The 61,508-nt window shown below is 36.0% G+C and overlaps 1 protein-coding gene, 2 non-coding genes and 1 pseudogene across 6 annotated transcripts in view; 3 read left to right on the plus strand and 1 right to left on the minus strand.

Moving 5' to 3' along the window:
• Positions 1–7,265, plus strand: part of LOC113856876 (chromatin-remodeling complex subunit ies6) — a 14,381-nt gene extending 7,116 nt beyond the window's left edge. For all 4 annotated transcript variants that reach the window (XM_027488661.1, XM_027488662.1, XM_027488663.1 and 1 more), the window contains exon 4: positions 7,043–7,265. In XM_027488661.1, coding sequence (XP_027344462.1) covers positions 7,043–7,174 — 132 coding nt within the window. In that variant the 3' untranslated portion in view covers positions 7,175–7,265. The remainder of the gene's footprint in view (positions 1–7,042) is intronic.
• Positions 7,266–29,377: 22,112 nt separating this feature from the next.
• LOC113856888 lies at positions 29,378–29,484 on the minus strand. Its single transcript, XR_003503061.1, has one exon. It is a non-coding gene; the product is annotated as a small nucleolar RNA R71 (small nucleolar RNA).
• An 18,503-nt stretch (positions 29,485–47,987) lies between these two features.
• On the plus strand, positions 47,988–48,094 carry LOC113856894. The gene has a single exon (XR_003503066.1). It is a non-coding gene; the product is annotated as a small nucleolar RNA R71 (small nucleolar RNA).
• A 10,874-nt stretch (positions 48,095–58,968) lies between these two features.
• LOC113856884 lies at positions 58,969–59,860 on the plus strand (annotated as a pseudogene).
• Positions 59,861–61,508: the final 1,648 nt, after the last annotated feature.

Raw genomic sequence — 61,508 nt, forward strand, 5'->3', positions numbered from 1 at the left:
GACTTATATTTATTCAAGGACTTCCCTAATTTCTTTATTGCAATTCTTCACAAAGGGAAGGGATTTGGTGAGACCAACCATGACTCGCTTTGCTACGTCTTATCTTACTTTGGGATGTCTTCAAGAGCATAAGGGAGCATTGGTTAGAATGTTCACATCTGATCAATGGAAGACTAGCCGGTTTGCTAAATCAACAGACGGAAAGTTTGTTGAAGATGTGATTATGGATAAAACTTTTTGGAAAGGTGTTGTTGTTTGCTTAAGAGGTGCATATCCTATAATCAAAGTTCTTCATTTGGTTGATTCGGATGAGATTCCAGCTATGGGATTCCTTTATGAGGAAATGGACCGAGCTAAAGAGAAGATAGCAAAGGCCTTCAATGAGGGTAAAAGAAGGTAAATAAATTATTAAATTTAATTAAAAATTTTAGTTATTTTTTTTTGAAAATTAATTTAATTTTTTTCATATATTAGTTATCTCCCTCTATGGAATGTCATTGATGAAAGATGGGACAATCAACTCCATAGGCCATTGCATGCTGCAGCTTATTACCTCAACCCTTTTTTACACTACAGTCCTAGTTTTAAAGTAGATTTTGAAGTTAAACGTGGATTATATGATTGTATAGAAAGGATGGTAGAAAATGATGAAGAAATGACTAAAATTGATGCTCAACTTGAAGATTTCAAGGCAAAAAAGAAATTTTTTGGTGGCAAGGCAGCCCTAAATGCACTTAAAACTAATATCAAAACTCCAGCACAATGGTGGGAATCTTATGGAGATGGACATCCAGAGCTTCAAAGATTTTCTATTCGTATATTGAGCTTGACATGTAGCTCCTCTGGATGTGAGTGTAATTGGAGTGCTTTTGAGATGGTAAGATTTTAAAACTATGATAAATTACATTCTTTTTCTTTACCTATTAAAAACTAGCAAATAATCAATTGTATTTATATATTTTTTAGGTCCACACAAAGAGACGAAATCGTTTGAAACAACAAACTATGAATGATGTTTATGTGATGGCTAACTCAAAATTGGCCAAGAAAAAGACATCCAGAAAAGCTATGGAGTTTTAATCTTGATGATCTTTCATCTGATGATGAATGGATTATGGCCAATGAAAGTTCATCCAATGGTGATGATTTAGAAGTTGATGACTTATTGGACTTGGATTTGAATCCAAATGAACACTTGGGTCAAGTTGGAAATGATTCCAATGATGTTGATGATGATCCTATAAATTTAGATGATTTAGAGATTCCTCCTTTTGATGATGATCTTGATGGAGTTGGAGATGAAGAAAATGAAGACCTAAGAGAAGATGATTATTATGATCAAAACTTGAATGATTTGTTAGAGTAAAAAATACCAATGTTGGACACTTCGACGAGTTTGTTTTTACTTTAGTACTATTGAGTTTTATGTGTAATTTGACTTGAGAATATATTTATTGTCATTAATGTTTGAGTTGTGATTGTCTTTTATGAATTTAATACTATTGGTTCCTTATTTATCTTCTTTTTTGTATGCATTTGTATGTTTAAATATAGTTTTATACATTAGGTAGGATCTTACGATCCACTCTACGATCCTACGAGTTACGTGTTTTCCTTTTCCTTCCGATCCTAAGTAGGATCTCGATTTTGACTACCTTGGAGAACAAGGGGGACGTGGGGTTGTCAAGAACTGTGGCCTCACTCAAGGCCATAAGAAAGGAGTTGAGGGGCGAAGTAGAGGCTTACTACGTTGAATTGGGCATGATGGCAGTGGACTGCACTGAAGTGCCCACTCCGATTTCGGATACTGCACCTGAGGCTTTGAGGGAGTTATTAAGGGAGTTTGGAGAATTGTTCAACGAAGGAACTTCCCTCCCACCTGCGAGGGAATATGATCATGCCATAGTCTTGAAGGAAGGAGCTACAATTCCTAATATTCGGCTTTATCGACATCTGCATCATCACAAGGAGGAAATTGAAAAATTTGTGAAGGGCATGCTTGCAGTAGGAATGATCAGGCCGAGCACTAGTCCCTACTCTAGTCCTCTGATTCTAGTGAAAAAGAAAGATGGGAGTTGGCATTTTTACGTGGACTATCGTGCTCTCAATAACATCACTGTTCCTAACAAATTCCCAATCCCAGTCATTGAGGAGCTTTTGGATGAGTTAGGAGGGGCAGCCATCTTTTCCAAATTGGACTTAAAATCCGGCTACCATCAGATACGTATAAGACCAGAGGATATTCCCAAAACTGCGTTCCGGACACATGAGGGGCACTACGAGTATGTAGTAATGCCCTTCGGCCTAACCAATGCTCCTTCAACCTTCCAAGCATTGATGAATCAGGTTTTTAAGTTGTATTTACGCAAATTTGTGTTAGTGTTTTTTTATGACATTCTAGTTTATAGTGCAGATTATGCCTCGCACATTGGTCATTTGCGCTTGGTTCTTCAACAACTGAGAAGTCAGGAATTGTGGGTTAATGGTAAGAAGTGCAGCTTTGGAGAATCCCAGTTAGAATATCTGGGGCATGTAATCTCCTCCACTGGAATCTCTGCTGATCCCGCCAAGGTCTCTGCCATGACTCAGTGGCCTGAACCTAAAGACATTCGAAGTTTGAGGGGCTTTTTGGGCCTAACGGGGTACTATCGCCGATTCGTACGCAACTATGGAATTATTGCAAGACCCCTAACACAATTACTAAAGAAAAACAGTTTCAAATGGTCAGGGGAAGCACAAGCGGCGTTTGAAAAGCTCAAAAGGGAAATAGAGGTGTTGCCTACCTTAGCAATGCCGAATTTTGAATTACCATTTGTGGTTGAAACGGATGCCTCATGACATGGTTTAGGTGCAGTCCTAATGCAACAAGGCTGACCCTTAGCCTTTATTAGTCAAGCTCTATCGGACCGAAACAAGGTGAAATCGGTGTATGAACAAGAATTAATGGCAATTGTGTTTGCTTTCCAAAAGTGGCGGCAATACTTGTTGGGTCATCGCTTCATTATTCGGACCGATCAAAAGAGTCTCAAGTTTTTATTGGAGCAACGTGTGTTGGTGGGAGAGCAGCTGAAATGGGTGGCCAAATTAATGGGCTTTGACTTCGAAATTCAGTACAAACCGGGGCTGGAGAACAAGGCAGCTGATGCGTTGTCCCGAGTCATGACTTGTAAAGCCATATCCATGATAACCAACTCTGATTTAGCAGAATTGGCTGAGGAAGTTCTGAGAGATGAGCAATTAAGGGAAATCATGCAGCAGATAGTGACAAATCCTATTTCCCATCCTCATTATTTTGTCTCGTTAGGGTGTTTATGGTATAAGCAAAGGCTGGTTCTGCCTAAGAATTCTACCCGAATCCCACTGTTGTTGTTAGAATTCCATGCTTCTCCCTAGGGTGGTCATTCGGGAGTAACAAGGACCTATAAGCGGTTAGCTATGATATTCTATTGGGCTGGGATGAAACAAGATGTAGAAAGGTTTGTAGCTGAATGTCAAGTGTGCCAAAAGAATAAGCATGAGACGCTAAAGCCAGCAGGGCTCCTACAACCTCTGCCAATTCTAGAGCATGTATGGGAAGACATTACAATGGATTTTATTGGGGGATTACCCAAGACCAGGACAGCAGACAACATCATGGTGGTAGTGGACAGGTTGAGCAAATATGCTCATTTCATTCCTTTACTTCATCCCTATTCCTCTAAGGACGTAGCTGCTGTGTTTGTGAGGGAGTTTGTGCGTTTACATGGATTCCCCAGCTCCATTGTGTCTGACAGGGACAGAATTTTTATTAGTTCATTTTGGAAGGAGCTTTTTTGTCTCTCAGGAACAAGGCTAAAACTCAGCTCCGCATACCATCCCCAAACGGATGGCCAAACCGAAGTGACAAATCGCACCATTGAGGCTTACTTGAGGTGTTTTGTTAATGATCACCCCGGTCAATGGGTGAAGTGGCTACCATGGGGGGAGTTTTGGTTTAATTCCTCTTTCAATGCATCCATCAAAATGACCCCCTTTAAAGCACTATATGGGCGGGACCCTCCTCTGATTATTCCCTACTACAAAGATAGTACAATTGTGGCTGAAGTAGACCATTTACTACAAAACCGGGACAGTATCATAGACAAGCTCAAACAACACTTAATTAATGCTCAGCTGAGGATGAAGGAGCAGGCTGATAGGGGACGCCGAGAGGTGGAATTTCAGATTGGGGATATGGTTTATCTGAAGGCTCGTCTTTACAAATTAAAGACATTGGCCAAAAAGATCAATGAGAAGCTAAGTCCAAGGTTTTATGGTCCATTTCGAGTGGAAGAAAGAATAGGAGCTGTTGCCTACAGATTGTTGCTGCCAGAATCAGCGCCTCTGCACCCCATTTTTCATGTGTCACAGCTCAAGAAGGCCCCTCCTACTAGTCAAGCTAGCCAAGCTTTGCCACCGTTTTTGACTGAGGAGCTGGAACTGCAAGTGGAGCCAGAAGAGGTGCTGGACGCACGCAAATTGTTGAATGGACACTGGGAAGTCCTAATTAAATGGAGGAGTTTACCTAAGGAAGAAAGCACTTGGGAGGAGGTTGATATGCTTCAAGCTGTATTTCCCCATTTCAACCTTGAGGACAAGGTTTGCCTTGATGGAGGGGGTATTGTTGGGTCTAGGCCAATTGGGCCTCCACTCAAGACATATCAAAGGAGAAAGGGTAAAATGGGAAGGGTGGATCAAGAAGCCGTTATGCGAGATTCTAACTGACCAACAAAATTAGCATAGGTGGCAAGGGAGGTGCGGGGGGGAAATATAAGGAGAATGAATAGATGACAAAAGGGAGGATTTGGCTGGGAGGTCATTTGGTGGTGGTTAATGCAGTAGGAGGGTCTTTAGTTAATTGTTGTATTCTGTTTTCCATTGTTATAGTTCCTTGACTCTGTTTTTCTATTATAGCAGTTGTAATTCCAGGGATACTCCCTGTGTGAGCCCTTTAATTTCAATCGAATACTCAGTTCCTAACAGCATCTTTTCTTGCATTTCTTCATCCGATAATCTTAAATGCAGCACCCCTATTTTGAGTTCCCCCCATGTTGTTACTGCCTCTGCTGCTGAAAGTTTTAGATCTCCCCCTTTTCTTTTAGTACTAGCAACTACTAAGGTTGGGTACTATTGAGAGAAAACAAGAAGGCATGAGAGGAATTCTGTGTGTCTCTACTACACCATGGGATGTATATTTATATTAATAAAGAGAATCATAATCATAGCTGCAAAATTAAGGACAAATATACAGTTATCTAATTCCTATAATTATATGAATACTATTTTTCTAAATAATATATTTAAATATATATTTAATAGATACTACTTCCCTAAATAATATATTTACATATATTTAACCAGTACCCTACTTCTCTAGAATAACTTCTAGTTGCAGAAAAAGGTCTGCACAGGCTAGGAGGTCTGCTTCTTGTTTGCGTCCCTATTTTCTTTCACCATTTGAGCCTTTGTCATCAAATCTGTCAAGTTGTTTGGTTCATGTAGTTTCACCTCTACCTTAATGTCATCTTTTAATCCATTCAAAAATATCCCCACCAAATAATTGTGTTCCATCCCTTTCAAGAACCCTATATTAACTCAAAATTGTTCAATATATTCCTCCAGTGCCCCTTTGTGTCAGCCTGAGCAGAATTTCGAGTGGGCTTTTTTTTATATTAGGTTGGAACCATAATAGTCCATCACAAATAGTGGGGCAGAGTGGCCGACTCCAAAAATGCTATAGTGAGATAGTGGGATGACTGCTATTTTAGGTTTTTTAAATAGCGTCTGCGAAGGTTGTGATTCTCCCTATTTTTTGTTGTGATTTGTGGGCGTGACGACTGCTCCTCTGAAACACGATTGGGTCTCCATAGTGGCGCCCTGCTGCTCTGCCGCGATAGCGGCCACTATTACCTACTGTGGTTGGAATCACCTTACCCCAGCTACCTTGAATGATTCCCACATTGGATTAGGGTTGCAAGATTCCCACCATTGAAACCAATTCAGAACCTTTACCTCCAAGGCTACCATTATAGCTTGCATCTGGTCTTGCTCTGATACTCCCTTCAAATGGAAGTAACTCCCCAATCTGTTTGAGCCAACAAGAGCTGTGATCTTGTTGCTGTTGTCCATTCTCCGACCCCCTATTCAACTCAACATCATCCTTATCAACTTTGCCAACATTTTTTTTTGTCCTAGAGACAATCTCCCAACTAAATCAGTAAGGTTCTTGATCATGTCTTCCATTTGTTGGAAACACTCATGCTGTACATTTTCTTAATTCTCTCTTTCTCGATTTGCCTCCTTTACTGTTCTTTCCAATATCCAACCTTGATTCCATCCTTGTATTTACCATTGATGCTGCACCACAGTACTAAGATCGATGCTTTGGTACCAGTTGATAGGACTGGTATAGAATACAGAAAAATAGTTCTTGAAATTTTTTGGGAGAACCCTAATTCCCAAATCAATATCATGTAGATAGAGATTTGGAACTTAGGCAGAATCTGTACATTTAGTATTCCAGAGTTATTTGAGACAACTCCACTATCCTAACCTTTCCCAATTATCAATTACAAAAAACATATCCTACACTAATTTTGTCACATGCTATTTATATAGAAACTTCATACAAAAAATTACAAATTGTCTCTACAAAAAACATATCCTACCGCCTATTCCCTTCCATTTCTTCCTATGGTATACCTTTCTGAACCTATCATTGTCGCTATAACCTGATTGAATCACACCGCTTTAAATTGATTTAGTAGTTGTTTAAGTACTTAGTTTGGCCGCTTGTCCAATTAAGCAGCATGTTATTACGCAGGCTTAATTAATATAGCATAATCTTGTCGATTGGAGTGACTGCATGTTAAAACAAAATTTTATTGATATATATTGCTTGGTGTGAAATGCGTTCTTGCCTGTTTAATTAATTTTGAATTATGACGACAACGATTATTATTATTGTTTAGTATAACATGCCATTAGAACTTACTCCGGATTAATTAATGAGTTTATGCTGCAGGCACCTTACTACGATCCTAGGACTAATCTCCGGTATGCAAATGCTGATGTTTTCAAAATTATCCGATCACTTCCTAATGAGTATGTTCAAAGATACCTAGCTCTGAGGAATGCTGCAATCGTTCTTAAATAGTGCTGTCACTATCTCGACTTCTGAGACACCTTAATCTTTATGTTTTGTTCTATCAATTTTTGTATTAAATGTTTTAGGATGTGAAATAGATTTGCTCTTAGACCATTATTAGCTTGTGTAGTGCCACTCCCTGTGGCCAACTTGGTTGTGTCTGATTATTTGTTAATTACAGTACATGTTCTGATAAATAACATTGCATGAACAAAAATGAAGAATCCCATGCTATTTTGAGGAAAATTGAAACAACGTCACCTCAATTGCATGAATACTAGTCTCGCATCGCGTGCTTATCCGTTGGGGTGATGTCTAAGTTGGACTCTGCAAAATTTGGGTCTTTTATTGTCTCTTTTAACATGGACCGATGGATATAAAATTATAATTTATTGGCTGAGATGTTCGATTTTAACCTATGGAATCGGTAACAGTAACAATTTTGTCAAAATAATAAAATAATCCTTGTATAATAATTATTATTGCAAGAAGATCCCTATGAATCTCAATGCTCAAGTAATTTGAATTCTATCAGAAAGTAAGATTTTCGTAGACTAATGTTGAGATGGAAACTATAGTGACAGTAGATGTCTTTTTTGTTTTTTGGGTATGATGTCTGAATAGATCAAGCTGAAGCTTCTTACTCCCAAATCTCCTGCCACCAAAACATTGGATAAGTTATTGTTGATCGTAGAAGGAGAAAAAGAGTAAAGTAATGGAAATCATTTACATAAGTTAAAATCAACGTGGGTACTACATGTTTTGAAGTTGATTGAAAAATTTTATTATAAAAAGGAGTAGAAACTAATAGGAGAAGTTTGTAATTTTTATATTCTAATGTCATATAAGTAAGCAGGCAGTTTATATTCATAATCGTTAACATTTTAGCTTTTAATTATGTGTCTACACTTATTACAATTGTTATTAATTGTATAAACAAATCAATTCGCTTGGCAGAGCCAAGAGTTGCTAACAAAATCATGGAGGGAGTTCGGAGATTCATTGTGCCTGGGCCATCACCCTCAACGAACCTAGTAGAAACAACCTTTGGCAGAAATAGATGAACATTCTACAATTAAAGTTGGTCTTTATGAAAGTAAGGATTATGAAGAAAAGTATGTAACCTCCAAAAAAGTTGAGCTCCTTTTGCTCTTTTTGCCTCTAACTAAAAGTATTGTTTTTAACTCATTTAAACGAAGTGATAAATAGCAATAATTTTAAATTTAGGCCGATCATTAAACTGACGAAGGCATTCATAGTATATTAATTTAATTTTGGTTAAACTTAAGTCATATAAGTAAAAATAAAACATATTTTTTTAATATTATATAATACATTAAAAAATAAATGAGTATATAATTTTAAAAAGTTAGTTAAAATTTTAAAATAACATAAAATGATCATATTACATATTTTATGAGATCAAAAATCATAATAAATAGTTAATAATGATAATAATAAAATATATCAATATCATGTAAATTTATTTGTTTTACAACTATTTTATATTTTTTTAACAAAATAAAAAAAAATTGTATGTTGGCTGGTTCAAATTAGTTTTCTGTCCTGGTTCTTTTTTTAGTTTTGACCGATTTTTTGTTACTTTTTTACTAGTTTGATCTTTTATTGTTGACTAAATTCTATTTTGGTTTGTGGGATAGTAAGTGGCTAACAATTTAGTCCCTAAAATATTTAAAATATTATATTAGTTTGTAATTTCTATCTTTGTCAAACATTTTAGTCCTTAGACACATATTATCCATAGACAATAATAGAATGCTAATATTTCATATTAAGTGACATGTATCATTAATTGTGTGACAAAAAATGACGTTGTATTTAATATAATATATATTTTTATTTTATTTTAGTTCTTAAGATTAGCATCTATTAAGCATTTTAGCTCTTAGTCTTTACAATTTTCATTATCCATCATTCTACTTCATTCTTACTATTAGTGGAAACCACCATTTGTATTTTCTATTGGCACTTTTCCACGCTTCTCCCCCAAGATAATGTAGTTATTGATCCATGGTCGTACGGAGTCAAAATAATAAAAACTTAATTACTATAGCACGAGGCAAGCAATTAAAGTCGTCTCTCAAGTATCATCAAAGAAATTTATCAAATAAAAATTTAAACAGGAGAATTTAACAAAATCAATAGAGTAAAATTTAAAACGAGATGAGGTAATCAATTAATTAGATTAAAATTATGAACGCAATTAACTTGAAGAAAAAAATAGATTAAGAATTATCAATCCATAGAATCTCAAATGCATGTAATTCCAATTATCACGGTATCTAAAAATTTTAATCCAAATTTAAAAAATTACTGAATCTAATTATTAATTCAATCAAATAACCTAGTTGAACCAGATAACAAATTAAATCAAATTATCATTTAACCTAATTCAAATTTACTTATCAAATCAAAATATCAATTGAATCCTAATTTGAATTTTAGCCCATAGAAAAGTTAGTCATAATCACAATTTACAAATCTGAGATTGGAGAAAAAGAGAACAAACTCAAAACAATTAGTTCAAAACTCAAATCAAATTTACACCATTTAAATTTCGCAGATTGGATGAGAGGTTTATCCTTCCATCGGAACACTTAACCCAAGCGAAATTAGAGGACGATGTGAAAAATTGAGAGAAGGTAAAATAAGGATTCTTATTAAAAGGTAAATCTCAAAAACTCAAAATATCAAATTTTCACACCTATTTTTTCTTATTAGTTTATTTATAGGTTTTGATTAGGGTAAACTAAATGGCTAAAATTTGAACCTTAATTATATCTAAAAGCCCAAATACAAATATTTAATAAAAAAGATCCAAATGCAATCCTATATACAAGATTAAGCAAATCTGTCCCAACTTAAAAATTTCATAGAAAATAAAAAACAACCTCAAATCTAGTAATCCATATATGCATTTTGAAGCCCTGAATGTGTAAAATCCAATGCAACTAGAATCAGGCAAAAACAATATATGTAGAAAAAGTTATGGTCAAAAGAGTAGTTAGAGGTTAGAATAATTGAAAATATGAAATTAAAACATTTATTTATAATAAGCCCAATTTATTCAATAACTTAGGAATTGGTAAAAACTCTGAAAATAAAGCATATGAAAGTGTTTAGAAATAAAATAAAACTATAAATGTAAACATAAAATATGTTAGATCAGTTACCAATTAGGATCTTAGGCATGCATGTTAATGTTGGAAACTCCGAATGAAAAAACTTGAGTTTAGATAATCACCTCTAATGAGTTTAGGTGTAGGCCCAGATAGAGGGGAGAAAGAGGTGAGGGTGAAGGTGTTGGAGTTTTGGGATTTTCAAGGGCCGAAGTGTTTAGTAAAAACTCCCGAGAGGAGCACCTACAAAAGACCTTGGATTTTCTCTTCCTCTTCATTCTCATTCAACCATATAATCACAAGCTCTTTCAATTTTTCAAATTTGCCCACAAATTTTCTACATTATCAACACCATCTACCAATCAAACCTTAGAACCATGCTTTCATCCTTATCCTTCAATGCCGCCATAATCCCATTCTGCAACACCATAATTGAAACTCTCTTTGACACAATCTATGGTCTCTTCATGTGTGAAGGTGACATACCCATTAACCTATGCAAACAATGCATCCTAAACACAACCCACAGGGTTAGGAAAAAGAAGATCCATGTAACATCCTAATTTTTAAAAAGTTTTAGAAGCTGCTTATTTAATTTATACAAGCTCAACATAATGTATAAAATTTTTGTATATGGCAAATATTGTAAGTATAGATAGATAAAAAAATCTATTTGTGAATGAGGTTGTTTACAAGGTCTGCCAACCTGATAAACACGTTGCAATAGTATCAAACAAACTAGATTTTCTTAAAAATTTTGCAATACAAGGAGTAAACCTAGGTCATCTCACAAGGACATAAGATAAATTATGTTTCTGGTTCCATCATGCGATTTCAGATTAGCTTAGAGAATGATTGTTTTGAATTAAATTGTAAACAACAGAAAAGAAAAGAACAAGGAATAATTATAGCGAAACAAAATATGAAATTCAACCAAATCAAGATCTCAATCACTACAACATGTTACACGAATATAATTCCAACGAATTTCCAATCAACACTAATTCAATACGACATTAATAACCCAAAATCTAAATCTAGATTATGAATTTCATCAAAACAAGAACTGCAATCGCAAATCCAATGCTCTAACAAAATTCAGAACAATTGATTTATTGAATTAGGTGAATTCATTTATTTCAAATCTGAAATTCTCATTCTCTTTTTTAGAATGCAAACAAAAAATCAATATCATGAAAAACGTAATTATCCTAATCAGAAAAGAGGAGGAAAAGCGCGAATTCGATAGAACCTAACCTGAAACTCAAACGCAATGTTGTTCTTGAAACCTTGAACCGATTGATGGATTAGCCTTGCTTCATGATCATGTTTGCTTCGGCCAAAACCAGAAAATATGAAAAGATGGAAGGTAGAGAGACGAAAATAAAGGAAAGAATTTAAAATAAAGACTTGTAATTCTAAAAATATTGCGGGAAAAGAAAAACAAGGATTCGTACATAGAGTCATAACTTCTATTTAAAGATAAAATAATTGGGTTTAATTAAGGCCCAACTCCCTAATGAGTTTCCTAAACACCTAACTAAGTAAAAGACATAATAATTAGGCTTAATTAAGACCCAACTCCCTAACTAAGTAAAATCAACAATACAATCAAATTCTGAAAATTTTAGTGCAGGGCCGCAACATTGTGATGCAATTTTGGACTTGAAGATACTCGAACTGGGCTTTTCTCACAACAGAGAAGTTGTAGATATCTGTCTTATCTTTTCAGGGACACCAATTTTGTCCAATTCCGAGTAGTGTAGCTCCAGATATGTTCTTTGCAAGAAACTGTGTTAAAATAAGAAATTATGGCGGGAATTAAGAAAAATTTATATTTAAATCCTAAATTACTTACTAACACAAATCTAAACTAACACATCAAAATAATGTACTAATGAAGCACAATTAAACCAAAAACATGGAGAGAAAGATGTACTAAAATATGACTATCAAATACCCCCACACTTAATCCTTTGCACTCTGGATCAAAACTTTCTAATGAATTTCCAATGCAAAGAATAAAGAAAGAGAACAAACATTTCTAGAATCAAGGCAACAAACAATCAATGAGACACAAATGACATTAAAAGTAAGCAAGAAGGCAAGTTAAAATAAAGACAGATTCAAAAATGATAGAACCTCACAGATAGTGTATAGCTCTCAACTCTCAAATATTTTCAGCTAGTATTTACGCTCAACACAACATGAAAACTAGCACAATCAAGCTTTGACAAGCTTCTAATTTCCACAACTTGAAACACATGCTATTAAAGATCAAAAGGACTTTTATTTAGCTTGTAATGTGGCAAGGTAAAGGTTAGATGGAAAAGACATTTAGGCTTAAACAACCAAAGAGAAAAGAGGGGCAATGGGGAATAAGTTTAAATAAGCAAAAAGATTACTCCTAGAAAAATCTCCTAACCCCAATGGTTTTCCACATATATATATTTTTTATATATATATACTTTTTTTTTCTTTTGCTTGCTTTTCTTTCTTTCTTTCTTTCTTCTTCTTCTTCTTTTTTTTTTTTTTTAATACCAAACAACTCAATATCCACAATATAGAAGTATTTCCTAGAGGCACCCCCACACTTATTAAAGACTCATTCCCAAAATAATTACAAAGCTCCTATAATCCCTAAGGTTATAGAACATCATGGTTTTTCACTATATGGCATATAATGAGCTAAAATCAAGGAAGGGTTATAAAGGCTCAAAGGGTGTAAATAAGAGGAATCAATGTGAGGTAAGTCAATTTGGCAAAGTAGCTACAATTTGAAGAAAGGCCTAAATCATATCAATAATGCATGTGACAAGAAGCTTCAGAAAGATACAAGGCAAAACCAAAGGTAATCTAGCAACATGAGTGAAATCACACAAGAAAGAAGTAAAATATGCTCAAAATTCTCACAAGGTTTATATTCTATCATTAATGAATCAAACTCAAAATTTTCAAGCAACTTGCTCAACTAAAAATGTAAAAATGACTCATATCAAGTATTGCAACCTATCAACTAAAAATGGTGTAACAACTTTCACAATTCCTACATCTAGAAATTAAAAAGAAAGGATGAAAACTCCAACAAAACATCATCAAACCAGAAAAATAGAAGTACAAACTGCAGAATTTGAAAAACAGCAGAAAACGAAAAAAATGGAAAACAAAAAACTGCAGAAAACAAAAAAAGAAAACAAAAACTGCAGAAAAGGAAAACCAGAAAACGAAAACTGCAGAAAACGAAAACAGCAAACGAAAACTCCAGAAAATGAAAACAGCAAATGAAAACTGCAGAAAACGAAAACAACAACACAAGTTTTCATGCAACCCCCCCACACTTAAAAGTTACATTGTCCTCAATGCAGCCAAACAACAAAGACAATTTCAAAGAATACAGAATGGGGAAAGAACTCCCTCAAGGTTCAAGAGTTGGTGCTTCCAAGGACATGCTTTCTACAATTTCCTCCTTCAACTTTGGACTTTGATGAAATTCCTTGAGTTGATGTCCATTGACCTTGAAAATGCTACCGGTGACTTCATTCTTAATCTCAACTGCACCATGGGAAAACACATTAGTAATAACAAAAGGACCATCCCATCTAGATCTAAGTTTACTGACTATAAGTTTTAGGCGGGAATTGAACAAAAGCACTTGTTGGCCCACTTTGAACTCCTTTCTCAAAATATGTCTATCATGAAAGCGTTTGACTTTTTCCTTGTATATTTTTGAGTTCTCATAGGCTTCCAAACGAAGCTCCTCAAGCTGTTGTAATTGAAGCTTCCTTTCCATACCTGCTTGTTCAAACTCCAAGTTACAATGTCTTACCGCCCAATATGCTCTATGCTCAATCTCAACAGGCAGATGACATGCTTTACCAAACACAATTCTGTAAGCAGACATCCCAATCGGTGTCCGGTAAGTTGTCCTATAAGCCCAAAGAGCATCCTCCAAAAATTTGCTCCAATCTTTTCTATTGGGGTGTACTATCTTCTGCAAAATCTGCTTGATTTCCCTGTTAAAAACCTCGGCCTGCCCATTAGTTTGGGGATGATAAGCTGTAGACACTCGATGCACAACCCCATACTTATGAAGCAAAGCCTGCATGCTTCTATTGCAGAAATGGCTCCCTTATCACTGATAATGGCTTTAGGCACACCAAACATGCAAAAAATGTTAGATCTAACAAAATCCACAACAACTTTAGAATCATTAGTTTTGGTGGCCTTAGCCTCCACCCATTTGGAAACATAATCTACAGCTAGTAAAATAAATGTGTAACCAAAAGATACAGGAAATGGACCCATAAAATCAATACCCCAAACATAAAAAATCTCACAGAAAATGATCGGCTGCTGGGGCATCTCATGTCTCTGTGTAATGGCCATCCCTGCTCTCTCACACTACTCACAGGTGCTGGAGAATTGATGTGCATATCTGAAAATGGTAGGCCAGTAAAACCCACTCTCCAACACCTTCCTAGCTGTCCTATATGATCCATAATGTCCTCCAACAGGTGAACCATGACAAAATTGAAGCATAGAATGGATCTTTTGATCTAGAATGCACCTTCAAATCACTTGGTCGCTGCAAAATCTCCAAAGATAAGGGTCATCCCAAACATAATATTTAGCCTCACTTTTTAGTTTGGCTATCTGTGCTTTAGACACATCTGTAGGAAAGACACCTACAACCAGGTAATTCATAATATCAGCAAACCAAGGAGTAATATCATGTAACTGCATCAACTGCTCCTCAGGAAAAGCATCTTTAATCGGAAAGGGATTAACATTCCCCCCTTCAATCCTACTCAAGTGATCTACTACCAAATTCTTTGCACCACTCCTATCTCTAAAGGAGAAGTATCCATTTGATCAATCTAGGTTTAGCATCGGGCTTCTTTAACAGGAATTTCAAAGTTGCATGATCAGAATATACAATAATCCTAGAGCCTAGCAAATATGAACGAAATTTATCTAAAGCAAATACAATAGCTAGAAGCTCCTTTTCAGTAGTGGTGTAATTAACTTGAGCTGCATCCAATGTGCGAGAAGCATAAGCTATTACATGAGAAAGCCTCCCAACCCGCTGAGCTAGAATAGCTCCCAGTGCATAGTTAGATGCGTCGCACATGAGCTCGAAAGGAAGCTCCCTATCAGGTTGCTGAACAATAGGTGTAGTGGTAAGCCGCCGCTTCAGCTCCTGAAAAGCTAGCTGACAAGGCTTATTGAAAACAAACTCTACCTCTTTCTGCAGAAGCTTGGACAATGGCAGTGCAATCTTGCTGAAGTCCTGTATAAATCTCCTGTAAAAACTTGCATGTCCAAGGAAGGAACGCACTTCTCGCACAGAAGTGGGGTAAGGTAGAGAAGCAATGATATCAATTTTAGCCTTATCAACCTGAATACCCTGACTGGAGACTAAGTGACCCAAGACTATACCTTCTGTGACCAAAAAATGACACTTCTCAAAATTTAACACAAGGTTAGTTTGGATGCACCTATGTAACACCTTAGATAAATTCTCTAGGCACGCATCAAATGAAGAACCATATATAGTAAAATATCCATAAACACCTCCATGCAACTCTCCAAAAGGTCAGAAAATATACTCACCATACACCTCTGAAAGGTGCCCGGAGCGTTGTACAAACCAAATAGCATCCTGGTGTAAGCAAATGTGCCAAATGGGCAGGTGAATGTGGTCTTGTGTTGGTCCTCTGTTGCAATATGAACTTGCATGTATCCAGAAAATCCATCTAAAAAGCAGTAATGGGATTTACCTGCCAGCCTTTCCAAAACCTGATCGATAAATGGAAGAGGGAAATGATCCTTGCAAGTAGCCTGGTTAAGTCTTCTGTAATCTACACAAACTTGCCAACTGTTTTGAACTTTGGTTGGAACCAACTCATCATTCTGATTCTTCACCACAGTCATCCCAGTCTTCTTTGGGACCACCTGCACAGGACTAACCCACTTACTGTCAGAAATGGGATAAATAATACCTGCTGCCAGTAGCTTTGTGACCTCCTTCTTCATAACATTTAGAATAGTAGGATTGAGTCGTCTCTGTGGCTGTCTCACAGGTCGAAACTCATCCTCCAATAAAATTTGGCGCATACAAATAGCAGGACTAATTCTAGGAAGGTCAGTAAGAGTCCAACCAATGGCTTTCTTATGCTCTCTCAAAACCTGCAATAATCTCTCCTCTTGATCAAAGTTGAGATCATGAGCAATAATGACAGGAAGTCGCTGGTTGTCCTCTAAGTAAGCATACTTCAAATGTGCAGGCAAAAGCTTAAGCTCTACTGATGGAGGTGGAGATAAGTCAACTGCTAGTGTTGAAACATCTACTAGTGTAACTATATCTGCTGCACCTGTAACATCAACACTAGAAATAGCACACATAGATGAATCATCACAAGTACAAGATGGGTTAGTGAAATCTGCAAAATCAGCAAATAAATCATCTAAATTTTTGCAATCATCAACAGTTAAATCAATAACATCTAAACTGAAAATAGAATGGTTCTCTGCTGGGTGTCTCATTGCTTTAAAAATGTTGAAATGCACCAAATTGTCACCAAACTCCATAGAAAGGGTCCTTGCATGCACGTCTATCTTTGTTCGCGCGGTCCTCAAAAATGGTCTCCCAAGGATTAATGTAGCATTGCTGGGTAGGTCATCCTCCATCTCTAGAATGTAAAAATCAGCAGGAAAAAGAAGGTCCTCAACCTTGACAAGAACATCTTCCACGACACCAAGTGGCTGCACGGTGCTTTTGTTGGCTAGCTGGACTACAATTCCTGTAGGAATCAAATCTCTAATCTGCAATGATCTAAAAATAGATGCAGGCATAACATTAATTAAAGCACCAAAATCCAGCATAGCATTTGTAAAACTTTCTCTCCAATAGTACAAGGAATGGTGAAAGTTGTTGGATCTTTGCACTTCTGTGGTAACTCAGGTGGAATGATCGCCAACACATTCTTATTCTGGAGAAGTGCAGAACCATTTCTCCCCATACTCACTCGCTCATTACCCTTCAGCTTCCTCTTGTTAGTACACAATTCCTTTAGAAACTTTGCATATTTTGGAACTTGTCGGATGGCATCAAGGAGAGGAATATTTAGTTTTATTTTGCTGAACATGTCCAGTAACTCATTATCCGACTCTGGTTTGTTTCTTGATGCTACTGGTCTGTTCGGGAAGGGCAGTGGAACATGTTTCTCAGTAGCTGCATCACTATTATTTTTAGAATCTAGTGCTGCAGCTACAACTGCTGGTAACTCTTTTCTACTTCGCAGTGTAATAACACTCATATTTCCCTTTGGATTCATGACTGTTTGAGAAGGTAGATTACTGGAACCTTGAGACTGAATCTGACTCAATTGAGTTCCTAGTTGTCCAACCTGAATCTTCAAATCCTGGACAGTTGCTTGCATGTTCTGTTGAAACTGCAGGTTGTTTGTAGCCATCTGTTGCATCATCTCCTGAAATGACGGCTCACTTCTTTGTGCAGGAGGGGGTGGTGGAGGTGGCTGTTGCCTGAATGGAGGCTGATATTTGCCTACAGCAGGTTGAAATGAAGGTTGTTGGCTTTGTTGTTGTTGTTGTTGCTGCTGCTGCTGCTGCTGTTCCCCCCCCATTTCAGGTTTGGATGATCTCTCCAACCTGGATTATATGTCTGGGAGTATGGGTTATAATTCTGATGCTGCTGATTTGGAGCTCTATATTGCTGCTGTTGGTTTGTGTAGATTTCAGAAACATTCGCATCTGTCTCTTGCAATGTAGGGCATGAATCCGTAGGGTGCTCAGTGGAAGTACATATGCCACAAACTCTTGTTGGTTGCTCACTTACTGCACTTACTTGTTGTTGACCAATTGCCAAATGCCTCACCATGGTGGTCAACTCGTTGATTTTGTTTTCCAGCCTCTGATTTTCCACACCATAAATAGCACTAGTACTAGGACCAAGTGCTATCTCATTCACTCCCTTAGCAGCTCCTCTGAATCCGAATTGTTGAGTGTTGGCTGTCATGTTTGTAATAAGTTGCCTTGCAGCGTGTGGTCTCTTATCCATCAATGCTCCTCCACTTGCCGTATCTATCATACTCCTGTCCATCAAAGTTAGTCCCTCATAAAAATATTGAATTAGTAATTGCTCACTTATTTGATGGTGGGGACAGGTAGCACACAGCTTGTTGAATATCTCCCAGTAGTCATACAAAGTCTCCCCATTCAGCTGCCTTATACCACAAATCTCTTTCCTTATTGCTGCAGTTCTGGAGGCAGGGAAGAATTTTTCCAAAAATAACCTCTTCATTTGATTCCATGTAGTGATTGTTGAAGGTAGGAAGTAAAGCCAGTCTTTTGCAACACCATCCAAAGAGAAAGGAAACGCCTTCATCTTGACATGGTCTTCAGGCACTCCCTGAGGTCTCATGGTGGAACACACCACATGAAACTCTTTTAAATGCTTATGAGGATCTTCACCTGCAAGTCCATGAAACTTTGGCAACAAATGGATAAGTCCAAATTTAAGCTCATAGGAAATTGTTTCGTCTTTAGGATATTGGACACACCATGACTGATACACAACGTTAGGTGTGGCCAATTTCTTCAAAGTTAGCTCAGGGTTATCAGTCATATTCTCAATTTCAAGTTCAGATTCACTAACAGTAGGATTAACAGTTTCAGAAGCAGCACCAAATACACTACCACTATTTTTGCTAGCTCTTATCCTACGAAGTGTTCTTTCTATCTCAGGATCAGGTTGATTCACTACACTAGGGTTGGCCCTGGTCATGTAAGGTTAGAACCAACAAGAACAACAAGCACTCAATGAATGCACAAAGTAGGTTTACAAAGCAAATACCATCAAAATGAAAGATATGAATGAAGTGGGACCATGATAAATCTCTTTTTGGTATAGAAAAACACCACAAAAAATTTCAGATTTTTTTGAATTGATTTACTATGGAAACTAGAAGCCTAAAATCAAGAAAAATAGGTCAATAAATGCTAAAAAATAAAAAAAATTTAGAAAACATGCGATTTTTGAAAATTGGGGCAGCCTCAACCAGCAAAATAAGTTGAAGTAGATAGGAAATTTTTTTCTACCCCAAAGTCATGTGTGGTGGGTTAATTTCTGACATTCCTAGCAAAAGTTATGGCACTTTTAAGTTTCACAAAAATTCTCTTGGCCACCACAATGTATCTCTTTTTCTATTAATGATTTTTGCAATCTACCAACTCTAAACACTAATAGACACTAAAAGAAATGTGGACACAAAAATTCAGATCAAAATTCAATCTCTAGGTATTTTTTTGGAATTTTTCAAAATCTGATGAATAGTGTATGAATAGTGCATGAACAGTAAAATATGATATCAAAATATGCAGCAACTATGTTTTTCGCATGCAGCCACAACAATTGAACCAATCACAATCACACACTCAATTGCAATGAAATAATGGAATAAACAATCAAAGGATCATGAATAAACATTAAAACACGAATTGATAAACACACACATACGAATTGAAATGCAAAACTAAATCTGCAAACGAACACAGAAACATAAACACAATACGTAGAACGGAATAGACGAACAAAATGCACTATGAAATAAAAACATAGATGAAATGTAGCACAAACACAAAAACACTGAATCAATTAGTACACATGATGAAATAAAAACAAATTGACTTATGTCCCCGGCAACGGCGCCATTTTGATAACCACGTGGCAATGGTATCAAACAAACTAGATTTTCTTAAAAATTTTGCAATACAAGGAGTAAACCTAGGTCATCTCACAAGGACATAAGATAAATTCTGTTTCTGGTTCCATCATGTGATTTCAGATTAGCTTAGAGAAGGATTGTTTTGAATTAAATTGTAAACAATAGAAAAGAAAAGAACAAGGAATAATTATAGCGAAACAAAATATGAAATTCAACCAAATCAAGATCTCAATTACTACAACGCAATTCTCATTGTTACATGAATATAATTCCAACGAATTTCCAATCAACACTAATTCAATACGACATTAATAACCCAAAATCTAAATCTAGATTATGAATTTCATCAAAACAAGAACTGCAATCGCAAATCCAATGCTCTAACAAAATTCAGAACAATTGATTTATTGAATTAGGTGAATTCATTTATTTCAAATCTGAAATTCTCATTCTCTTTTTAGAATGCAAACGAAAAATCAATATCATGAAAAACGTAATTATCCTAATCAGAAAAGAGGAGGAAAAGCGCAAATTCGATAGAACCTAACCCGAAACTCAAACACAATGTTGTTCTTGAAACCTTGAACCGATTGATGGATTAGCCTTACTTCATGATCATGTTTGCTTCAGCCAAAACTAGAAAATATGAAAAGATGGAAGGTAGAGAGACGAAAATAAAGGAAAGAATTTAAAATAAAGACTTGTAATTCTAAAAAAATTGTGGGAAAAGAAAAACAAGGATTCGTACATAGAGTCATAACCTCTATTTAAAGATAAAATAATTGAGCTTAATTAAGGCCCAACTCCCTAATGAGTTTCCTAAATACTTAACTAAGTAAAAGACATAATAATTGGGCTTAATTAAGACCCAACTCCCTAACTAAGTAAAATCAACAATACAATCAAATTCTGAAAATTTTAGTGCAGGGCCGCAACATTGTGACGCAATTTTGGACTTGAATATGCTCGAACTGGGCTGTTCTCCCAACAAAGAAGTTGTAGATCTCTGTCTTATCTTTCCAGGGACACCAATTTTGTCCAATTCCGAGTAGTGTAGTTCCAGATATGGTCTTTGCAAGAAACTGTGTCAAAATAAGAAATTATGGCAGAAATTAAGAAAGATTTATATTTAAATCCTAAATTACTTACTAACACAAATCTAAACTAACACATCAAAATAATGCACTAATGAAGCACAATTAAACCAAAAATATGGAGAGAAAGATGTACTAAAATATGACTATCACAACCCGAGAAATATTAGGTAAATAACAGTAAACATAAGTCATAATTACCTAAAATAAATTCTTACAAACATTGGTACAAGGCTTGCATTTATATATATTTCATATAATAATTTACAAACTGTTTGTCAAAACAGGTGGGACTCAAAATAATATTTACACTATCAAAATAATTATATCACAAAAACAATTTAAGCCCTAGAGTAGCCCCAACATACATTAGAATACTAAGAACTCGATATTATTCATTCCCATGCTAGGTCTCAATCTCTGCTAGGTCTTCAGAATCAACATCACCTCAATCAGTCATGACCTCTGTACCAATAACTCACTCAAAAGTCCATCTGGATGGTCTTCTGAGATGGTTATGGTCGTGATATGTAAATAGATATGTGAAGGCTGTTGGAGTTCTAACAATACCTATATAGATATAGATACATAGGGTATGGTGTATTCTACCTATAGGAAAATCAAAAGGAATACTATAAAAGAAATCCATTTCTATCATGATAAAAGTCTTAGGTACATCTTTAACAAGGACAGAAAACTTAAAATAACATGTCCTCTGATACTCATTAAACACATAATTAAGTCTATTATGTATAGAACTATCTATTAGTCTAATTCTTTCCTGATGCTCCATCATCTTGGTTTCCTGAAAATATTAGTAAGAATGAGCTTCTATTTTATCATTTAAACATAACACTATTTTAAAGACCAACATCACAGCACAATCATAGTTATGGAAGACAAGGAATCATAATAACATAAATCTCAAAGCAATATATATATCACATATACATATGTTCCATCATAAATCATTATATTCCTCCCTTGCGAATACACACTCTAGTGCATTGTGATCATAATTATATGATGCCTCCAGCAGTTCTTGAGGTCTAACACAACTAGGTAAATAGTCACCGGTTAGCCAATGCATACGGATACAATTTATATAATAACGGGCCCTTAACAAGGTATAGTCAGGAGTCTAGTCAGGAAACGAGTGTGAGGCCATGTGGCGCATTCGCTCTCAAAAAGAATGTGTACACATGCACGAATGTCGCTCACCACCGTATAGACTCTATACTCTCAGTGTATCTCTGTAACTATTTACACTAGATCCATTCTGCTTTTTACACATCCCATACTCCCCTTCGTACTAAACTTGTCACTCAAGTAAAAGATCGTGCTTAGTAAAGCACTTTCGAGCTAAGTTCCAAACAAATATACTACTCAAACCCAAAATCAACCAAACATACTTTTCACAATAATCCAATGTCAATCAATCATAAGAATCATATAAGAACACATACATAAAGTACTCTCATAGTTAAAAAATATTTATTATGCTTAAAATCACAAAATAGAGCCCTCATTACCTTGAAAAGAAGTTTTGAAAGAGGGTTTGTGAAGGGTTTTGGTGAAAGAACCAAGATCTTCCTACATATCACAAAAGAGAACATTTTAAGAAGGGGAAGACATAGAAAACAATCAAAAAGAAAGAAAAAAACCCCAAGAACTTATTTGGAGTTGATTGATGCAGTTCCCAAGCTTGGATTCGAAGGAAAGTTGAGATTTTAGGAAGATTTTCTAAGAAGAGAGGGTTAGAGGTCGAGAGAACAGGGGAGAGCTCCAAACTTGGATTGTAATCCAAATTTTCTAACTTGAAAACCCTTAAATACCCCTTGATTCGCGACATTCTTGCTACAGCGAGCCCTTATCTCGATTTAGCAAAAAAATCAAACAAAATTTCCCTTTGCTTTCTGTCATTCTAGCTACAGCGAGAGCTCCTCGCTACGATGAGAGCATCCTTGTTGCAACGAGAGAGCGTCAGAAAGTGTCACAAAGCTAAGAGAACACTAACTAACTAGCAAGTATACTAGGTAGTTGTAGCAAGTAATAAAATTTAAAATTCATTTGAGTCCTAAATATCGTCTTCAGAGATTAATTCCATCAATTACCACTTCACAAATTAATAACTAGTTGAGCTAAACGAATTTTGGAGTGTTTTGAGCATTTGCAAACAAAAGCAATAAAGTGTAGAAATAAGAAAATCACAACAAAATAGAGCTACGAATTTTTATAATGAAATTACATGTGAATGAAGTTAGGACTGATTTCACCTATTTATCAATTGCAAAACGGAAGTAGATCTGAACTCTAAGTTCCTTAATTGATTGATGATCAATTTCACTTATTTAATCAAAGGACAATCCCTTGCCTCATTGATCCTAATATCTAACTAAACTACCTTAATTCCTTAGGTGTAATTCAGTCAAACATTGCATTAGGCATTAGAAATTAAGAGATCACAAGATCACAAATTCTTATCCCTAAGATATCCATAACCTTGACATTTAATTCATATATGAGAAATTAACTCAACTTCCATTGATGGAAATCCTCTAGGTTCAATTCAATTGAATAGCTAATTCAAGAATTGCATTAAGGAAAGAATTAAACATTCAATACAATCAAGATCTTAAAATCTAGATCCACAATCAATTTACAATATCAAAATTGGATCCATCAATCCATAAAAAAAGAAATCAGAACATGTTTCTAAAAGAAAAAGAGAAAGAAAGAGTAGAAGAAGAGGAGCTACAAAATTTCTTCATAAATCCAATCCCCAACCTGATTCCTTAAGGTCTAGAGCTTGGAAGTCGCCCCTAATCTCCCTCTCTAACTCTCCTAAGGTGTGGAAATGAAAAATGAGAAAAGATCTCAAGTTCTGAGCTAATATCTTATTTATAGAATTTCTTACCTTTCTAACGTGATCACTAGTTTTCAATAAAGTAACCACGCGAAGCCTTTCTGGTAACCTTCATGATTGAAACAATCAATTTTGTTTATAATAGTAGCAATGCAAAGGTAGATTGCTTTTAGTAACATGCGTGTGTTCACTTTTATACAAAATAGAAGTCACGCACATCCTGTTCTGTTGAAGTACTCTCTGGAACAATCACTATTTTTTAAAATAGTGATAACGCGCAGCTAGTTCTGCTGAAAAGCTCTCTGGAACAATCACTATTTTTGAAATAATGATAACGCACAGCTAGTTTTGCCTTTGGATCATGCACGTGATCACTTTACTTAGAAATAATGATCACATGTGGCCTATTGCTTTGAATCAGACTTGCGCGTGTTGGCTTTTATAAAAAAATAGTGATCATGCACAAGTTGTTCTTCTCACCCCCATCTCTGGAACAATCACTATTATCAGAAATAATGATAACGTAGGATCTTTTCTTCATGAGCGTGGTTACTATTATTGGAAAAAGTGGTAACCCACAAGTCAGTCCCTAAACTTAGACTCTGGAATGATCACTTTTCTTAAAAATAGTGATCATGCCTAACAACTACCTTTATTAATCCTTGTTCTTTGTCTCCAAAATTGCTACTTTCTTCAACATTCTCTCTTGATCCTCCAACCTTATGATCTCAGCTCATAGTTTCCTGCAAAACTAACAAAATTACATCAAACTTCTATTAAATTCACATAATTTGAATTATTAAAGACAACAATTTACTTTATTGAACATTTATATATTTTTGTGTAGTTTTCACTTTCTAAATTACATTTTCTATAAAAAATAACCTAGAAAACTACATAAAAACCTAGTAAAATCCGCATTTATTAGAGAGCTTGATTTCTGGACACTTTTTTTCGCCAAAGCGAGAGATATCTTGCTACAGCGAGATATCCTGTAACTTACATCATTTAAACTCTCTAAAATTCAAATTACTTCACAAATACAATCAACATTCAATGCTATAATAATAAATATAAAAATGAGCATGTTACAATCCAAGGTTTTGAAAGTCAAGTGTTAGGGAAATTTAGGGTTTTTAGGGAAAGAAAAGAGGAAAACCTCCAATATAAGTTGAAACAACATCATTTAAGATCAAGTCAACTTATACATGTCACTTAACACAAAATGTCAATATTCTATGACTATCTATTGATGGTTTATGTGTCTAGACACTAAAATATCTGACAAAGATGAAAGTGAAGGACTAATATGACATTTAAAATAGGACTAAATTGCTCAACACTTACTACCTTAGGGACAAAAATGAGGATTTAATCATTTTTTGTTCCATTGAGTTTTAGAGTTGACCACATTAGTTACTTGACCAGTTTCTAGTTCTAATTGGTCGAACTGGCTGCTTCAATTGGAAAATAACTATAAATATTAAATGATGAACAAAAGCATAGGCTTCTCTAAAAGGTTCATTTGCCTTATTCTACTAATTAACATCAAGGCATTATGTTACCACTGGGGCAACAATGGGGGAAAATATATATGGAAAATGAAAAATTAAAAATGGGAAAGAAGTAAAAATGAGATTAAAGAGTTGTCAGCAAGATTTTTTTTATAAAATCCTAAAAAAGTAGGAAAAGAATGATTTGCTAACCAGATTCAAATTCACAAGTCTAATTACGTGTGGGGAAAGTATTAGTATAACACCCCACAAAATCCATAAAAATGATTACCCTAAATTGTACAAAAATTAAAGTTTATTTCATTCCTAAGTTTGATATTTTATTTGTTTGTTTTTAAATGGAGAAAATATAGATTTTGAAATAAATTGGACATGATAAGTTTTGATCCCTAATCCTAGGTATTCCTCAACACTCTGAGGAAATTAAGGCTATTTAGTTCTAAAATAAAAATCATTTTTGAAATCTAAAAGTGAAAATAAAAACCTTATTGAAAGGTTTATGAAAATGAAAATGAGAATAAATCCTTTGAGGGTGTTATAATGACTAAACAAAGATTTTTTATTATTTTATACAAAAATAAGATGCAAAAAAATTATAGTTGTATACTTTATGAATGATAGAGTAATATATACAATACTATATTTACTTATTGTATGAGCTTAATAATTTTTATTATTTTTATAGGAAAGGATAGACAAATATTTAGTAATTTGAAACAAAATAATATTTTGGATAATTTATGCATATAAGGGTATTTTTGCACCATGTTACACATCATATTCTACATTTAAGGAACCCTTTTTCTTCACTATATACATGCCAAATTATGCATTGTAGGAACATTTTTGCACCTCATTGCATTTATATTTTTTCACATCTAAGAGGGCATTTTTCTACAATATGCACAATACACCCTACTTTCATATTGTTTTTCCACCAAATGACATACTATATAGCAATTTTTCTACATTCGACATATTGTACCATACTGCTCACGTTGTTTTGCATCACGGGCCTATTATTTAGTATTCTGTCACATCTTGCTTGTTGCATATTAACTCTATATCAAAGGAGATGCCATCTTAACCTTTTGTTGTGTTTTGCAGTTATAGGAGGACTGTTTGAGTCAGATTATTATGACTTAACGTATGTAATTGTATAGAGATATTATGTATAGGTATAATGGTGAAGGCTACATGGTGTTGAATGAAAAATGATTTATGGCATCAAATATGTGTATGTGGATAGTGGTAGACTAAAACTTCTACAGAATTGTGGAGGAATTTGGTGTGTAACTTGAAGAACAACCAAATGTTGTCTGATATAACATATTTTAGGTTTTCATTTATAGTTTTATTTTGATTAATAACATTTTTCATATGCTTAATTTTTAGATTTTTTACCATTTTCTAGTTATTTGAATAAATTGGACTTGTTACAAATAAATGCTTTAATTTCGTATTTTTGGTTATTCTGACCTTTGACTACTCTTTTGTCCATAACTTTGTCTACAGATATATTTTTTGGTTGATTTTAGTTGCGTTGGATTCTACATATCTAGGGCTTCAAAATGCATACATGGATTGCTGAATTTGGAGTTTTATTTTATTTTTTATGATTTGTTGAAGTTGAGGTAGAGTTGCTGAATATTGTTGGGAGATTGCATTTAGACCCTTTGTTATTAGATAATTACATTTAGGCTTATAGTTATAAATAAGGCCTAAATTTTGGTTATTTAGTTTACCCTAATCAGAACTTATAACTAAACTAGCAAGGTTCTGAATTATGGGGGTACGGGGGTAATTAGTTTTTGAGATTTGACTAAAATAATAATCCTTATTTTTACATTCTCTCGAATTCTCTCATTCTCGCATGGGTTAAGTTCTTGGATGGAAGGCTAAACCTCCCATTCAATCTACAAAATCCAAACTTTGTACATCCGATTTGAGTTCTGAGCCAAGTTGCTCTGAGTTTGTTCCCTTCTTGTCTAATTGATGAATCCATATTTTACTAGTATTTTACAATAGTTTTTAGTGCAATTAATAAAGAAAACATGCTAGAAATAGTACAAAACCCTTAAAAAAATAATAAAATGTTGCATGTCACTTTTAAACATAGTTATTTTAAAATTCATTGATTTTCTATGTAAAAAGTGACATTTCAAGTATGTTTTTGTAGGGAATTCTGAGCTAAGTTCATGAGGATTGGATGATCAAAGGAAAAATAGAAGAAAAGTAGCAAAAATTGGAGGAAATAAGTTGATAATTGAAGAACAGCCTCTGAGTGATCACTTTCGCTGGTGAAAGTGATCACTCTAGAACCATAAAATGAAAAAGAGCTTCTGCGTAATCACTTTTGTTGGCAAAAGTGATCGTTCCAGAGAGTCCTCCAAGAACAGTTGCTGCGCGTGTTCACTATTATCCACAAAAGTGAACACGTGCAAGAAGGTAGCCTCTGCGTGTTCACTATTTCTAGCAGAAGTGAACACGCGCATGACATTAGTAAAGGAAGCTTCGGCGTGGCTACTATTTTCAACAAAAGTGAACACTTTGAAGTGCGCGTGGCTATTATCACCAGCAAAAGTGAACACGCGTAAGTGGAAAGCAAGAATTAGCCTCTGCGTGATTACTATTGCTGGCAAAAGTGATCACGCCAGCAGAGTAGGAATTCTATAAAAGACAGTTAGCTTAGGAATTTAGTTGTTTGTTCATTTGTTATTTTCCATTTGTTCATTTGTTATTTTCCATTCATTTATCATTCCATCTAAATGCTTGAAAGTTCAGAACTTTATTGATTCAATGTTAAAGTTTTGGTGAAACAATTTCCTAGCTACTCTTTCTACATCTGTTTACTATATACTTTTGTACTAACTGCTCTATTTTACTTTCTAATTTCGTTTTTGATACTTCATACCAAATCCATCTGAAATTTGTAAAGCTTAACTAATTGTAATCTTGTGAAGTGGTAATTGAGAACTTTATTCCCTGAGGACGATACTTGGAACTCAATTTGATTCTAAGATTTTTTTATAACTTGCTACAACAACACTAGTACACTTTCTAGTCAGTTTACTTTCAGTGCAACAGCAGTTGTAAAAGTAACAAGTTTTTGGCGCTGTTGCCGGGGAATAATTTGTTTCAATATTATTAGTAACAGGAAAATAACTAGATTGAGCAATTGTTTCTTTAAATTTTCTGTAAATATTATATTACATGTACAGTTTTCTGTTTTCATTATACTATATCTGTGTTTAGTTGTATATGTGTGGCAAAAACAAAAATAAATCTACTCTTGTCTTTGATCCTAACATTGATAGAACTCTTAGGAGATTAAGAAAAGAGACTAGAGCAGAGAGATCTTTAGGAGGTGGCAGTTATCTAGAGGTTATACATTCTCCAGAATTTCAAGTCACTCCTTTTGCAAATAGGAAACATTCACCTTTTAGACAACCAACTCCAAAAGTTGAAATGGTAGAACAACATAGAATTAGAACACTAGGAGATTATGTAATTCTAGATATGCAAGGCTATAATTCTTCAATTGTTAGACCAACCATTCAAACCAATCATTTTGAGATAAAACCAGCCTTACTTCACCTAGTGCAGCAGGACCAATTTTCTGGTGGAATTTCTGATGATCCTAATTTGCATATTTCTAATTTTCTGCAATTGTGTGATACTATAAGGATGAATGGAGTAAGTGAAGATGCTATAAGACTGAGGCTATTTCCATTTTCTTTAAGAGACAAAGCCAAATGTTGGTTACAAGCACAGCCTCAGGGAAGTATCACCACATAGACTGAACTTGTGAATAAATTTCTAACAAAATATTTTCCTCCCTCAAAAGCTGCTAAGCTGAGAGGAGAGATAACATCTTTTGTGAAGCAGGAAAGAGAATTACTTTATGAAGCATGGGAAAGATATAAAGAGTTGCTGAGAAGATGTCCACATCATTGTATTCCCGAATGGATGCAGCTGGAAACATTTTATAATGGAATGAATGTAGTAACTAGAACTATGATTGATGCAGCTGCAGGAGGATCTTTGAGCATGAAATCCTTGGAAGAAGCCCAAAGAATCATTGAGATGATGGCTTCATCCATGTATCAGAATTCCAACTTGAGGAATACAAGAGGAGGCAATGAATATCAAGCAAAGATGATGGAAACTTTTCTTGCACAGAATCAGTTGCAGAACCAATTATTTTCTAATCAAATAGCAGCTTTGACTCAGCAGATTAATAATTTGCAAACTGGAAATGTGGTAACAAGTTAGTTGACATGCGATTTTTGTGGAGGGAATCATGCTAATGGTGCATGTGATGTACCTACACCTGAACCACAAGAGCAAGTCAATTATATGGGGAATTATCAAAGACAGCAACAATCTTATCCTCAACAATAATTTCCTCTTGGATTTCAGTATTCTAATAATAGGAATCAACAATTTTATAATTAGAATCCTCAAAATTCTGCAATGAAAACCACTAATACATCTCTTCTATTTTCAAATGCAGGAAATCACCAACAACAGCAGTACTTTTAAGAAAATTCTTCTACTCAACCTCAAAGGAGTCAACATTCAGCTAGACCAATGAGTGAAAGAATGAATGAGATTGAGGAAACAATGTTACAATTCATGAAAGTCACTCAATCTAGCATCAAGAATCAAGAAGCTTCTATGAAGAAGTTAGAAACTCAAATTGGACAGCTGGTTGAACAATTAACAAGCAGAGAGGAAGGAAGATTTCCAAGCAACACAGTGGTGAATCCAAAGGAACAATGTCAAGCTATAGTTACAAGAAGTGGAGCTGTTGTAGCCAGTCCAAAACCAACTAAAAAGAAACTGAAGAATAATGCTGCAGTAGAAAAACAAGTAGAAAATGCAGTAGAGGAAAGAGATTTAAAAGAACAATTACAGTAAGGGAACTTCAAGCTAGTAAAGAGAGAACATTCAGAAAAGAATGAAGAAGTTCATAAAAGTCCTGAAAGAAAGACAAAGAAGCAATTATTTGAGGACACTTACAAGCCAATTGATCCAGAAAAATATAAGAGACTGCCTTATCCTCAAAGAGTGCAGAATCCTAAGCAAGAGGAGCAATTTGAGAGGTCTCTAAACGTGTTCAAAAAGCTGCAAATTAACATCCCATTTGCTGAAGCTTTGGAGCAAATGCCATCTTATGCCAAATTCATGAAGGAACTACTCTCCAAGAAAAGGAAGTTAGAACATGATAAGATTGTACCCTTGACAGAGGAGTGCAGTGCTATTCTTAGAAGAAAACTTCCTCAAAAATTAAAAGACCCAGGATCCTTTAGCATACCTTGTGAAATAGGAAATTGTACTGTGGGAAAAGCATTGTGTGACTTGGGGGCAAGCATTAATTTGATGCCATTAGCCATTATGAAGAAATTGGGGATAGAAGAAGTGAAATCAACCAACATTACATTGCAATTAGCTGATAGATCATATACTTATCCATATGGAGTAGAAGAGGATTTGTTGGTTAAGGCTGACAAATTTATTTTTCCTGCAGATTTTGTCATATTGGACATGGAGGTAGATGCAAACTTACCATTAATCTTGGGCCGACCTTTCCTTGCAACTGGATGAGCTCTCATTAATGTGCAAAAAGGAGAGTTAATGCTTAGAGTTCAAGAGGAAAAGGTAATATTTAATGTATTTGAAGCTTTGAAATATCCAATTGATGATAACACATGTATGAGAGTAGATACATTAGATTCTATGATCACTCCTTATTCTTTGAATGGATTTGATGAAATTTCTACATTGAGAGAAACCATAGCTGCAGGAAATACTAAGCCTATGCATTTTGAAGATGAAAATGTATTTGAAATGGAGCAGCAATTGGAAGCTCTACCTATTTTAATACCTGCAGAAAAATTGATCAAAGAGTAGTTGAAAAATGAAGGAGAAGAAGAGAAAGTCAGAAGTTGGAATTAAAGCAACTTCTATCTCACTTGAGATATGCATTCTTGGATCATAAACATGAAAATCCAGTTATCATAAGCAATGAACTCAGGGAAGAAGAGGAGAAGTTGCTGAGAATTTTAAGAACCCATAAATCAGCAATAGGGTGGAACATCTCATATTTAAAAGGTATAAATCCATCCTTTTGTAAGCACCAAATTTTATTTGAAGAAAATTTTAAAGCAATTGTGCAACCTCAAAGAAGATTAAACCCTGCCATGAAGGAAGTGGTAAGGAAGGAAGTCATTAAACTATTAGATGCAGGGATCATATATCCTATTTCAGACAGCAATTGGGTAAGTCCTGTGCAAGTGGTACCTAAAAAGGGTGAAATGACTGTAGTACCAAATGAAAAGAATGAGTTGATACCCACAAGGACTGTCACAGGATGGAGGATGTGTATAGATTATAGAAAGCTGAATGATGCAACCAGAAAAGATCATTTTCCTCTACCTTTTGCAGATCAAATGCTAGAAAAGTTACCTGGACATGCATTTTACTACTTTTTAGATGGATATTCTGGCTATAACCAAATTGCTGCAGATCCAATTGATCAAGAAAAAACTACTTTTACTTGTCCATTTGGAATATTTGCATATAGAAGAATGCTTTTTGGGCTGTGTAATGCTTCAGCTACATTTCAAAGGTGCATGTTAGCTATTTTTTCTGACTTAGTTGAGAAAATAATTGAGGTATTCATAGACGATTTTTCTATTTTTAGGAATTCATTTGTGATTGTATCTAATTTGTCCATTGTTTTGTAGAGATGTCAAGACACCAACTTGGTGTTGAATTGGGAGAAATGTCACTTTATGGTGCAAGAAGGAATAGTGCTTGGCCATAAGATTTCAATTAGAGGGATGGAGGTTGATCAAGCTAAAATAGAAGTGATTAGTAAATTACCTCCACCTGTGAATGTGAAAGGAATTAGAAGTTTCTTAGGCCATGCTGGGTTTTATAGGAGGTTCATTAAAGATTTTTCTAAAATTGCCAAACCTCTTAGTGACTTGCTTGTAAAGGATGCAACATTTGTATTTGATGAATCTTGTATGCATGTTTTTATTGTTTTAAAAGAAAAACTGATTTCTGCTCCAATTCTTGTTAAACCTGACTGGACTGTACCATTTGAGCTAATGTGTGATGCAAGTGACAATGCAGTGGGTGCTGTATTAGGACAAAGAAAAGATAAAAGACTACATGTGATTTACTATGCTAGTAGAGTCCTAAACTCTGCACAGATTAATTACACAACCACTAAAAAAGAGTTGCTTGCTATAGTATTTGCTTTTGATAAGTTCAGGTCTTATTTAGTAGAGTCCAAGGTTGTGGTATATACTGACCATGCTGCTCTGAAATATTTGTTTTCTAAGCAGGATGCTAAACCAAGACTGTTGAGATGGATTCTACTACTTCAAGAATTTGAGTTAGAAATTCGAGATAAGAAAGGAAACGAGAATGGTGTTGCAGACCATCTATCCATAATTCCGTTAGACACATTGCCATCAGATTACTTGGATATTAATGAAGAATTTCCTAATGAAAAGCTGCTAACTGTGGATGAATTACCTTGGTTTGCTAATATAGCGAATTTTAAGGCCACTCAACACATTCCAAAGAGAATGAATTGGCAGCAAAGAAAGAAATTTCTTCATGACAGCAAGTTCTATATTTGGGAAGATTCCCACCTATTCAAAATTGGAGTAGATGGCATTTTGAGAAGATGTATTCCACAGAAAGATCAAGCTGATATCCTATGACATTGCCACAATTCAGATTATGAAGGCCATCATGGTGGATCAAGAACAGCTGCCAAAGTATTACAAGCTAGATTTTTCTGGCCTACATTGTTCAGAGATGCAAAAATTTATGTAGAAAACTGTGATAAATGCCAAAGAGTTGGTAACATTTCCAGAAGACATGAGATGCCTTTGAACAATATCTTGGAGGTGGAACTATTTGATGTATGGGGAATAGACTTTATGGGACCCTTTCCAACTTCTTTTTCTCATGAATACATACTTATGTCAGTGGATTATGTGTCTAAATGGGTGGAAGCTATACCAACCAGAACAAATGAAGCCAAAGTGGTGATTTCCTTCATAAAGAAAAACATTTTTTCAAGATTTGGAGTGCCAAGAATTCTGATTAGTGATGGAGGATCACACTTCTGCAATAAATACCTTGATAATGTTCTGGATAAGTATGGAGTAAAACACAGAGTAACAACTCCTTATCATCCTCAAACAAGTGGACAAGTAGAAATTTCAAACAGAGAAATCAAGAAGATCTTAGAGAAAGTAGTCAGTAACTCAAGAAAAGATTGGTCAAGGAAGCTTGATGATACATTATGGGCATACAAAACTGCATTCAAAACACCAATTGGTATGTCACCATATCAATTAGTGTTTGGGAAATCATGTCAAAGATTTACAATGGAGGAGAATTCAATAGGAACACCTTTTGCATTAACTTGGTTTCTCAGCAGTTAGGAACATTTAACGTCAAGCTAGTGACGTTAAAAGAGCGCTTTGTGAGAGGCAACTCACATTTCTGAACCATTTTTACTCTATTTGCATTTTACTCAAACTTTTGTTAATTCTTTATTTCAATTTCTGCAATTTTCTGATTTTAGATTCTGTTTTATATGTGTTTTAGGAATAATGTGTTAATTCAATGAAGGCTCATGTTGTGGATGCATAAATGAGATGATTGAAATTGAATGCATGAGGCAATTAAGTTTCTAAGGAGCTTTGAATAACAAAAGGAGTCACTATTTTGCAGAGAAGTGATCACGTAGAGCTTCAATTACAGGGTTCCAATCTGAACAATCACTTTTGCTGATGAAAGTGATCACGCAGAGGAGCAAGGAACGACACCCTTCTCTGGAACAATCACTTTGCTGATGAAAGTGAACACGCAGAACCTTTTGGAAGACACCCTTCTCTAGAACAATCACTTTTCCCAGTAAAAGTAACCACACCCAGGCTTAAATAGAGGTAATGTGATGTGCGTAGTTACTTTTTCCAATAATAGTGATCACGCGCATGAGTAAGGTATAGTCACAAGTCAAGGTTGATGCGCATTACCACTTTTTCTAGGAATAGTAATCACGCAGAAGGATACTACCTTCGCGTGATCACTTTTTGAAAAAGTGAACACGCGCAACTCATTTCAAATTACTTAATGCAAAGCCCTCTGGAATGTTCACTATTTCTAGCAATAGTGAACACGTGCATGCTATTTACCCTCAAAGTGTTCACTTTTGCCAACAATAGTGAACACGCACACAACATCATCTCTACAGCTTCCTTTTTTTCTGAGAAAAATGGCCATGTGCAGTAAGCGTGTCCATTAAAATGCATAAAAGGAACCACGCAGAGCCATTTTCAGAATCTCAAATCTTAATTTCTTCATCTCATTTCTCAAATTCTTGATCTTTCTGACCTTTTGCTGAACGAAATTTGTTTCTAAGAAATCAACTGAAGTTCATTATGCATATTTCTCCAAATCTAGGTCAGTATTTTACTTCTCTGATTTAGAAATTAGGGTTCTTCATTTTGCAGAAGTGTGGAAAACACTGAGTAATGGAAATAGAAATTTTCTTCTTAATAACTAATTTGAACATGCAATTACAAGGCAATGTAGAGTAATTCTCACTTCAATTGATAGATTTTTAGATGCAAAAAAGACCTACATCGACAGATTGTATGAGTTAACCTTAGGACTTAAAGTGAAAAATAGTTAGAAAGAAATTTATGCATAAATGTAACTCTTGAACTCTAGCATTTTGCATTCAAAATCATGAATATCTTAGTTCAAATGTTTCAAGGAACCATATTCTGCATTGTTATGATGTTTTTATGTTCTGCATTGTTCATATTCTGATATTCTGAGACTAAATTAGGGAAAGATCAAAATGATGTCTACATAATTGAAAATGTCCTGCAGAATTTTTATTGCATTGCATTCATGTCTTTCAGTGTATTGAAATATTCTTTTTAGGTAGGAAATGTTAAAAAAATGGTAAGGACATCAGACAACACTCCAATTGGCTCTTCTAGAGGTACTCTTAGAACAAAGAGAGGAAGATTAGTAGGAGCATCTTCATCAAGGCCAAATCCTCAACATGATCCAAGGTTCAGGAGCATAGCTCATGAGAATTATTTTAGAGCTAATATCTTGAGAAGAAAGATTGTCCAAGATAGAGCAATTGAGATAGCTAAAGACCATTATCCAGAATACAAGGAGGAAATTCAGAAAAGAGAATGGGAATCCTTCTACATGATGGCTGGCATTGGCTGGAGAGACATTACACAGGAATTTTATGCCAATGCCATGAGATTCAAGGGAGATCAGCTGCCTAAATACCATTCAATGGTCAAGGGGACAACAGTTGATTTTTCTGCTGCTAACATCAATAGAGTCCTCAACATTAAGACTCAAAAACAACCTGGGCAACAAGACTTTAAAGCATTCAGGGATGCTGAAGACAAGGACTATGTTCAAGTCCTTGAGAGGATTGGGAAACCAGGGACTACTTGGGAACTGAATCTATCAGCAAAGCCCAAATGCATCATAACCAAGAACCTTTTGCCCTTTGCAAAAGTGTGGAGCACCTTTATTTTGAGTTCATTCATGCCTGTTAGGTATAGCTCCACTCTAGCAGTGAAGAGAGCTGAACTCCTATATGCTATAGTTAATGATTTTTATATAGATGTAGGAGAAGTAATTAGTGGATGCATTTTGGACATCCTCAAGAGAAAAAGAGATTCTCTAGCTTTCCCTTCGTTAATAACTGTTCTTTGTGAGGATGCAGGTATTGAAATTGAAGATTATCAAATCAAAATTAGAGCTGCACCTCCAAGTACAGTAGCTATGGTGAAGGAGATTTATGCTACTGTCTCTTGCACATCAACAGCCCCAATTCCCTCCCAGTATAAAAGAGAGAATCCAACCACAATGAAGGAGAAGATAGCCTTTATGGCTGAAAGACAAAACTCCTTAGCTGAGAGGCAGAATGATGTTGTTTGCAATCTAACACTAGCAAGTGCACTAGGATTGCAGCAAGTGATGAGTAAATTTAAGATCAGAATATCGTCTCCACAGGGAATTTAGGTTTCAAGTACCACTTCACAGAATTATAACCATTTGAGCCATACGAATTTTTGAAGGAGATTTGTAACATATAACAGCAATAAACCAAAGCAATTAAAGCAAAGAACTTGCAGAGAAACAGAGTATAAGATTTGTGATGAAATGAAATAGCAATAAAGGATAGTTAGGAATTTACTTCACAAGAATATCAATATCAATCCAATTAAATCCTCTGAACATTCAAGCAATTGAATAATTGACAATCAGTTTCACATATATCTAGCCAAAGGTTAATTCCTTAACTCATTGACCCTAACAATCCACTAAACCTCCCTAATCCCTTAGGTGAGATTCAATTTCAGGTTGCATTAAGAATTAGAACTATAAGATTGTAGAATTAGGTCTCCTTATCCCTAAGAAATCCCTAAACTCTGGTTGCCAATTCAGATCGGAGCAAACAATCCAATTCCCATTGGTAAAGATTCCTCTTGATTAATCAAATGAATTTCCATTCAGAGATTGCATGAAAAGCAGAATTAACAACTCAATTAATCCAAGAACTTAAAGTTCAGAAGATAAAGTCGAATCAATACATCAATTCGAGTTCCATAAACCCCTAACTATGGGAAAATAAGCACACATTGCAACAAAAACAGAGAAAGAAGAAGAAGAAGATGAAGAAGAATGCAAAGCAGCCATGGCCACGAGTTCCAATCCGATCCCTCTTCTTGGAGCTTCAAGCTTCGACCCTAGTCTTCTCTCCACTCTCTCTCAACGAGACTCTAACTAACAAAACAGAAAATGAGCAACCGATCCAGGTTTTCGCGCTTCAATCATGTATATATAGAAACCCCACTTCTACGTGTTGTCACTTTTCTTTACAAGAGTAACCACGCAGAAGCTTTATGTAGTGCGCGTGTTCACTTTCAAGAGCAAGAGTAACCACGCGCAACTTGCAGGGTTGAAGGCTTCTCTGGAACATTCACTTTTATTCAGAATAGTGGCAACGCAGGAGGTCAAGGGCTGCGCGTGATCACTTTCGTGAGTAATAGTAACCACGCGCAAGCTGTCCTGATACAAGTGCCTCTGGAACGCTCACTTTCGCTGGCGAGAGTGACAACGCGCAGCTCCTCAGGAATAGAGTCTTCTCTGGAACGTTCACTTTCGCTGGCGAAAGTGATAACGCACACTGGCAACGCTCACTCTTGTAACTAAAAGTGATTACGCACAGGCTCCTCTTCTCATTTAGGCTCTGGAATGATCACTTTCACTAACAATAGTGATCACGCCCAGCCTACATCCCATCATTCTTGTATTTTGGAGTCCAACATTGCCATTCTTCCTCTTCCTTTCCATTGATGATCCATTTCCATGACTTTTGCTCAGCTTATTCCTTCAAAACAAGATAAATTCCTTAAGAACTAAGCATAAATTCTACAAATGCGAAAATAACTACAAATTGAATTAAAACTTTCAATCATTCTCTTTTTCTGAGTTTTTCCTGCTTTCTTCATATATTTTCCTTATTAAATGAGCTAGAATTATGCTAAAATATCAGTAAAAATATGGATTCATCACCACCCCAAACTTGAATTTTTGCTTGTCCTCAAGCAAATCAAACTAGACCAAGGGTAAGTTCCTCCATTTTCAAATTCAAATAGCAAACTGCTTTTCTCAGATTTTCCAATTTCCAATTCTGTGTTTTCTGCAAAATTTTCAATCAAGTTGTTTATCCAAATACTCATCATGATATTCCTACTGCATAATCATCATTAAGTAAGAATTGCTACCTAAGTTCATATATTTCATCAAAATTCATGTGAGTACAATTAATCAACATGATCACAGCTCACTTGGAAGTGTTTCTCTCATCACACAACAGTGTTTAGGTGCTGTTTTCACTCTAAATCATCAATTTCACTGTACTCTACCATATGCTTGCCCAATTTCTCCATCTCCTCTGCTTAGTACAATTAATCACACATCTAGAGGACTTTTTCAGGTTATAACAAGGCTAAGGTTAAGGTAGGTGTCAAAGAAAATGGAAAACAATACATGCAATTTCAAAAGATCAGAGGCATTTTGAGTGATTTGTTTTAAAACTAGCCTGGATCTACATTATTCCTCCTTAATTCTCTCACTTATGCAGCAAACAGAATTTTTTCTTGCAGCAGAATTTTCATCTCTTTTCTTCTTTTCTTGCTTTCAGTCACTATCTTCTTTTCTGCAGCACTTTGCTGCACTTTCAGAATTTTTTTTTTTTTTCATTTTGCTGCAGCACTTTTGTTCTTTCTTTCTGGCTTGTTGAACTCCAGCTTAGATAGCATGCTATTTCCCACCCCAAACTTAGAACATTGCTTGTCCTCAAGCAATTAAAATCTGGATGTCACCCCAAACTTAGTTTTAAAACTCATTCTTGATTAAACTCATTATGCCTTTGATCTTTTGAATGGTAAAAATTGGTTTTTCAGGCAAGGCTTTATAATGAGGTAATTTCAAGAAAAGGGATATTAAGCTCAAAAGGATGAACTAAGACATTCAATCATAAAGGAAGGCCTTTAGGCTGACTAGGTATAATCAAACATGGCCTCTATCATGTGGGTGAAAACTGTAGCATGCATATTCAATTAAGAACAAGGGCAAGTTCTAGAGAATACAGCCAAATATGATTAATCACACAAGAAAAGAATTAGACAGCTCAAATCTCACTAGGTATTATAAGTGATCATGTGGATTAATGAAAACACAATGCACTTTTCAGAAATTTATGCACCGAGTGGCAACTGCCTCAATTTTGAAAATACAAGTGTGATCTCATTTTGAGAATGGGAAAAACAACTTAAAAAAAATTCACACAGAATTCACAAAATTGTCACCCATCTTGCAGTCAATTTGTAGAAAACAACTCATAACCTAGACTATTATTAGTAAATTTTCAGTGTATTGTGTAGCTAACACATGAATCAAGAGGTAAGGAATAACCCCCCTTTCATGGCAGCTTGTGCAGGTGTCATCAGCCAATGTGTGTGAGTGTTGTGTGAGTGTGACATTTTCTGCACAAAACACCAAAAATTTTGTCAATTAGCAAGTGAAAAAGGGATTGAATTCTGCATAATTAATGTGTGTTCAAAACATAATTGTTCAGAATTAGCATGAAACCAAAATATACCAAGTGTGCAAATTACAAACCCAAATTCTAAAATGAAACCAAAAAGTTTGAAACTTAATTACAAAACCATCAAGAGAAAATTCGAATTAACAGAAAAGAAAACAAAAAATCCTAAACTAGTCATCTTGGACATCCTCTTCATCAGAAATTTCATCTTCATCTTCTTCCTCATCCTCCTCATCTTCTTCTTCCTCCACCACTTCTTCAGTTGGCTGTGGAAAATGAGTCTTGTATATTGGCAAGTCTTTAAAAACTGATGAGCGTAGACATTGAGCATTCTCAGCCAAGTCTGGTGTGTGATAAAGTTCATCTTTGGTCATTCCCATCTTCTGACCAAGATTCATCAACACACATTCCACTAGCATAGTTCCTGCCTTCAAACTGTTGTGGAGCTCAGTTTGTCATTCAGCCAATTGATTTTGCCTTTCAACCAAAAGATGTAGGATGTCCTTCATCTTCATTGGTTTCTCCTTTCTGAACTGAGTAGGGATAGGTGCAGCTGAAGTGCAGGAAGTGGTGGCATAGATTTCCTTTACCATTGAGACAGAGATAGGGGGAGCAGATCTGATTTTCTCTTGGTAGTCTCCAACTTCAACCCCTGCATCCTCACAAAGTAAAGTGATTAATGAGGGAAAGGCTAGTGAATCTCTTTTTGTTTTCAGAATATTTAAGATACATTCACTAATTACTTCCCCTGCATCAATGTACATATCATTAACAATAGCAAACAATAATTCAGCCCTCTTTAGTGCCAGGGTTGAACTATGCTTGACTGGCATGAAAGAGTTCAATAGAAAGGTACTCCAGACTAAAGCAAATGGTAGTAGGTTCTTGGTGGTGATGCACTTGGGTTTCTGGGCGAGGTTCAGCTGCCAAGTTGTGCCTGGCCTTCCAATTCTGTGCAGGATTTCAATATAATCCTTGTCTTGACTATTCTTAAAGTCAGTGAAGTCCATCTGCCCAGGTTGTCTTTCAGTGTAAATTTCCAACACTCGATTGATGTTGGCAGCAGTGAAATCCACCCTCACACCCTTGACCATTGTGTGAAATTTGGGAATTTGGTCTCCCTTGAACCGCATTGCATTTGCATAAAACTCCTGTGTAATTTCTCTCCAACCATTATCAGCCAAGGAGCAAAAGTTGTCCCATCCCCTTTTTTGAATTTCTTCTGAGTACTCAGGGTAGTTTCCTTCAGCAATTTCAAAGGCTCTATCTGGGACAATCTTCCTCCTCAGAATATTTGCCTTGAAATAGTTTTCATGAGCAATGCTCCTGAATCTTGGATCATGATCAGTAGGGGTAGAGGTAGAAGGCGCATTTCTTCTGGTCGGCTGAGGTGGTGAAGAGGTTGTAGGTGTGATTACACTTGGCTGAGGAGGGTCAGCAATTTCAATGGGTGAGAAAGGTGAGACACCATCAGTTCTTGCTCTTTTAGTGGTTGAATAATTCCTGGCTGTTCCAGCTTGCATATTCCTGATAGATCTCCTTCTTGGAGTGTTGCTGGCAGATCCAGCTTTGGTCTTCTTAGAAGGTCCAACTGGTGTATTCAAAGAAGTTCTGACCATTTTGAAGTGACTGCAAAAACAAGCAAGTAATTTGACAGTTTAAAATTCAAGACACAGAATTGTGACAATATACATCTCTTTACTAGATAATTTCAATCAATCCATGTGCAGAATTCCAACTTGCAGTATGTATCTATTTACAATCAGTTGCTGTCATGAGAATGTAATCATATCAACACACAAGCACTATTGCAAATTACTAAGCAATCACAGTCAAAATTGGTTAAACCTTTAAATTTGTAGTTTAGAGTGCACACTCTCAAAGCACATCAGGTTAACACAGAGATGCTATTATAGGTCATCAGCATATTTTTTTTTTTTTTACATGCTCTCTTAACTTTTCAGATACACCAGAACTTAGGTACAAAATTAATCAAACCATATTCAGGGGATTTTAAACTGGCCTTCATAATTTGTAAACTCAAAGTTCACAATTTCACCAAGAATGCAGAAAAAGAATCACAATTTTCAACTACTAATGGTTCCTAAAAGAAATTTTCTTCTGTCAGTAAAATTCATCCAGAATATTGCCTATTGTTTCTTTGAATCACATACAATTAGGACAGTGCACTCATTCATTATCATCAAAGACTAAAGATCAGTTTAATGCAGGACTATCAGTATGGTATCTGTACAATCATGCAGTGCAATATACAACACTAACTCATTCCATACAACTCAGTTCAGACATCAACATTCAAATATTGCATGCAAGGAGTATTTTTGCTGATGGCAACTAGAATATTTCTATTTCTTTCAAAGTCATTTTCAGATTTTTTCGCATAATGCAGATGTGCATATGTTAACAGAGGAGATTGAATGACTTTGAAACCCTATTCACAGTATTTATAGTTACTTATATCAATTACGCTCAAGATATTTCCCCATTTGCCATTTTTGACATTTTTCCAGAGTTGCAGCAAAGAAAAACCCTAAATACAATTTCAGAGAATGCAGAGAGCGTACCTGGAGCTTCAAAAATGTGAATGACAATGAAAAAGAGGGAGAAATTGCTTGCTGGTTGCTTCACGAAAGATTGAAAGTCAGAGAAATTCAGAGGGAAATGGGATTTAGGTTTAAATGGATGTGAGCGTGGTTCCTTTATATGGAATTTGGGGTCACGCGTGTGCACGTGCCCACTTTTTAAGTGAGAAGTGAACGTTCCCTTGTGAATAAAATTCTGCGTTGTCACTCTTGTCGAACAGAGTGAGTGTTCCAGAGAACTTGAAAATTTTGAATGCAATGCGCGTTATCACTATTGCTGGGCAAAGTGATAACGCGCAAGCTTTTTGCTTGAGCGTAGGTACTTTTATCAGTAAAAGGAGTAACGCGCTATGAAATATTCTATACTTACCTGCGCGTGATCACTCTTGACAAGGAAAGGAAGTGATCCAGAGAGTGTGTTTTTCTCATCTGCCTCTGCGTTATCACTCTCATAAGCGAGAGTGATTGTTCCAGAGAGCTGTGTTTCCCAGTCAGTTTCTGCGTTATCACTCTCATCAGCGAGAGTGATTGTTCCAGAGGGGAAATCTCAGAATTCCATCTCTGCTTGATTGCTTTCCTGCAAAAGAGTGATTCCTTTCATCAATCCAAGTTCTCCAAACTTTAATTGGCTCACTTAACAAATCATAATCATTCCAATACACACTCACCATATAAAATACCTATTTCTCTCATCATGTTCACCTTTAATTACATATGCAACATTCATCCAAGGCTGAATTCTGTAGAATTTCTGCTTAACATATTCACAATGCAATTCTGACTTTTCCATAACACATTATAGCATGAAGTCCAATTACATTTATCAGATTCACTATAAATGACAGATTTAACATGCTTCAAAATTTACCTTTTGCATCAAATTTACAGAATATGATGAGTATGATGCAGAACTTTGTATTTTTCAGAGAATTTGCAGAATTTGATAACTATTATTCAGACTGTACAAGAACTTTAAGCATTCTAATTAATTCCAATCTGCATTCTTGTTTCAGCCACCAGATTTATTCCAAACATCAAATTCAGCAAGGTAACTAAGATGAAAAGTTCAGATTTTGACTTTTATGAATACTGTTAATTCAAAATTAATGCAGAAAAGTTAAATTGGGTTAGAAATGTGAGTTGCCTCTCACAAAGCGCTTCTTTAATGTCACTAGCTTGACATTAAATGTTTCTCACTCAAGAGAAACCAGTTTCATGCATGACATGTTCCTTGTAAACTCCTCTCCATGATAGATCTTCAATCTTTGGCCATTGACCTTGAATTCTCTCCCTGTTTTCAGATCTTCTATAAGAATTGCTCCAAAGGGAGAAGTTTCCTTGATTAAAAATGGTCCAGACCATCTAGATTTCAGTTTCCCTGGAAACAATTTTAATCTTGAATTGAATAATAGTACTTGCTGGCCAGGTCTGAAATCTTTTTGCAGAATAAATTTGTCATGGATCCTCTTGGTTCTTTCTTTGTACAACTTTGCATTTTCATAAGCTTGTTGTCTGAATTCTTCCAATTCATGCAACTGTAAAACTCTCTTCTTTCCAGCACTTGATAAATCAAAGTTAAGCCACTTGGTAGTCCAATATGCTCTGTGCTCCAGCTCTAGAGGTAAGTGACAGGCCTTTCCAAATACTAGCTGATATGGAGACATACCAATTGGAGTTTTAAAAGCAGTTCTATATGCCCACAGTGAGTCATCCAGTTTCTTTGACCAATCCTTCCTTGAACTGTTCACTACTTTCTCTAGAATTTGCTTGATCTCTCTATTTGAAACCTCCACTTGTCCACTTGTTTGTGGATGGTATGGAGTAGCAACCTTATGCTTCACACCATATTTCATTAATACAGCTTCAAGATACTTATTGCAGAAGTGAGTACCTCCATCACTTATCAGCACTCTAGGCACACCAAATCTTGAAAAAATGTTCTTTCTTATAAAAGAAATCACTACCTTTGCATCATTTGATCTGGTGGGAATTGCTTCTACCCATTTAGACACATAATCCACTGCAACTAGAATGTATTCGTGTGAGAATGATGGGGTAAATGGTCCCATGAAATCAATCCCCCATACATCAAATGGTTCCACTTCTAGGATGTTGGTTAATGGCAGCTCATGTCTTCTTGAAATATTTCCAGTTCTTTGGCATTTATCACAGTTTTCCACATACTTCTTGGCATCTTTGAAGAGTGTAGGCCAAAAGAAACCTGCTTGCAAAACTTTTGCAGCAGTCCTTGAACTTGCATGGTGGCCTCCATATTCTGAATTGTGACAATGCCATAGTATCTCAGCTTGCTCACTTTGTGGAATGCATCTTCTAATTAACCCATCTATTCCAATTTTGAACAGGTATGGGTCTTCCCACACATAGAATTTGCTGTCATGTAAGAACTTCTTCTTTTGCTGCCAAGTAAACCTCTTTGGAATGAATTGAGTGGCTTTAAAATTTACAATGTCAGCAAACCAAGGCATGTTTTCCACTGCAAACAGCTTTTCATCTGGAAATTCTTCATATATTTCCAATGATTCAGTGGTTAAACTCTCCAAAGGAAGTCTGGACAAGTGGTCAGCAACACTGTTTTCTTTCCCTTTCTTGTCTTTGATTTCTAGCTCAAATTCTTGGAGGAGTAGAATCCATCTTAATAATCTGGGCTTTGCATCCTGTTTTGTCAAAAGATATTTAAGAGCAGCATGATCAGTGTATACAATCACTTTTGAACCCATTAAATATGATCTGAACTTATCAAAAGCATGTACAACAGCTAAAAGTTCTTTTTCTGTTGTTGGGTAATTCACTTGTGCAGGATTTAACACTTTGCTTGAATAATAGATAGCATGTAATTTTCTATCTTTCCTCTGTCGTAAAACAGCACCCACTGCACTATCACTTGCATCACACATGAGTTCAAAAGGTAATTTCCAATCTGGTTTTGCAAGAATAGGTGCAGAAATCAGTTTCTCTTTTAAAACAGAAAATGCATGCAAACAATTATCATCAAATATGAAATTTGCATCTTTTGCAAGTAAATTACTCAAGGGTTTAGCAATCTTGGAAAAATCTTTTATGAATCTTCTATAAAAACCAGCATGTCCTAAAAAACTTCTAACTCCCTTAACATTGACAGGTGGAGGCAATTTACTAATGACTTCTATTTTAGCTTGGTCCACCTCCATTCCTTTCTCTGAAATTTTATGACCAAGGACAATGCCTTCTTGTACCATGAAATGACACTTCTCCCAATTTAACACAAGGTTAGTATCTTGACATCTCTGCAAAACAGTGGATAGATTAGCTAAACAATCATCAAAAGAATCACCAAAAACAGAGAAATCGTCCATGAACACTTCTATGATGTTTTCTACCATATCAGAAAAAATAGAAAGCATGCATCTTTGGAAAGTGGCAGGGGCATTACACAAACCAAATGGCATTCTCCTATATGCAAAGACTCCAAATGGACATGTAAATGCAGTTTTCTCTTGATCTAAAGGATCTACAACTATTTGATTATATCCTGAATACCCATCAAGAAAACAATAAAATGAATGTCCAGCAAGTCTTTCTAACATTTGATCTGCAAATGGTAGTGGAAAATGGTCTTTTCTAGTTGCATCATTTAATTTTCTATAGTCTATGCACATTCTCCATCTAGTCACAGTCCTAGTAGGGACAAGTTCATTCTTTTCATTAGGTACCACTGTCATACCACCTTTCTTTGGAACAACTTGGACTGGACTTACCCAATTGCTGTCAGAAATTGGGTATATTATTCCTGCATCTAACAGCTTTATGACCTCTTTTTTAACTACCTCTTTCATGGCTGGGTTTAACCTCCTTTGTGGCTGCACAACAGGTTTGAAATTCTCTTCAAATAAAATTCTGTGCTTACAAAATGAAGGATTTATACCTTTCAGGTCTGCAATACTCCAGCCAATTGCAGATTTGTGTTCTCTCAAAATTCTGAGCAATTTTTCCTCTTGTTCTTCCTTAAGTTCATTATTGATGATGACTGGATTTTCATGATTCTCATCCAGAAATGCATACCGCAAGTGTGAAGGGAGTTGTTTCAGTTCTAGCCTTTGCTTTTCTTCTTCTTTAGCATCCTTTTTCAGCTCTTCTTTCACTATATTTTCTGCAGGTTTTTGAATTCGCAGAGCTTCTAGTTGCTGCTGCACTTCCATGATATCTTCTTCATTCAGAGTTTCAGATTTGTCATTCCCTGCAGATATTATCTCTTCTAACACAGCAATTTCATCAAAATCTTTCATATGGTGTTGTGTAATGAAAGTATCCAGTATATCTATCTTCATACATGTATTATCTTCAACTGGATATTTTAAAGCTTCAAACACATTAAATATTACCTTCTCATCTTGAACTCGAAGCATAAGTTCACCTTTTTGCACGTCTATTAAAGCTCTTCCAGTTGCAAGAAATGGCCTCCCTAGGATCAAAGGAATGTTAGAATCCACCTCCATGTCCAGAATTACAAAATCTGCAGGAAAAATGAACTTATCAACTTTAACTAATAAATCTTCAACAACTCCATATGGATAAGTGTATGATCTATCAGCTAGCTGCAGTGTAATGTTGGTAGGCTTCACTTCCTCTATTCCAAGTTTCTGCAGAACAGCTAATGGCATCAGATTTATGCTTGCTCCCAAGTCACACAATGCTCTTCCCACAGTGCAGTTTCCTATTTCACAAGGAATGCTAAATGATCCAGGATCTTTCAACTTTTGAGGAAGCTTTCTCTTGAGAATGGCACTGCACTCCTCTGTCAAAGGTACTGTTTTGTCATGCTCTAGCTTCCTTTTTCTGGAAAGTAGTTCTTTCATGAACTTTGCATATGAAGGCATTTGCTCCAAAGCTTCTGCAAAAGGAATGTTAATTTGTAATTTCTTAAAGACATTCATAAACCTTTCAAATTGTTCCTCTTGTTTAGGATTTTGGACTCTTTGAGGATAAGGCAGCCTCTTGTATTTTTCTGGGTCTATTGGCTTACAAGCTTCTTCAAAGAGTTGCTTTTTGGTTTTCCTTTCAGAATTCATGGGAACTTTTTCTTTTTCTTCTGAATGGTCTTTCTTCAATAGCTTAAAATTTCCTTGTTGCAGATCTTGTTCAATATTTCTTTCTACTGCATCATTCACTTTCTTTTCTGCTGGTTTAGGGCTTGCAACTACAGCTCCACTCCTTGTAGTTATGGCTTGACATTGCTCTTTAGGATTGATTACTGTATTGCTTGGAAATCTTCCTTCATCCCTGCTGGATAATTGTTCAGCTAATTGTCCATAAGAATAAATGGTTTCCTCCACAAAAATCACAACTTAGCTGACTGGTAGGCATACTCCCTGTTTGCAGATTGTTGATTTGTTGTGTTAAGGCAGCTAATTGTTCTGAAAACATTTGATTTTGTAGCTGATTTTGTGCAAGAAAAGTTTCCAGAACTTTAGCTTCATGAGCAGAGTTTCTTCCTTGATTCCTTGAGTTTGAATTCTGATACATTGAAGATGCCATCATGTCAATAATCCTTTGAGCTTCTTCCAAGGACTTTGTATTTAATGAACCTCCAGCAGCAGCATCAACCATTGTTCTTGTTACTGCATTCATCCCATTATAAAAAGTTTCCAATTGCATCCAATCTGGAATACAATGATGTGGACACCTTCTAAGCAGTTCTTTGTATCTTTCCCAAGCTTCATATAATGATTCTCCTTCTTGCTGCACAAAGGATGTAATTTCTCCTCTCAACTTAGCAGCTTTGGATGGAGGGAAGTACTTGGTTAAAAACTTATTCACAAGTTCTGTCCAGGTTGTGATGCTTCCTTGTGGTTGAGCTTGTAACCAGCATTTTGCTCTATCTCTCAAGGAAAAAGGAAATAGTCTCAGTCTGATTGCTTCTTCACTAACCCCATTTATTCTTATGGTGTCACATAGCTGTAGAAAATTTGAAATATGTAAGTTAGGATCATCAGAATTTCCACCAGAAAACTGATCTTGTTGGACTAAGTGTAATAAAGCAGGTTTAATCTCAAAATGGTTGGCTTGAATAGTTGGCCTGATTATAGAAGAGTTAAAACCTTGCATGTTAGGAATAGCATAGTCCCCTAATGTTCTAAATCTGTTCTGTTCTGCCATCTCTATTTCTGAATTTAGTTGTCTCAAAGATGTAGGTGTTCTTTTCACTCTAGGATTACTCTGAGATTCTGGAGAATGGACAGCTTCTAACTCACTATCACTCCCTATGGCTTTTTCTGCTCTAGACTCTTTTCTCAATCTTCTTAAGGTTATGTCTATGTCAGGATCAAAGACTAGAGTTGATTTGTTTTTGTTTTTGCCACGCATATACAATTCAAAATGAAGCAAAAGTAAACTACAAGTTAGTATTCAGAACTGCACCACGAAAATTATGCAGTAATTATCAGTAAAAGTAATTGAAACACAAGTTAAAAAGTTGCAGAATTATGCAGAATGGACAAAATGTCTAACTACAGACTACTACTATAGAAATTCAGAGAACAAAATACTCAATCTAGCTATTCTTATGTTACTAATGATATTGAAACTCTAATTTCCCTGGCAACGGCGCCAAAAACTTGTTGTTTGCAATCTAACACTAGCAAGTGCACTAGGATTGCAGCAAGTGATGAGTAAATTTAAGATCAGAATATCGTCTCCACAGGGAATTTAGGTTTCAAGTACCACTTCACAGAATTATAACCATTTGAGCCATACGAATTTTTGAAGGAGATTTGTAACATATAACAGCAATAAACCAAAGCAATTAAAGCAAAGAACTTGCAGAGAAACAGAGTATAAGATTTGTGATGAAATGAAATAGCAATAAAGGATAGTTAGGAATTTACTTCACAAGAATATCAATATCAATCCAATTAAATCCTCTGAACATTCAAGCAATTGAATAATTGACAATCAGTTTCACATATATCTAGCCAAAGGTTAATTCCTTAACTCATTGACCCTAACAATCCACTAAACCTCCCTAATCCCTTAGGTGAGATTCAATTTCAGGTTGCATTAAGAATTAGAACTATAAGATTGTAGAATTAGGTCTCCTTATCCCTAAGAAATCCCTAAACTCTGGTTGCCAATTCAGATCGGAGCAAACAATCCAATTCCCATTGGTAAAGATTCCTCTTGATTAATCAAATGAATTTCCATTCAGAGATTGCATGAAAAGCAGAATTAACAACTCAATTAATCCAAGAACTTAAAGTTCAGAAGATAAAGTCGAATCAATACATCAATTCGAGTTCCATAAACCCCTAACTATGGGAAAATAAGCACACATTGCAACAAAAACAGAGAAAGAAGAAGAAGAAGATGAAGAAGAATGCAAAGCAGCCATGGCCACGAGTTCCAATCCGATCCCTCTTCTTGGAGCTTCAAGCTTCGACCCCAGTCTTCTCTCCACTCTCTCTCAACGAGACTCTAACTAACAAAACAGAAAATGAGCAACCGATCCCGGTTTTCGCGCTTCAATCATGTATATATAGAAACCCCACTTCTGCGTGTTGTCACTTTTCTTCACAAGAGTAACCACGCAGAAGCTTTATGTAGTGCGCGTGTTCACTTTCAAGAGCAAGAGTAACCACGCGCAACTTGCAGGGTTGAAGGCTTCTTTGGAACATTCACTTTTATTCAAATAGTGGCAACGCAGGAGGTCGAGGACTGCGCGTGATCACTTTCGTGAGTAATAGTAACCACGCGCAAGCTGTCCTGATACAAGTGCCTCTGGAACGCTCACTTTCGTTGGCGAAAGTGACAACGCGCAGCTCATCAGGAATGAAGTCTCTCTGGAACGTTCACTTTCGTTGGCAAAAGTGATAACGCACACTGGCAACGCTCACTCTTGTAAATAAAAGTGATTACGCACAGGCTCCTCTTCTCATTTAGGCTTTGGAATGATCACTTTCACTAACAATAGTGATCACGCCCAGCCTGCATCCCATAATTCTTGTATTTTGGTGTCCAACATTGCCATTCTTCCTCTTCCTTTCCATTTATAATCCATTTCCATGACTTTTGCTCAGATTATTCCTTCAAAAACAAGATAAATTCCTTAAGAACTAAGCATAAATTCTACAAATGCGAAAATAACTACAAATTGAATAAAACTTTCAATCATTCTCTTTTTCTGAGTTTTTCTGCTTTCTTCATATATTTTCCTTATTAAATGAGCTAGAATTATGCTAAAATATCAGTAAAAATATGGATTCATCAGTTTCATGTTGTCTGAAAGGGGGATTGAGGCAAACCCGACAAATGTAGAGCCATCATCGACATGGCCAGCCCTCGAAATGTCAAGGACGTTCAATGACTGGCCGGACGGATTGCAGCCCTCGCTAGATTCTTGCCAATAATGGCAGAAAGGTCTTGGCCTTTCATTGAATTACTGAAGAAATCCCAAAAATTTGCTTGGTCCAATGAATGTGAGGATGCCTTCGTACAATACAAACATATGCTAGCGGCGCCACCTGTGTTAATTAAACCGAAACCTAATCAGGAAATGATTGTTTATTTGGTCGTGTCCGATCACGCCATCAGTTCGATTTTACTTCAAGAAACACCTGAACCGAATCCCGTATATGTCGTCAGTAAAACACTCCAAGGTCCTGAATCCCGGTATCAATTAATGGAGAAAGTGGTACTTGCCTTAGTCCACACAGCTCGTTGGTTAAACACTACTTTCAGAGTCATCGGATGGTGGTACGTACAGATTGTCCAATGGCCAAAATTATGAGGAAACCAGGTTGGCTGGTCGGTTGGTAGCATGGACAATTGAATTATCTCAATTTGATATTCATTTCGAGAACCGACGCCCCCTTAAAGCTCAGGTGTTAGCCGACTTCATCAATGAATTCACTACACAACAACATACCACTTCAGACATGTGGAATTTGCACGTTGATGGATCATCAAACCAATTAGGCAGTTGGGGTCATTCTTGAAGGACTGAATGCATTCGCTATTGAACAGTCTATCTGGTTCAGATTTAAGGCCTCCAACAATCAAGCCGAATATGAAGCTTTACTTGCCGATCTCAGGCTAGCAAAGGAGATGGGAGTTAAACGCATTACTGGTTGGATGAAATACGTGAATCATTGTATGAAGAGGAATCGGCTAATGAAGAGGCTCTGGCTGTCAACTTGGACTTAATCGATGAAATACGTGACCAAGCTGTCATTATGATCGAGGCTAGCAGAAGAATGATGGCTAGAAAATTCAACTCCAAAATCAGTCCACGACAATTTTATAAAAATTACCTAGTATGGCGGGTAACCGGAGATGCACGCAGAGATCGGTGAGAAGGGAAGCTGGCAGCTAATTGGGAAGGCCCCTTTCGGATAACAGCAAGATTAAATAACGGAGCATACAGGTTGGAAACATTGGAAGGAAAACTAATACCGAGGACCTGGAATGTCACACATTTGAAGCATTATTATAGTTAAAGCCTTGTAATGCATAAACAGATGTACTCTTTTCCTATCCCAGGTTTTATCCTCTTAAAAGAAAGTGAAAAAGGGTTTTCCTGGAAAGGTTTTTAACGAGGCACCTTATCAATAAAATTCTTCTTTTTCACCTATACGATTTTTTATGCACCAGGGTTATATTTCAAGCACCATTTATTTCCCTCCCGAGTACCCCCACTCGGTTAAGGATGAATCAATTATATTTTCCTCCCAAGTATCACTTGGCTAAGGTCGAATTATTTCCCTCCCGAGTACCCCTACTCGGTTAAGAATGAATCAATTATATTTCCCTCCCAAGTATCACTTGGCTAAGGTCGAATATCTCCCTCCCGAGTACCCCCACTCGATCAAGGATGAATGGATTACAAGTCCCTCCCAGGTATCACTTGGCTAAGGTCGAATTATTTCCCTCTCGAGTACCCCCACTCGGTTAAGGACGAATTATTTAAATTTTCCCTCCCGAGTACTCCTACTCGGCTAAGGACGAATTATTTAATTTTTCCCTCCCACTCCGCTAACCAAGGTTGAGTCACCATTGAAACTTAAAATCTTTTTTTAAGTACCTAAAGATGAATTAGTTTAATTCCTTCCCGTGTACCCTACTCGGCTAAAGACGATTACATTAAGCATATCATATATTAGTACAAGTTATATGACCAAGATACAAGACATAAGAGAAGGAGAGACAAAATTCCATTTCAAAGTTACTAATTACAAAATTTGGGCACTAATGACCCACGAATACAAAATTTTGGCACTAATGACCCACGAATACAAAATAAAAATAATCTAACTTTCTTCCCTTTTCGCCGCATCGGGACCGGCTGCTTCAGGATTCGCAGCGTCCTCAATGATGCGTCTAGGCACTTCGGCGTCAGGCTCTCATCGTCATCAACCTCAGTGTAAGAAATGAACCTCCCGCCAAAAAAGTCCTTTGTAATGTCAAAATGAAAATCTGCCGGTACTTGACAGATCCCATGACACTGGCGAATAGCGTGGTTAAAACCGGCTTCATGTTCGTAAGATACTTGCTGAGAACACTTCTCAGCGAAGGTTCTCATCTCGGTTTCAGCCTTTTTTTTTCCAACGCCAAGGCTTCTTCCATCTCAGTAGATTTGGCCCGTAAAGCCTCCTCCATTTGATAGGACTTTGCCCTTAACGCCTCCATTTCCTCCCCTTGATCCTCGCCGCCTCCTCGGCTGCATGCACCCAGTTTTCCATTATCCGGAAATGTTCTTTATATTGGTTAACCTGACCTTGCAGGGATTGAACGGTCTCGTCCAGACTAGCTTGAATCTCTCTACTCTGCCAAAGCTTCCTCAGAAGCCGAATAGGCAGCTTTTAACTTCTTAACTTTAATGATAGGATCCCCAACTAGCTTTCGGAGCATTGTTGTTGACCGTACATGAAGTTCTGCATAGTAGCGGCAGAGTGATTCGTAGTCCAAGCTATCGACCAATTCTTTCCTTGCATCAGATAACAAGTTGGGAGCAGCGAGCCGGCCGACATGTGTCCCGCTTGCCAAGAAGCCCTTGGCAAGCATGTCCAAAGGAACCACAGGGAAGAGGAACTGCTTCCTTCCGCAGCAGCCACCACTCGGGTTTGCTTCCGAGCCCCTTGTGCGCCGCTAGGCTCACCCGAATGGGCATGCCTTCTCTTTCTCTTCCTATCGGGTTCCTTGCCTTTACCCTTGTCCTTGCGTTTCTTGGAAGGCCTTCAGCCGGAACAACATCTCGGGGCGGAGGGAGAGGTTCTGCCACTTCGGGAAGTTGATCAATTTGAGGATGGCGATGCTCCTCAACAGGCGTTCCCTCCGGCATCCTTTGCTTCAGATTGCGCCGGAAAGTCAGCAGGTCAACACCTCGCTGAGCCATTAAGCCTGCATTAAAAATAGCAAGTCAAATCAATATAGCTCAATTCCAAATACAAGTTAAAACGAAATGACACATACCCTGCATATCCCAGCGAGGACGCGGAGACTTGAGCACGAGGATTACATGGGCAGGAAGGTCTCGGGGAAGGGACTTCAGGAATTGCAAATCTGACAGCTCCCTAGCCGATAACATGTCTCAGAGAATATGTCGTATCGGCGCGACACCCGAGTCCAGTGAAAAGGAAAGAGAGGATTATTCTCGCTATCAAAAAAATAGTTCCTACCTACAGGGTCCACGGTCACCTTGAAGAAACCGGTTTTGAAACCTTTGAATGACAAAGCATATGGTTTAAATAAGGGCATACTCGGGTTGCCTTATTAGAGAGACCCACCTCGCTAGGTCAGATGGACGTGTACAAAAAAAATGAAGAAAAAGACCTACACTAGGCTCTATGTAATGGAATTTACAAAGTATCCTAAAGGCTTGAACTGCGCCCACCCATTCGGGTGTAGTTGTGTTGGCGCTACATTCAATACCCTCAAAACCCCCATTTGGAAATCGTCGAAGGTAGCCTGATACCTAATTCCCTAAACATGTACTCATACATGAAGAAAGTGTCGGCATCCCGACACCTCCCAGGAAAACAAAGTCTGGGTTCTCGCCCTCGTCCCCTTTACAGGGGTCAAGGTGTATAGGATACGGGTCACAAGCCTCCCACAAAGAAATATCACAATTATCTACAAAGAGTTAAAGACTTTTATTTCTTCTAAAATGAGAAAAGTACTCGGCCACTTCACCGTGCACCCACTTATAACCAGGTATCGAACAGGGAGGAACACCTGTCTTTCCCTAGGAGGACTAGTACTCAGTAAGGGTTCAGAAGCGTCAGTATCACTGGAAGCTGACGTCTCGGCTTCGTTGCTGCATTCCCTGACCTGTGCTTCTTCAGCCCTCTATTTGAATAGACGAAACCTCGCCACTCCCCTCAATTCTGTTCATAATGTCTACCTCAACAGTACTCGGCCCCGAGGCATCGACAGGGAATCCTCCCACTTAATACTATCAGCCATGAAAGAAAAAGTGAAAAAAATGAAACGCACCTTACAAGTAGTCGGTAGGGAAGAAAAGCTTAAGATCTCTGACACTCTCGTTTGGAGCAACGGTATGCAGGTTTCGGCACAGAGCAAAAGAGTAGAAAAGGACGCAGGGACACCACATATATAAGGATCTGATTCGGCAAATGAAAAGACGCCTTTCGTTTTGAACCCAGATCCCTTCCAGATCAACGGATGAGTGAGGCACCCTTTCGTTTCATATACCCGTTGACAAACCCTAAAAACCAACATTCTAGAAAATTCCTTCGTAAATTTATTATTTTTATAACATAATTTCCTACCTCGCCTGTATCGCTTTGTTACTAAACCGATTACCTCTAGTATAAACTAACACATTGTTTAAATATTCCCATCACTCAAGACCGATACCCGCCTCGATATATTGCACTTACCCAACCAAATAAACCCCTCGGTATAGTCAAAAACACCTTGACCGACTACCTATTGCAACCTTACCACTAGCATTTAAAAAGCCCTCTCTTTGCAACTCTTCGGGCTTGTGGGGCTAGTGTACTGGAGAAGGAATCAACTCGGTCCCACCTATAGGAAAAGGAAACCGAGCACCGATTCGGCATACTAGGCTGGGTACCCCTCGTCAAGATTAAAAGGTAAATAACCCAATTAAGGGTAATAATCAAAGTATTATTTAAACCAGGAAAATAGGCCACAGTATAAAGGCTGACTCAAAAGGCCCATCAGCCCAATAAAATGCCTATAAAAGGAAGGTAGGAAATACAGGTGAGGGGTTGACTTCCCATTATTAAATAACATTTATTGCTTAGAACCGAATCCTGACTTTACTATCAGAGTGCCTTTTGCAGATACCCTCCCACATCAGCAATTCTCAGAAGGACGCCAGACCAGAGGTTTCTCCAGCAGGAACAACAACAAATATTTTTTTCATAAAATATTTCTACCTTTCGATTTTGCACAAAATAACACTGCCAAAATTAAAAATGGTTCCCAAATATTTCACACCAATAATACACAAAATGTTACACATCGGCGTTAATGGAAGACAGCGCAGGAGCGGAACAAGAAGCCATTTTGCAGCACCCCTTTCGAGAATTTTGCTTGTCCTAATTACAATCAATATTGCCATAGATGCTTTGATAGCGCAGTCGAGAAGGCAAAATCGATACTAGATTGAATTTGAACATGTGTCCCAATTCTCCCTAGACGTTGATTTTAAACGTTATCCTCGCTATTCAGACTATACAAATGGTTATTCAAGACGTGGCGTTTATTGCCTTTAATTGTCTGGTACTATAAAATTATTTTTTATATTTAATTTTTTTATCTAAATTTAACCCGATCACTATGGATGGTAATGGATAAAGTACCTGATGAGTATCCACAAAATTTACCCACAATGGGTAGGATATTTACCCGTTATACGGGTACGGGTATGAGTGTAGGTAAAAAGCCGCAAATTTTAATGGGGATGGGTGCAGGTATGGATATCTAAGTACCAACCCTGCCCCATACCTGTATATATATATATGCTTAAACTTTATTTTATAATTATGCATTGAATTTTTGTATTATTATATTACTTATGTGAAATTATATAAGATCAAATATTAAAATATATTTAATAATAAAGTAAACCTAAAAATTTATTTTAGTTTATATTTTTAATAAAAAAATTTATTTACTATTTTATATCATTTAATTAGGCTAATACAATTTAATTATTACATAGTTAATATGAGATTGACTTTTTTTAAAATATTATTTATATATGACACACATAAAATATTTTTTACACAAATATTTTTGTTAATAAAATTATATTGATGTTTAAATCATAAAGTGAATGATAAATAATAAATATATTGTAAATATTTTATAAATTTTACAATCACCTACTATTACCGTAAACTTATTATTTATCAATAATATTTAAATTTTATTTTTATATTTTAATTTAAATAATATTTTTCTATGTAACATATGTATTACAAGTACAACTATAATCTATTGAATCTAAATAATATTATTTTTACTATTTATTCACGTTCAAAGAAGTTTTTGAAAAGATATAAATATAAAAATTATTGTTAATTTTTATTTGTTAATTTTTTCAGATAAAAAAGTATAATTTTTTTAATATACACGTATATTTCTTTATTATAAAATTTTATTGTAACTATTTATCTTTTATTCAAATTCTTTCTTTTAAAATTTATATACATTATAAATATTTAATTCATTAAAATAATTTTTCAAAAATTTGTATTTTTGATAAAATACTTTCGTATAGTATATGAGCTAAAAATACTAGTATTAATATATATATATATATATATATATATATATTACTTTAATTAAATCTATTATTTTTCTTACAAATTTAAATTTAAAAGTTAAAAACAATATTTTATGTATTCACTTACTGTTATTAGTATTGAACTTCTCTACTATAACGTTATTCTCATTCTCAATGTTTGTCTCATTAAAACCTAACAACTATGAAATATTATTTATTAGAGTTAGTTGTCAATATCGTTACAATAGGTCACCAAGTGATCCCACACGAAGGGACAATCATTGTACAAATCTATTTCGTTGTCGCTCTAACATTACCAATCGATCAAATCTCACACAAGATAGGGTTATCACTGACAAATAACTTATGTATTTACTTTTGCTTATTGTTTCTAAAAATTTTAGTTTAAAAAATTATTATATTAAGATACATTTAACATTTATGATATTTGAATATTTGTTTTTATCTATGTTTGTACCTTGTTCGGCAACTACATATTGAATTTTTGTATTATTATGCTATTTAGGTAAAATTATATAAACATATTTTTCTTTATAAATATTTTTTCTCAAACAAGCACGAGTAATGGGTACAAAATGGGTATGCAAGTACCCAGAAGGTACAGGTACGAGAATTAATATTCATACCCACGCGGGTATGGAACCGAGTACGGATATTTTTTTAAAATACGGGTATAGAGATAGATACTATAATACCCTACTCGTTGTCATCCCTACCGATCACATGTTCATAGTTAAACTAGTATCGGTTGCCTCTAAACGATAATGTATTAAAAAAATTACTACAGCACATGCACATGCAATATAGGTGCTGATATGTCCAAAATTAACACCTAACAGAAAATTTGTTTCCAAAAATACTTATATTAAGAATTTGTTTTTAAATTAACATTATTTAAATAAATTTGCCATGCATTTCTCAAGTATATCTCAAAAAAATTAAAAATGGTGAACATTGTGCAACAAGTTGCATCCATTAAAACATGGCACTTGGCAGTGGCAGTATAGTAAACTCAAAAAAAGTGATAATTGCACACTGCGATACCGAACTATACTGTGATTCTACTTTCCTCAAACCCTACGAACCCGATTCTTCTTATCTGATGAACACAATCAAATTCAACCGTCCAATTCACCAAAACTCAAATCTAACCGTTGATGCTCTCTTTCTCATTCTCTCTCCCTTCGTCATCACAAGTTTTCTCCTTTCGGTTACGAATCCTCAGACACCATTTTCCACCCACTCCGCGCCAACAACAATTAATCTCCAAAACATTTAAAAAAAAAAAAACAAAAACGAAACCTCTTTTCTTTTTCAGGGTTTTTCTTTTCGCCTTAATTTTTCTCTCTCATTTTCCCGTGAAATTTAGGAGGTTTTTTTTTCATGAACGACCTACCCCAATGATGGCTCAGTCTCAGATCTTGCAAGGCCACCAAAACTACGTCGTTTGGACGCATCCCCCGCCGGCACCTTACACGCCGGAAAACGCTTCCGTGTACCCTCGCCCGCCAGCGTTTAACCCCCATCCGGGTCGGGTCAACCGAAAGGGAAGCGTTCAAAATAAATTTCACCGAACCGGTTCGGGTCCAAGCCACGGGTTCAAACCCGCTAATCCAAACCCGAACGAATTTCACCTGCCGACGGCCAACCGGTCTGGCGGGAAGGGTCGCCGGTTTCACCACCCGAAGAGGAAGTATGGCGACGAACGGCTCGACGTGCCTTTGGCGCCACACAACACGACGACGTTCCTAATCCGGGCGAAGAAGTCCGGCGGCATCGCGTTGGTGTCGCCGTGTCCGATGACGCCAGCGATCACGCCGACGATGTTGCCGGCGGGGAGTTAGTGGTGGAGATGGCGAAGGAGCAGTGGGTGGTCGACGGCTACGGGTCCATGAAAGGCCTGATCCGACTCCGGCATGAGAAGAACGACTCCGGAGAGAATTCCGGCGAAGATTCCGGCGACGTCAGCGATAGTGTGGCGGTGGAGAAGCGGTTGGACCACGACTTGAGCAGGTTCGAGATGAATACCCCAATTCTGGCGAAGAACAGAAGTTGGAGAATAGGGTTGATGAACAAGACACGCAAATTGCACACCTTGAAGAAGAGAATTTGACCCTCAAAGAGAAGCTTTTTCTCATGGAAAGGGAATTGGGTGAGTTGAGGAGAAGGGTTCGGTGCTTGGAGACTGACGGAATCGGCACCGTGGCACGAGATGGCAATGAGGCGGAGAATTTCGCCGGTGATGCCGATGATTGCTCTGAGAAGAGTGTCGGAAATGATGTTGGTGACAGTGGTGGTTGTAACTATAGTGATAGTGGTAACAATGGTAGCAACCATGACCGTGTTTGAGTCAACTATCTTTAGTTATTCACCATTGCTTGGGTTGCAAGTTTCTCTTTTTATTTTTCTTTGCTTTCCCTTGTAAATAAATGATTGTAGATATTTTATTACCTTGATAGATGGAGGACTAGCTATAGTTTAGCTTAGTTTAGTCAGGGTTGTTAAATTCTCGTTTGTAAACTAACTCTTTGGATGAATCAACTTGGGTTGTGCCTTGTGAGTTTATTTAGGAGTTAGGACCCTGAAACTCACTTGAATAAAAAATGGACAGTGTTTTGCATCGGCATAGTTAGAACTAGAGATTAGGGAATTTGTTTGTCTTGTTAGTTTCTTTGGTAACTAGCTAATCAATTTCTTTAGAACGCTTTTGATAAATGTTGCAATTAATGTTGAGAGGGGAGTAAAGGGGCTCTAGTGCTTTTGGCCATATGTGGCTGTGGTTCTTTTTGCCAAAAGGAGAATGATTTTGGTTCTTAGTTGCTATTTGATTTTCCTTCTTGTGTCATGGAAAACTAAATAACTTTGTATGTGGACAGCACACAGAACAGGGGAAGTCAAACAGTAGCAGGATCTGCATATTATTGCTTTGTTTCGATAATTCTTGTTTTTAATGTGGGATCCATTTAGTTCGACAAAGTTTCATTATTTTGAAATAGCATTGATCCCTCTTCACTCTTCAGCAAGCAATATGGGATCCAAATCTGAATTATCTATGGGGTTTGGTTTGTTGTCCACTGCGCCCTGTTACGTACATCATCAAATGATCGATCATGTAATTGTGGTTTTGTGCTTGTTATCTACTCCCACGAATTGAAATGCCTTTCACAGTTAGGGTTTTTTTTACTTAAATAATGTCATTTTAAAACAATTTCTTAAAATAGGTATTTTAAAATTAATTCTGGTATTTTTTTTTGCCAACTCAGCAGTAGTATCGTAGACGATAATAAATTTTTATTATTATTTTAATAAATTATTGTTCCAGTATTGTCGATATTACACCAAAAATTGACACGTGTCAAATCATATGTATATAGGACAAAATGAAATGATAATATATTTTTATTATTATTTTAATACACTATCGTTATATAATATCTGATACTCTTATTTTTTTAATCAATTTTAATACTATCATTACACAATAATCGATACTTATTTTTATTTTTTTTTAAAAATCTATCATCTTGAATTCTTCGGTACTCAATTTTTTATTTTACAAATTTGATCGCTACTCTTACATCAATGATTCATTAACTCTTATTTAAGTAAAAAAGCCGATCCTATATCCTAGAAAATGATTCATTAACACTTAATAAAGTGACAGATTCTGAGCTAGTGAGAATGTATCAAAATACCTAGTCATCTTTGAATAGATTACGCTTTCTTGTCTCAGCAGCTAATAATATTTTTGTTAGTTTAAATATGATTTTGATTTATTTTACATGACGCTTGATTATAATCAAAGAACAACCCACAAAATGCTATCGCAATTTATACTATACACGATTACAGTACCTCTCATTGATGCAAAAATAACGATCAATTTTGTTAAAATAAAAAATTGAGTATAGGAGAGTTTAAGATGATAAATTTTTAAAATAATAAAAAAAACAAGTATAAGTTAATGTGTAACGATAGTATTAAAATTGATTAAAAAAATAAGAGTATCGGATATTATATGACATAATATATTAAAATATAATAAAAATGTATTATCGTTTCATTTTGTCCGATATACATATGATTTGACATGTGTCAATTTTCTGTGTAGTATCAGCAATACTACTGCTGAATTGGCAAAAAAAAGTACCAGAAATTAATTTTAAAATATACTTATTTTAAGAAATTATTTTTAAAATGACATTATTTAAATAAAAAAGCCCACGGTTAGTTCATATTTTTCTTTTATTTTGAGTATTTTTAATAAACCCATTGCCTTATAAAATTGACTTCTAATAAATGAGTTATTCAGCGTTGATAAATAGGTAGAGTTTGTGAAATACTAGAAGGTTGTTTGGCCACGACAAAATGGTAGAATAAAATAATATTATA

Source organism: Abrus precatorius, unplaced genomic scaffold (assembly GCF_003935025.1).
Source record: "Abrus precatorius isolate BTA unplaced genomic scaffold, Abrus_2018 Scaffold12, whole genome shotgun sequence".
NCBI classification, from domain to species: Eukaryota; Viridiplantae; Streptophyta; class Magnoliopsida; order Fabales; family Fabaceae; genus Abrus; species Abrus precatorius.